General features: G+C 42.1%; 3 protein-coding genes across 3 annotated transcripts; 2 read left to right on the forward strand and 1 right to left on the reverse strand.

Moving 5' to 3' along the window:
• Positions 1 to 1087: 1087 nt before the first annotated feature.
• On the forward strand, positions 1088 to 1714 carry FGFBP2 (fibroblast growth factor binding protein 2; the record flags this gene model as incomplete). The annotated part of the gene is made up of 1 exon (XM_079534685.1): positions 1088 to 1714. One exon carries the CDS (start codon positions 1088 to 1090, stop codon positions 1712 to 1714), a length of 627 nt encoding a protein of 208 aa, XP_079390811.1.
• A 17196-nt stretch (positions 1715 to 18910) lies between these two features.
• On the forward strand, positions 18911 to 19621 carry FGFBP1 (fibroblast growth factor binding protein 1; the record flags this gene model as incomplete). Its single annotated transcript, XM_079534434.1, has 1 exon — positions 18911 to 19621. One exon carries the CDS (start codon positions 18911 to 18913, stop codon positions 19619 to 19621), a length of 711 nt encoding a protein of 236 aa, XP_079390560.1.
• An 18106-nt stretch (positions 19622 to 37727) lies between these two features.
• LOC306946115 (ADP-ribosyl cyclase/cyclic ADP-ribose hydrolase 1-like) lies at positions 37728 to 58173 on the reverse strand (the record flags this gene model as incomplete). Its single annotated transcript, XM_079535065.1, has 8 exons — positions 37728 to 37809; positions 39702 to 39797; positions 41785 to 41877; positions 42574 to 42650; positions 44331 to 44413; positions 45150 to 45285; positions 45838 to 45967; positions 57935 to 58173. The coding sequence occupies 8 exons, from the start codon at positions 58171 to 58173 to the stop codon at positions 37728 to 37730; spliced, it is 936 nt and encodes a 311-aa protein (XP_079391191.1).
• Between the last annotated feature and the right edge of the window lie 13916 nt (positions 58174 to 72089).

A 72089-nucleotide genomic window follows, 5' to 3' on the forward strand; every position in this document is an offset into this window, starting at 1 on the left:
CAAGACCCCGTCCAACCTGGTTTTGAACACCTCCAGGGATGGGGCATTCACAACTTTTGTGGGTAGCCTGCTCCATTGCCTTACTACCCTCTAAGCAAAAAAATTGTCACTGTCTGCACATTTAAAAAGTCAGTCTCCTTCCAATTTATAAGCTCTCTTCAAGTACTAGAAGGCCACAACGAGGTCTCCCTGGAGCTTTCTCTTCCCCAGGCTGCACACGCCCATGTATCTCAGCCTTTATTCAGAGGAGATGTTCTCCAACCCTCTGAGCATCCTCTGGACGTGCTCCAACAGCACTGTGTCCTTCTTGTGCCAGAGGCCCCAGGCCTAGACACAATACTGCACTCAGGGTCTCCTAAGGGCAGAACAGAGAGAGAGAATCCCCTCCCTCTTCCTGCTGGCTACACTTCTGTCGATGCAGCCCAAGATACTTTGCCCTTCTGGGCTGCAAGTGTGCTTTGCTGGCTCAGGTCCAACTTTTGGCCATCAAGACCCCCCCAAGTCCTTCTGAGCAGGGCTGCAGTCAGTGAGTTCTTCTGCCAGTCTGTAGCCATATCTGGGATGGCCCCAAGCCAAGTGCAACACCTTACACTTGGCCTTCTTGAGTCTCATTAGATTCACATGTACATACTCATCCAGAGGTAGCTGCATAGATTGTTTTGGCACTTTTATCTTTTTTACTTCAAAATTGCATTACAAGTTCTGTCTTGAAGATAGCTGTAAAGCAGCTGGAGAATGGAAAAGTCCTGTTCAAAATCAGATATGACATGTTCATTCTGGATAGGAATGCGCTTCTCAGTTATACAACTATCGTTCTGTATTTAACTGCATTTACAAGATTTGTCTTGTTACCTTCATGAGAGTTCACAGCTTATTCGACACTTCCTCAGGCTATAAATTATGGGTGCGTGCCTACTGAAGGGTGATTTATTATTTAAATAAATATTTAAAAAATTACATCCATCCCACATGTAGCTGGAAAGAGGCTTCTTTGTGCACCAAGCCTTTAAATTGAGAGCAGCCGGTACTTACTACTACCACTTTTTCAGATCATTTTGCTGAAGGATCGCAGTCAGTTCCACTTGCCATGAAGAGAGTTGCTCTTCTTTTCCTGGTAGTGATCTGTGGCATGGGAGGATTAGGACAAAAGCTGAAACCAAAGAAAAGAAGCAATGGTGAAGAAATCAATTTTCGGACTAAAAACAAAGACGTCTGCACAATGAGCATAAGTGGGGATGAAGAGATGAAAGCAAGAATTGAATGCAAAGGCCAAGGCAAGTCCTACTGGTGTGAATACACTGGTGTGCCATTGCTCTGTAATCCTTTCCGAAACAATCAAAAAATGTATTGGAATCAAATCGCCATGGAACTCAGAAAGCTCCCTCATGCCTGCGAATCTACACAAATATTGAAGGCCAGCATGTGCCAAAAGGCTCCTGTGGATGCTCTCATGAAGCAAGTAGCTGCTGGCATGGGGCCAGAAGATGTGGCAAATCGGGACAAATCATCCCAGAAAACTTCAGCTTCTGTGAGAGGAGCTGGGAAGAGCTCTGTTAAGAAAATGGGGAAACCTGCAATGTTACCTCGTGTAAAACCAACCCAGCCTGGTCAAGGTTCTGAAAATGAAACCGAAGCAATGAAACTGGCACGGGAACATTGCTGGGAATCCCTGCATGAGTTCTGCTCCTACATTATTGGCTTCTTTAGAGGTTAAGGATTTACTTCAGGTAAAGCTCCATCTCGCAGCACAGTAAAATGTATCTAAGAGTAACCCTGCCGTAATTCTCTTTATTTTAATGTTGGGGATCTTTCAGGGGGCATGAATAGGGGTGTTCCAAGATCACTAACAAATCTAAAGTTGGAAATTCATACTGTGGCTTCTGAGGATTCACAGAACCTGAACTCCCCTGAGTACCTGGTAGCTCAGGACTCCCTGACTGACTGTCTGAGTCTTTAGTACATACTGAGATAATTGTTCCATCTGTTGATAACGAATTAGTGTCATTTTGAGCAACTTATATGTTGCTGCATCTTAGAATTTATGTCTGAATCCTACAGTATTTCAATTCTAGCTGTTTGAATTGGGCTCATTTCTCCCTTCTGCCTTTTCTTCCCTCTTGCGCTGTTTTTGGATTTAAGCCAGGAATGTGATAAATAACAAATACAACAGATGGATGGGAAAAGTGCAATTCAGATAATTATATTCAGAATTTGGAAGAATAAAGTTTGTTTATCAGAACTGCTGCTTAGTAGTTAACCATTTAAATTTTAAAAGCAATTCATAATCAACTTGCAGAAATTAATAAAACCAAAAACTGCATCTGTTTCTGTAGCCTCACTGTTATCCCCATGCAGACTCCTCTGATAAATTCTCAAGTTTTCAGCCAAGCTACACAGTGGCAAAGCCCTCCAGAAGTAATTGGCTTTATACCTACTTACATTTCACCTCAGAGAGACTGCCAGGAGTAGGAAACTAAAGCTGAAAAAACTTTTGACAGAAATGGGAGTATACTTAGCATGAGCCAGGGCTTAGTCCGCTCATGTTCTTGGTTTGCTTCATACAACCAAGTGACTAATTTTTTCTCTTTGTTTTGCAGTTTTTTCCACAACTGAAGAAGGGTCCCTGCTGTAGTTTAATAACTCAGACTTAAGAATTTGGGTTTAAACTTGATCATCTCTACAAAAGTTGTAGCTATTTTCTCTTTGCACTCCTAAAATGAAACTTTTCAACAGCCCTGAAAGAAGCAAGAATCAGAGTAACTGTACTTGGATATGATGATAAACCGATTCCTGCATGTACTGCATTATGTAACTGAGGTTCCACTTCTGCTGGTCTTGAATAGGGCTTTGTGTGTGCTGAGCTGCTTTGCTGTGCTAGAGATGAGGGCTGTACATGATGCTACAGTTTAGGCAAACAATAAAATTAAGTATTTTGGAAACGTGCCTCATGTGCTTTCTTATAATCTTGAATAAATGATGGTACTTGTGTAAGGTTATGATACTTGGTACCTCTTTCTTAAAAGATTTTCACCAGAAAAAGTGGATTGCTTTTCCACTGTTAACATGTTTTCATTAATATTTTCAACATTGTTACATTCATAATGTAATAAGTTTCAGCCAACAGAAAAGACTTTGAAGAAATGGAGGAAGATTATAAGAGTGCATTTCTAAAGAGTAAATTAGAAGTGCACTGCTGATGCAGCTGTAAAGTTTTGTGTTGTCAGGATCTGTGAGTAGTGACGTAATGCTTAGGTTCAAATCAGTATTCTGAAAGGTAACTCGTGTCTTTGTGCTTATGTAAGTAAATATTCCCTGCACAGACTCCATCAAAACATAAAGCAAGAGCTAACAGTCTTTTATCAAAATTTACAAAGCACTTATGCTGTCTTTTATCTTCTATGTGAGCTTCTCAGTAAGGATGTAAATAAATGAAAAAAAAACTTGCTACCACAGACACTGGTAGCAGTCTATATTTGCAATTAAACAGTTTCTGCACTGCACAGTTAATTACTTAATCCATCTGTACTCACAGATTTGCAATTCTTGCCTCATAATCCTTGATTCCAGGGCTTGCCTGCCCAATCACTGAATGTTTTGCTTTGTTCTTACTATTTTACATAAAAGGCAAAAGTACAGCTTGAGTTCTGACAAACTTGACCTCAAGCAAGCGTATGTTTTTGTCACCCCTGAATCTAAACAGATTAGTCTTCATTTTGTAATTTGTTATGCTTGTTAGGCTCTCGCACTGAACACGAAAAGCAGCAAAGATTTACCTAACTCCTGATACAAAACACATGGCCATTACTGATTCTAGTTAGTAGAGGCCAAACATCATGTCTGTAGTGCATTTTTTTCCCTGGGAAATCATACCTCATTTCAGCAGAGCAGAGCTGTGTGTGCTTGCTGTTGTGTTGCCCACAGTGGCTGTGTGAAGTTTCATCACTGAAGTGGAAATGAGTTCTCGTACCAAAGGCTCCTCATTCATCAGATGTTTTCTGCAAGATCCAAAATGCACGATTAAGCACTATACTAAACAGAAAGGTAAAGGTTTTGGCACCAAGGTGAGGGAGCACTTGGATTGTGTTTGATTGGGCAACGCTATGCAGCCTCAGCAAGCCAGCTAGTTATAATGATGTTGCCACCAGATTGGATGTTAACTGAAATACCCCACCTTAGCCTAACAGTGCTGTGATTGTGTTGGCCACATGGCCACTTACCCATGTTCAGCACTAGAAATTTAATCACAGTGTTTCAGTATGAAAGTGCTATTCATTAATGAAAGGATGAATTGAGATGTGTTTGTGGTGAGCTCAGCACACTTTTCAAGTACTTTGTGAATGAATGAAACTCGCTGTTTTATTCATTTTAGGTTAACCTGTTACTCCCTGAAGTGAGTACCAAAGGAAGTTTGCAGTTTGTCTTTATTTTCTTGACAGAGGAGCTGCACACTGAAATATTTGTCTGGATTCCTGCAGCCAGGAAGTCCCCTAACATTAAGGGCAACTTCTGCTGTAATGTGGGGCAGTGTAGTGCACCTGCCTCAAGTCTTCACATTTAGGCTCAGACAGAAGCATAAACAAGTACTTGCTGCATCAACAAGGTAAGCTTCCAGAAGAGCAAAGCAAGACACCTTTGGAGAACTTTTGTGCAACAGGATGTGCATTTAGCACATGAAATTAAGATTCAAGAGTGATGATAATAAACTAGAGCAAGTGTAAGGAAGAGCCAACAAGATGCTTGGGGTTGAGGCATGCTCCTGTGAGGAAGGGCTGAGGGAATGGGGGATGGGTTAGCTTGGAGAAGGGAAGGCTTTCAGGAGACCTAAGAGCAGGCCCCCAGCAACTGTGAGGAGGCTGAAGAGAATATACAGCTATGCTCTTCCCTGACCTGTGTGATAGAAGAGGTGATGGTCATAAATGCTTAGAGGCAAGGTTCTGCCTTGGCATGGGGAAAGGTGTTCACTGTGAGGACAACCGTGGGAGCTGCAGCATAGTCTGAATTCACTATGCCCCTGCTTTGAGCACAGGTTTGGACTCTTCAGGGGCCTTCTGCTCTGAGTGATTCTGTAATTTACAGTGAAAATACGGGGGGGGGGGGGAACACATTAAAAATTCTGTATACCTGTTAGCATCCATGTCTCCTTAAGAAAAATAATAATAATAATAATAATAATAATAATAATAATAATACTCCTGGATCCACTGTACTGACTACACTGAGTCAAACAACAGAATTTTATGAATTACTGCTTTCTAAAATTGTATGATGCTGTTACTATCTTAAAAAACTTCATGTGTGGTGCTTCCACCTTTTGGTATGTATTTTTTATCTTGCCTGATTTTGACACTGGAAACAATTAACAAAGGATTCAGGTATTAAGGAACCTGTTTGCCAAAAATTCAATAATTTCCTTAGGCCTGAACTTAAGGAAATCACTGCTTGCAATCTATAGGTCTTTTGTGCTGAATAGACACACTCCTCAAAAAGGTTTCTGTCTGTCTTCAGATTGTCCCAACTAAGCAGTAGTGCACTCTGGTGTTTTCTGAGAGAACTGTTGAGTTCTGTTTGCCTTGGTCATTCTTGCATGATTTGCAATCTTACATTTTGCATTCTTGATTTTTTCAATAAGTGCCTTAGTTGATAGGGCGTGTATTTTAAGGAAAAAAGATCTTGCATGAAAAGACAACAGAGAGAATACTAAGATCTCCCAAAATTGCCTGTTGACATACCTGTTTTTTTACGAACTTAAGCATTGTTTTTGTTCCTCTTGCTGTTACTTCTTCCAATCTCTCCCTTTTTCTCCAAAGATGAGTCAGATGCACAGACAGATTTCTTTTGGCTTCCTCTGCCCTTAAAAACAAGAGGATTGCTGTGATCAGACTTCACAGATGACTTTAAAATGACAAGAAGCATGTAATGTGTATAAAAACATGAATGACGAGATAAAGCAGAACAAATGCGTTCAGATTGATCATAGAATCATTATAGTAGAAAAAGACCACTAACACCATCTAGTCCAGCTGCCAGCCCATCACCGCCATATCACTGATCACATCCCTCAGTGCCACATTTCCACGTTTCTTGAACACACATCATGGACAGTGACTGCACCACCCCCTGGGCAGCCTGTGCCAATGCATCACCACTCTTTCTGAGAACAAATTTCTCCTAATATCCTACCTGAAGCTCCCCTGGCACAACTTAAAGCCATTACCTCTCATCCTATCTGCACCAAGATGCTATCTCATGGACACATATCGGTCATTCTGAGAATTCATTTTTTCACATCTCATGTACAAAGTTGAAGTTATAAATACTCGGCATGAAGGCAGCTGCTGAATTCTTAGGATAGCTGTATCTCAGTAAATCCAGGAGCTAGGAAAAAAAAAAAAAAAAAAAAAAAAAAGCGAAGCTGGCATCTGAGTTAGAGCAGAAGTTCACTTTCCCTCCCTGCTTCCCTCTCCCCAACAGGTTAGGAAGGTGTTTGCACAGCCAGCTCCTCACCATAGGTGTCTGTGCTGCGGTGTGCCTCCAGCACCTCTGGGCTTACAATGATTGTAGTCAGGAGAGAAAACAGACAGCCTTTTAGGTCTGCTGGCTGCTGGGAGAAAGTAACTGCAGTACTCAGTCACTGCTGTTGCTATCTGTAAAAATCAAGGTGCAAACTGTGAAATTTGTTACCCCTTTTATTTATCTTACATGGTGCATGAGGAGGCCATTCCCACAAAGGAGGTGGTAATAAAGCTGAGAATTCACTAGGAACTGAAGTAGGCTAGGAACTTTGTGCTGAAGGAATTGGTTAGCAGAACTCAGGCTCAGCTCACAGCATCCTCTGCCAAAGCAGCCCAGTGCTGCTGGCCACTCAGTCCTCTCACCCTGCTTTCAGAGCAGATGCAGCCCACACAGTGCCATCATCCATGTACTGAGCTGATCCCAGCTTGCTACAGAGTTTACACAGAGACCAGCATAGAGGCCATGCAGCTTTTTGCCCAAGAGCAAGTGCTTAACACGTGAACTTCCCTGTGCCCTCTGAGGCACCTAAAAGCTGTTACCAGCTTCTCAGGTAAAGTTTTCTCCATACAGATGTGGAAACCCTGCTCTGTGCTTTCTTCCTGTTCTCTTCCAACACTGACTGGGTCTCCTGTGCAATTGTGTGGGCATCAGATAACCTTCCCAGGCTGCAAACACGAAGTGGATTCTCACATTAAACTTGTACCTGAGAATTTGCTCTATCAGATTGTGTTACTGCTGTGTTAGTTATAGCGTTAGAGCTCTTTGTATCTGGTTCCCATGGAAATAAATAGGAGACACTATTTTCAGAGGACCTATATCTAAGTGCATCACTTGGCAGCTTGTGGACTTGGAAAAGGAAACAACAACAGAATACTGAAATCAACTCAAACTCTAACTTCAAGTACTATAAATAGTTTAAAATTGCAATACCTTATTTTTGCCTTACCTTCTGCTTGTACAATTTGAGAATATTAAAAAAGAAAGGAAATAGGAGGGCAACTTTCTCACATCTCTCTGACATACCCACCTTTAGAAGGTAGGAAACAGACACGTAAGGGGCCTCTGACAGCAGATGTTCAGACAGGAGCTGGTATGGGTTGCTCAGTGCCAGTTTTGCCATCACTTTCAGTCTGGATCCAGTTTTTGCCAGTGGGACCTTAGGAGAAAAACAATCAAATTCTGAGCTGTAATTGAGCTGGGGTATGGATTTCCTCACTTCCACTTGGATCTTCTGAGGCATTCTCTGAGTGTCAGGTATTGGCGAGGCACTGACCTGGGCAGACAGTCCAGCTGAGATAGAGTAGCACTTCCATCAGATATCTTCCTTCAGTGCTGCCCTGGAAATATCATTTCTATTGTTTGTGTTACACTTCCACTGCTTTGCTGTTGTTCTGAGCACTCTGGAAAAAAATAAACATCCACAGTTATACCATGTTTGTGATCCATGGGCTATGTATTTTGGATAGAATCATAGAAATCACTGAGGTTGGAAAAGACCACTAAGATTTTCTAATCCAACAGACGTAATAACGAAATACTGCTCTGCAGGTTCCAGCTCTTTCTTGCTGTTCATAATGTTGTCTTCATGCTTATCTGTCCATCTGCATCTCATTAATTCCTCCAAATGAGAAACAGTCACTCTGCTAAGAGCAGATTAATATATACAGTGTGCCCAGTGAATTCAGGCTTGCGATGTCTGTCAGCTCAGTTTAATGTAAATTTCCTGTCTGAACGCAACAGTGTTTCTCTGGTGTAGTTATGCTTACATTTAATTTAAAACATTACTCTCTGGTTCTCTCAGTTCAATGCCCTAAATGTATTTATTCAGAGGAAGGGGTTAAGAATTGATAAAGAGAAACAAAAATATTTTAAACCTAGTTTATGTTTTCGTAGAAAAAAAAAAAATTGTAGAAATAGTAAATAATTGGTCTGGGCTAACTAGGATTTTCTGAGATTTTTTTTTTAAACTTTTCTTTTTCCATCTTTAAAACTTCATTTTATTTTTCCAGTATGGAAACTCTCTGAATCTTACTACTTTTATTTTTTATTTTAACCTAACATGGGAGTGAAAGAAGCCCACCAGATGCACTCTCACTTTTGTTCCAGTGCCACTGCTAATGCTGTGGTGTTACAATTCTAATTAAAATTACTATTATTAAAAAAAAGGTAGATGATAGGTAGGAAAAAGGTAATTTTAATTAGAATTGGAATTGTAACACCACCGCATCAGAAATGGCATTCTGATGTGGTGTGCTGCTTTTCACAACATGGCTTCACATCAGCCTGGCCTAATAGGGCTGAATTCCTCTGAAAGATAAAAAGGTTCTAACTATTTAGAACACAGCTAATCCTCTGAAAACCAATTAAAAAAAAAAAGTAATCCCTATTTGTTCAAGGTATTTACATCTCTTACCTACTAATGATCTCCACATGGCGGAGCTGTAGAGTTAGGAATAAGTTTTCAAAGAACAGAATCATCGGAAGTGACATGTTGCACTGGTTAACTGAGCAAGGCCCATAGCTTTCTAACTGATGAGAGCTGTGTGTCCTTACAGGTTTTCCTACCATAACAAGTTGCACTGGACCTTAGGAAAATGGGTAAGGAAGCCTTTTCCTTTGTTAATAGCCCCTATTCACCATACAGGCAAACATCCCAATCTCACTTTGAAGAAACATGAAAATCTCAAATACGATTTGATTTGCCCATACAATTTGATTTGCCCATTCCTACCAAGTAATACCAAGACATTCACTTGTACCTTTCCCAAGCAAACTGATGCTCAGCCGGTCTCCAAGCAATAGCTTCTCTGGAAAGGCTGCTGATAGTTTCATGGTGAACGTGCCGTTGTACGGAATGGAATACCAACTAGGCAGCAAGGGTCAGCTTGTCGCAGCCGTGCCCCATCCCAGCTTCTTCTATACCCCCAGCTCCTTGCAGTGAATGCAGAGTGAGAAACTCTTTTCTCTTCTAAGAGAAAGCTTACCACTGTGCAAACCCTGATCAGGAACAGCTGAAACACTACAGTGTTATCAGCATCATTCAGGTCACAAATGTAAAGCAGAGCACCATATCACAGAATCATTAAGTCTGGAAAAGAACCACTAAGATCACTTAATGCAACTCATCCCCACCATGCCCACTGACCACATCCCTCAGTCCCACATCTCCACCTTTCTCAACCAGCTCCAGGCACTCCATCACCTCCCTGGGCAGCATGCTCAACACCTCACCACTCCTTCTGAGAAGTAATTTTTCTGTATATCCAACCCAAGGCTCTCCTGGTGAAACTTACAGGTTACTTCAAAAAAATTAATCCCATCTCATCTAGACCAGCACAGTATCATACACTATCAAGACCCCGATGTTACACTCCTGCAGGAGCAGTTTACACAGTTCATTATTTACGCTTCCCAGGTGCTATAAAAGGTGCACTTGAAATAAATGCTTACTCCTTATCAGAGCTAGAAACCTATTGTTGTACTTGGAACCAGTGCTAAAGCCCACAGAATTATCAGTCACTGATAAACTCATAAGAGTTCACACAATATACTTTCTGAGTCAGCATAGGTTCTTCTGTTTCTCTCCATACATACATGCTCAACATTTATTTAAAAAAAAATAAACCCACTAAGGTTAATGAACTACAATAAAAGGGAGAAAACTAAATGCTACATATCATACAATTGAGTGCGTGCACATGCATATTTCCTGGTAAAGCTTAATATAACCAGAGAACAGTTTTAAGCCTGGTAGAAGAGACCCAGGGAGCAGACAAAGCCCAGAGCCATCACTGACAGCACTCTGCTGAAAGCCCAGCTGTCTGACCAGGACTGAAGTAGAGATAAACTGGAAAGGAAAGAAGCTCTCAATTAATTTGATTTCTCAGGAAAAGAAGAAGAAGAAGAAGAAGAAGAAGATCAGTTCAGATCAGCCCAGATAGGGCCTCGAAGAAGGGGTAAGCAGCTAAGACCTTCCTAATAACCACATCCCAGCCTACACATAACCTCCCTTTACCTCCCTTTCATTCTGTATCTTACCACAACCAACCAAGGTGTGAGAGAATTTCACTACTCCTCTGGTCGACATTTGAAGTATTCCAAACCAAACCACAGCCCTCCCCTGACCTTGATTCACTTCACCTGTGCAGGATCAGTTAGCAGGAGTGCTACCTGGAGAGAAACTAATTGATTGCTGATAGCTGTGTATGCCCCAGAAAAAAAAGCTCAAATTCTTACCGAGAAAAAGCTTTATCTTTGTGATAGGATGGATTAGTATTCTAAGAAATTGCATCTCATTTCTTTCCCCTGCTGCCTTTAGCTGTTCTACCTGTATCACTTCAGTGTAATAGAACTTTTTTGAGCGTTCAGCTGGACACGGATAATATTTTCCTGCAATGCTTTAAAGAGAGATCAGGGATCCGTGACAGCTGAAAGAATTTTTTTGGTTGGAATTTTGAATTCAGTGCTATGGGAAGCAGCACTAAAGCTGTCCCTTTGTCCCAGTGAGACTTGCGTAATAGTTTCATCCAATTCTTCCTTCTCATTGGTATGCATGGCTTGCCATTACTCTGAGCAGACTCCAGTCTGTTGGCAGGCAGTAATTTAAAATGGCATCTTTTTGTTATTTTACTCATTTTATGGCTCTTAGGAGAGCAATCTTTTGTCTGACTGTATCTCTGAAGCCGTTTGGTCAGACATACAGGCTCTTGCATTGCTCAAAGCAATAAAAATCTTGTGGGAGGAAAGTTCAGATGGCAAGTAGTCAATAGTGTTCCTTGGCTGCCAAGGCAACTTAAGCACACCCCAAGCATGGTGAAGCTGTGCTAGCAAACCCAGCAACCAGCTCTCTCACACAAAACCACAGGATAATGACTTGACTGTGCTCAGAGAATCCCTTGCCATGACTGAGACAATGGAAGTGTTCATTTTCATTGAAGCCAAAATTGTACAAAAATATGTACAAATCAGGTTTTGAGATTAAGTTCTTTTTGGCATTGGAAAAAATTCATACGAAACACATTTCTGTACATTATCCCTCCATTTTTACGATTTCTCTTCTTTTTTTTTTTAATCAAAATTTTTATTTAATGAAAATTTATTTTTAAAGAAGAAAAACTCTTCTACTTTTTGTAGGAAATAACATTTTAAATCTCTTTGAGTATCACATTTAGAAAGAGCAGTCCAGGAGCTCGAGGATTTGCATCTACCTATTCCAGCTCTTGCTTTGGTGACCCTTAAGCACCATAAGATGCAAATATATAGGGATCTGCTCAGTTCGCAATGTGTTTTTCATTAGCTCTTGTATAGCAGCAATTATCTTTATCTTGCATCAGTATTTAATATCCTGTACAGATTAGGGTAATCATCAAGTTTAGTTAGTAAAGGCAATTCTTTATATCTTTTTCGTCTTTTAATTACTTTAAAATGAAGACAAACTTCCTTTTAGTTCAGTTCAACAAGCTTTCACACTGAAATAATACAGAACAGGCTTTCTAACTTGTACTTTCCCTGTTTGAGTTCAGGCAGCCTCCTCCTGCCAAGGCCAAACTGTCAACCACATTTGGGGTTGGCCCAACTCTCCATCTCTCATGGTCCTCAGATTTTTCCTCTATATAATCTAATGAAACAACAGAGGTTTCCTCATTATTTTAGAAAGACACTCCTAATGGCCATGCTTCACCCCTGTCTTGGGTTTCCTTGGTTTAGTTAAAAGGATGGACTGTTTCTGAAAACACACCTATTGTAGCCTACCAAGATAAATCATTTCTCTGCAGATCTGAAAACAACCCACCCTTCTCTAGCTGTACGTGTTTGGTGAGCAGCTCAGTGATGGGGGAGGTGCTGCTGACGGCTGCATGTGAGCTGGGAACCAGCAGGACGGGGTCTAATAAAAATGTTGCCCATATCATGCATCAAAATGGAGAATAACCTTACAACTAAGGACTGCTGAATTCACACTGAAGTCCAAAGGGGCAGTGTACACTTTGCTTACTAGTGCATTGTGCATTTAGTCCTTAATGGAAATATCTGAGCATCTGCAAATGGGAACCTTGGCATGAGCCAGAGTTTGCTACAAAAGAACCTTGCCTTTGAGTGTTGCAGAGGTGCTCTGCTTTTTATTATCTTTCTATTAATACACAACTGTCACCCAGTTTCTATTGTTCTGTGATTAACCTAAAGCTTGCACTTGAGTTAGCTGTGCTTTTGCTTGTTCCTTACTTGTTCCACTGATATCTGCTGGTTTAGCAATAGAGATTAGTTTATCAGTTTAAAGACCAATATATTAGCTTAGCAAAAGGAATCAGTGAGTGCTAGTCCCAAAACTTTCAATTTTAACTTTGCTTGCTATGTGATCAGCCTTGTTTTTCTCAGTGATTCTGCTTCACAGGAGCACTGGTGTCAAAATAACTACTTTTATCTTTGCATCCATCAGGTGCAAGCACTTTCTCTTCAGATTTCACATACACTGTTTTGAATTAGAGTGCACTGAGATGGATCATTATGGCTCAACAAGCAATGGGAATTTGCCAAACTGGGAAAAAACAGCCAGAGGTCAGCTGAAATCTCTGTGCTGAAGCTAATGATGGAAAAATGGGGAGACAGTAAGTGGTCATACGACCAGCTTAGATGCAGCTGCACTTGCCCAGAGGGACATTAGCATATATTAATGAGTTCTTGAATATGTATGCAAATGTATTGCATATGTATGTCTTAACTGTTTAAATGTAGAACTTGAACTCTGAGAGTGTGTACTTGATGTGTCAAGTCACCTGGTATGTATCATAAGGAATAAAGGAATGCCACTTTCTTACATGCCATTGGTGCTAGAGTTTTCTTCCTGGATTTCAGATAACAGTATGATCTCAGTTTTCAACCGGATGGTGCTCTGTCAGTTCAGGTTTTAGTTTGGGACATTTTGTGAAATAATCATCACTACCAAAGCTGAGATGAAGTGTGAATCTGGACATTTTTTAACAGTTATGAATATGAATATAACTCTTGGTGAGAAGTAGCTGAAAACTATTGTTAACTGAGGAATTTTCTTCTGCCTCCTTTCAAAAGTTATGGCTCCAGGTGAAATAGTTATTGAGCAGACCTTGATGCCCTGAAGCCATCACCATGTTTGCAGTGAAGTAGTCTCTTCCAGAGGTGTGCCGAGAGGCTCTGGGTTATTTGGAGGTGTGGGCATGGATAGTGAAATACAGAAAGGCTGGTACCACATAGAGTGGGCTGGAGCACCTCTCCTATGAAGACAGGTTGACAGAGCTGGTCTCCAGGGAGACCTCATTGCAGCCTTTCTGCACTTCAAGGGAGATTACAAGCAGGAAGAAGACCCAGTTTTTACATGGTTTGTAATGACAGGACAAGGGGGAATGACTTTAAGCTAAAAAAGGGGAGATTTGGGTTAGATGTTTGGAAGAAATTATTTACTCAAAGGGTATTGAAACATTGGAGCAGGTTGCCCAGAGAAGCTGTGGATGCCCTGTCTCTGGAGGTGTTCAAGGCCAGGCTGGGTGGGCTCTGGGCAGTCCGAGCTGACAGGTGGCAGCCCTACACATATTAGGGTATTAGAACTGGATGGGCTTTAAGGTCTCTTCCAGCCCAAGCTATTCTATGATTCCATATAGAGTGCTTAATGTCATTCTTTCTTCAGCTTATGCAGCAAATATATATGCACTTCTATTATTTATTTAGAATTTTAATGTGAGGGTTATCAGATATATGCCTGATCCTGTTCTTTTACCAAAGTTTGCAACATTCTATAGGGAACTGCTGTGAAGCACATTGTGCCAGTGACAGTCTTCAAGGAAGCCCATGTACTGAATTGTGACAAAGATGTTCCTTGAATCCCATTAAAGTAAATTCTTTCTGTTATATCCTTGGAATATATCTGTGCAGTGAGTAACTTCTCTCTCCAGAATTGCCTGAATGCTGCAGAGCAGCACTCGGGGGCATTAATTTGAAGTGCAGCAGCTGTTCACTGCGCTTAATTTGCCCCACCAGTATTTGTACAGAGAACAGCATTCTGGTGCCACATCTGTGACTAGCAAATAGCTAATAATCTTAGAATCATAGAATCATAAAATGGTTTGAGTTGGAAGGGACCCTTAAGATCACCTATTTCCAACCCCCCTGCTATAGGCAGGGACACCTCTCTCTAGACCACTTGCTCAAAGCCCCATCCGGCCTGGCCTTTAATGCTTCCACGGAGGAGGCCTTATATGTACCTGTACATGGTCAAGGGAATTACCTCATCGTTTCTGTTTTCATGCAGCTTTTTATTCTGTGGGGAAAAAATGCATTGTATATCACAGTGTCACACAGATGACACCAAAAGCAGATTGCTGTTTGCAATTAAAACACCAGTGCAAATAATAAGTAGTTTAAAAAATAACAAACTCTTATGTAAAATAGCTAGATATGAGTGGATAACATATGAGCATATAGAAAATACTGCATGTTTACCAAGTCTATGAATTAAAGACAGGAATATGCATAAAACCTCTTCTTTCTTTGTATCAACAGCAGAAAAATACCAAAGAGATTTGATTCTGTCAGCTCTAATGAAAGTAAAGCACTGATTTCTCAAGTTTCAATCCAAAAGGCGGCAGGAATTCATCTGGTTTAAGTTTTTTCCTTCCACTGGGATTTGGGTACCCATATTTGTATTTTCCAATTATTACTTTTATGTGTTAGTATTGCCAAATCTTTCTGTGCTTGTCTCCTTCTGATTTTAATAACTAAGCAGATCCCCATAAATTTGATCTTGCCAATTAGCTGCTCAAATTTGCCATATGCTGCACAGATCAAATTGTTTCTCAGCTATTAGTCTGCACCGTTTGTTCCATGGCAATGCTGTGATTGCAGTTTACAAGCAAACAGCATTTCAACTCAGCAAAGAGCAAGATGAAGGTGTATTTTAAAATATGGGGAAGGGAAGAGGGGAAAAAAAGACTTTCTTTGAAAATCATAAACAAGTTTTTATATCATTTTAGTTGCTGTTGTTGACAGATGCTTATTAAGTATAATTGATTAGGAAATGAAAATGCTACGTTAATGCTGTGACAATTACTTTGGAGATGTCCTAATTACACTACTGCTCTTAAAGGTAAAGGTAGGCAGTATCTTCAGAAGAAATGGAAAGAACATCTCCAGTCTAGATTCTAGTTTGCATGGCTTCTGCTTCTCTTGAAGGCAGAAACAAAAGAAGGAAAGACTGGTAGTAGAGAAACGAAGAAACTAGAGAGAGGTTAAAAACAGAGACCATATTGGGACATTGAAAGAAATTGATTTGCTGATAAGGGCATGGAGATCGCAAGTTTCAAAGGTTAATGCTTTATTGGTTTGCTTGTGGTTTCATTTTTGGTGATGTGCCCAAATCAACTTCCTACTTTGTCACCTAAAAATCAATTTATAGTGTGCGCACATGAGGCAACGGAATGTGATAAAGTTGTACCTGAATTAGAGTCAGAACATGAGGTCATGTAACCACTTTGGCTTGACACTGTCGCCGAAGTAATTAGCCCTGATGAGATGCTCATTAGTTTGGATGCATGGCCATAGTAACACAGCTGCAGTGCTTAAGGATCCAAGCCACAGTCTGCAGACGCTGCTGTCTGTACTGTGCAGAGTCAGTTTGGGATTCCTGAGCAGGACAATCCCTCCTGGACTTCTCTCTTGCATTATCTTCATTCTCAGATTCCCCCCAACCTGACAAGCTGTTAATCATTTTCTGATCACCGAGTCACACCTGCCCCATTCATCAGTCCTTGGCAGTGCTGAGGACACATCTTCCACTTTTAGTGGACTGTTGCAAATAGTTCCATAGGAACTCATGCCAGCCAAAGGCACAGAAGGCAAATCTGGTGCCTCAGCTTGATCAGAAGCATCCCAGGGAGCTGAACATAGATGGATGGCTAAACAGATAGTTGTGGCTCATAGATTACATCCTCAGTACTAAGGATATTTGAGTCCTCTTCCCCACATTCTGTCACTCACACATTGCAGAATGACCCATTTTATTTGGGGTTTTTGGCTTCTGGTTTTTTTACAGAATGTGAACAATCTCCTTATCACCAGTCCAGACAATGCTTTTCCCCTCTGTCACATCCCATTAATATAGTACGGGAGAGATGAGGAGGAAGAGCTGCCTTTCTTACAAAGATATCTCCTTTCTCCTATCTTCTTGTATCCCAACCATTTGTCTTGGAACTACTTCTAAAGTACATATTACAATTGTCACACTTATACTACCCAGTAAATTCTCCTGAAGCATCCCCACTACAAAGGCAACCCCACCACAAAGGCACCAGCCTATTCTTTAAGCAAAGTCAATTATCATCTCCAAATGCATATTTATATGCATTTATATATGTATTTATATGAATTTGTTTCTGAACTTTATGCTTATGACCATCTCACTGTCATGAATCCTGTCCCTAATGCAGAATAATGACTTATTTTGGTTCTAAACTGTTCTCTAACACTTCTTTACTATTAATTTACTCATTTGTGACAGGAGGTGATGAAATCTTCTGAAGGTAGGCTTGAAGTGCTCTGTGGAACGATTTTCATTTTGCAGAGAGACACTGCATGCTGACCTAAAGTCAATTGCACGCAGTAGCAGAGCAACTTGCAGGATATGTCTCTCCATGGCTGGGAAAAGCTTTGTTAGGGAAGCTCATGATGTAAGGAAGTTCTTATCACTGTGTATAAAGAGGGAAGAACTTGGCCCAAGGAATGCCTGATCTATACACACACACCTTGTCACCCCACCGTGCTGATGCTTTGTGTGCTAAGACCTGGCAAGTCTCCAAGGAGGTGTGTCAAAGGTGAAGGAACATGGCACGGAGGCATCCTATTGTGTTGTAACCATCTTGCTGGAGCCCAGAAGGTGTGTCTCTGCCCTTATAAATACCACACTGCCTTTACAGGCAGCTCCAGTCCTTCTGAGAGAGACGAGCTGCATCCTGAGTGAAGTTTGGATACCTCTGGCTCCTGGGCAAGGTATTTATTTCAGCTATCTTACTTTCACACCGTTCTACTTGTAACTGAAAGTTACTGCCACATCATTAGTTGTTTTAATTTTCACTTGTTGCATATTTGTAATAATTGCATATTTGTAACTACCATGTGGTGTTTTCTAAAGAGGGCTTTATGCTGTGAAAATCTCTTTGAATAGAATAAGGCAGCGAGTCAGGTAAGAGCTACACAGAAGTGGGACCTGCTCACGTCTGCTGCTATCTATGTGTTCTATGCACAGAAAGTTGAATGCTGAAATGGGCTCCTTATTAGCATGCCTCCACATGAATTTTTGCTTTCTAACGTGGCAACTTGGCTGCCGAAATGTGTGTGATGGAAACATCTGAACAGCACACTTAGTACACTAAAAGCCACATTTAACCCTCAGCTATTATGGTGTGCTCCACCAGAGCTTTGATCCTGAAAGCTGCTTCACAGAGGGAAACACCTACAGAAATAAATGCATTCTGTACACGGCAGCTTTAGGCACATCCAATTGTACTACAGGTGCCTTCAAAAGCAAAAAGCAGTTCTGTTTGTGCAGTAGGCAAGACAAGAAAAAAATGCATCTGTAGTTACTTTTCAGTTTATGAAAAAAATATTTTATTTGTAATAGAAAGCTCTTACATACCAGCGTACCAAGTGAATTAAGAAAATTTACAGGATGCCTAGTAAATAATTATGCTCTATTTCTATTTAGCACAGAGGCTGGAGTCAAAATGACTCATGTGACATTCACAAAATGGGAGATCGTGGACATAGCAGCAGCTTTGTATGGCATAGCTTCAGATATCCATCTCACACTGACAAGTCCTGTGGCCAAATCCTGTCTGGGATTGCAGAAGGGATTGCAATTAGGGTTCCTCAGTTACTAGGCAGGAGTGTATCCTGGGAAAGAGTCTCTTCTGTTTCACACCGTTTGGATATAATAATAGGTAATGGTTCTAGAAACCAGGTATTGTGCACATGGAGGACAGAGGATCTTCCCAGTAACATCAAAGAATCATAGAATCATTGAGACTGGAAAAGACCTGTAAGATCATCTAGTCTAATCATCCATCTATCACCAATACTGCCCACTAAACCATGTCCCTCAGTGCCACATCTCCATGTTTCCTTAACACCTCCAGGGATGGTGACTCCATCACCTCCCTGGACAGCCTGTGTCAATGCCTCATTGCTCTTTAGGAGACAAAATTCTTCCTAATATACCACCTGAACCTCCCCCCTGGCAGAGAAGTTCTAATAGGTATCGTTCTAACAGATATCAAGGAGCCAGTCTGAAATCCTGCAGCTATCAAATAGAGTCCAGTAGGAAGTGAAGATGTTTTAATGACTGTATGTTTTTGTTTTGAAGGCAAAAAACGAGCAAAACATGTGGATTAAAAATGTTGGACTCCTGTGTATGTTGATTCTGGTGTCCCAGATGCTACTCACCAGCTGTGAAAGGCAGGAGAGAAGAAAGGGGAAACAAGGCATAGAGCACGGTGGGAAAAAACAGACCGAATCAAACCCAGAGAGAGAAAAAGGGCGGAAACCAAAAGGAGGAAAGGCATCTCCTAAAGGCAAATTTAAATCCAAAGAAAATGCTGACTGCACCTGGGCGGTGACCGACATGAGTGCTGCAACTGTGCACATCGAGTGCAGGAATGGGGACAGTGCATTCTGGTGTGAGTTCTCAGGGGACCCCTCCACCTGCCCACACTATGCGGCAAATCAGAAGGCCTACTGGAAGCAGGTCTCCCGCTCCCTGAAGAAACAGAAGCAGATCTGCCAAGACCCCAGGAGCATGCTAAAATCTAAAATATGCAGGAAAGGCCCACGAGGCGCTCACCTCAAGCTGACACGCTCAAGCCTCCTGGCAGCAGAGGGCCCTGCCAAAGAGCACCCAGCTCACCATGCTGCAGAGGATGCCCAGGTCCCAGAAGCTTCTGAGACTGGAAAACAGCCAGAACACAGCCCTCCAGACTGCGTGGAAGACGTAGATTACATTGATCAGAAGAAGGTGGCTGAGGAATACTGCCCAGAGAGTTTGCTGTCTTTATGCAACTTCTTCATCACCATGGTGCAAGACAAAAAGTGCTGAGGATGTGTTTGTAAAGTTCCGCATCACAACAGTCTGATCTCACCGAAATTACTGCAAACTCCCAGGTTTTATTCTCCTGTTATATAGTGTACATAGGAAAAAAAAAAAAAGACATAAAGCTGTATATTTATATATTTTTCAGATTTTGTTTTTACACGACAGACGACACTTGGTACAGTTGAAGATGTTACAGATTTCATTTGCACACATGTTTCTACACAAGCATTACCTGTTGATGTTACATACTCTGCACAGAGGTATCTAAGCAGTCTCTTTGCCCCCCTTTGAGCTGTGCTAGCCAAAGGGATGAGTTTGGTGCTATGCACTCCTCAGTTATGTACTCTGCATTTGACCTAAAAATTACTAAGAAAAATAAACTTCAAGATATATTTAAAATATTCTCTGTGTGTTGAATTAAACTTCTCTGGAATTGCTGAGTTTTTCTGAAAGGCTGATCATTCACAAGACCTAGGCAAAGTATTGCCTATACAGCTGTTTTAACAAACCTTCTGCAGCTTTGCAGAATTCAGCCAGAGCATTCAATGGTTTTGTTTGAGGGAAATAAACTATTATTTGTTTGTAATCATCATGATAATGAAGGGTGGCAGGATTTTCATATTTTCATAATTTTACCAAAAAATTTTGGTTTTCCCAACTCATCAAAAGATGACAGAAAACTTTGCAAACTTCAGTTCTTTCATTTCTCCTATATTATGAAGCACGTTTTCCTTTTCTGTGGTAGGGAAACTGAGACACAGAGATTAAATGGCCTGCCCAAGTTCACTTCTGTTGCAGGGCTGAACTCTTCGTCCAGCAGCTGAAGAACTTACGCTCACCGCTGCCTCTGTATTTCTTCGCAGTTCCATTGCCTGCTCTCTACATATATGGAAAACACTAAAAAATCCTTTTCCATTTGTTAGACTTCACCTGTATTTAAAAAATATTAATAATAATCCAACTCTACAAGAATAGAAATTTTAGAAAACTTCAAGCCAAATGCTGACAGTTGATCTTTGGAAACATTTAAAACTTCAGCTGAAAGAAAAATGTGCAAATTACACTTTTCTAGTGGCAGTAGGCTGGAAAGGAAGATCTGCTGCCACAGTGAAAAAACTTCCTTGAAATACAATTTCCCTGATCATTCCTAGCAGATTAACATAGCATTTCTGTCTCTTGACAAAATAAAACCCATTCCTTTTTGTAATTATCTCTCTGCTAAGACCTGGGCTGACCCCAAAATTTTAAAGAATATTTATAAGATGAGTTGTTATGAGTAACCTTTTATTTAAATCAACATGTCTGGGGAGGATGTTTTAATGCTGCTCTGGCGTGTTGCTACATTCAAGACAAGTGTCTTAAATGTAGGATGCTGCTATTAGTCAAACTGTGTTATTTCAGAAGGATTCAGCTGTATTTTAGTTAAGTCCAAATGACAAGAAGGAGGTAGATACTTCTTACTGAAGTTTGAGCCTTACATGCCTTGTGGATACAGGGGGTATTCCCAGGCTGTCTGGTGCAAATATTGTTAGACCAATGCCCACAGTAAAGCAAAATTTCCATGAAGAGGCATTAGTGCTATATTCCAAGCAGACTGAAAGACACAGCCATTCTGGTGCCACATTGGGTGGAAAGCTAGCTACCCACTTCTTATTATTAATGTAGATATGCAGGTATGGAGTTTCAGCTTCTAGAAACGTTGTGTTTCAGCCTGCACCACTTCACAGTGGAAAAATGCTGAAATAAGGCCAGAAGATGCAGAGGAAGGATGAGTAGCACGCATATGGCTCAGCCAACCATACATTGTAGCAATTAGTGACAAATATCTAATCTAGTATACAGCTACCAGTATAATAACCTCAGATTACAACCAGAGCACTAGACAAGGCTGAATTAAGAGGCTCAGTTGTTCCAGATACTCTGGAAAAAGTCCAGTCCTAACTACCCTTAGCTGCTGTTACCCTCCCAAGTACTAACATCAGCAATTGGTTGCCTGAAGTGTGATCCACCCCTTGGGATCTCCAGGAGGCACTGCTCAGCTCTGTGGCTGTTGGCCAGCCAGGTACATGGAGCCAGTGACATATTCCCAAAGCAAATTCCAGCCCAAGATTCCGGAGCTGTGACTGTGTCTCTGCCTGCTGGATTGTCAGCACGTGTGGGAGCTGCACTCTCCTCTCCAGGGATGAATGACATTGTGTTTCCGTGTCTTCATTGTCTTGTTTTCTTCCAGGACTGACTGTTACCCTCTTGCATGGATCTTTCCAGAAGGAAAACACTTGAATCTTAGCAATTCCAGGGTGCATTTCCGCTGAGATGTATGGGATTGTTCCAGTACCCCAGAAGTACTACAATGTCATGGGCAGCCATAGACTTCAGTGACTACGTAGACCACAGGTCTGCAGTTAAGTGCATCTAAGCTTTCAGCATGCTTAGCAAACCTTGTGTTTCAGTCATGCATCTACAATCACTTGACTACAATTGCTGGGAGTTGCTCTCTTCTGAGCATTTACAGGGCCACTTGGGTTGGTATAACATCGGTCCTTCTGGAGTCAAGCAGGTTAAATAAAATATTTTCTGGAATTCACCTTAAAGTCTATGATCATTCTGAAAAACTTCACTGTTGACTCTACTCTGCATATCTTAGTGGTGGTACTGAATTTTCTAACACCATCTTTAGCAAAGCAAGAGGGAACAAACGGATTTAAATTATGCCTGTGCAGCCTAGGACTTCTGCACCTTTCAACCTTCAACAAAGTTCAGAGAAACTAAGAGTTAAAAGGAGATTAAAAACATCAAAGTTAAGCATTTTTTGGAAGTTATTTGCTAGTACTTGATAGTCTTATCTAGAAAATCTAAGATGTAATTCTATATTCACTAGGAAATGGGGGGATGTTATTAGTGAACAACAAATAGCTCTGGCAGTGCAGCACAACTTAAGACTTTGTAAAATTTCAGCTCCTTTAATTTAAAGTTTCTATTCTTTCATTATTTTCTATAGTATATATTTTACACACACAATCTCATTTTAATGAGTTTCCGCTTCTTTTGCAACCTCTTTTATTCGTTTACCACTTTGGCAGCAGTACAGGTTACACATCTAATCTCTCCTGTTTCACGGCTGCTTGTAGGAGAACAGAGCTGGGTGAGTCAACTTGCCTGCTCCCAAGAGGGCCCTACCCTCCTCTTTCCCTGAGGGGGCCAATGAGTACCTACCGCCTGATATCACCTCACCTGAATTTGGCCAACCACTGCAGAGACTCAGTGTTCAGACATGACATATTTTACACTGCTGTGCTCAAGTCATGTAGGCATAGTTCAACCTAGATAACAAATTCCACTCCCTTTTCCACTTTTACCTGGTTGGTTTTTTTTGTTTTGTTTTTTTTTTCTGATTCTGCCCTGAGCAAGGCAGCTCCGTACTTGTTGGTAGCTGCTGCACCTCACCCATGTCTTTCCCTGGATCTCATTCCATTTCAATATATTTTATTGTGTGTTCCTCTAGGCTATTTCCAAGAATGGTAACGATTTGTTTAGCACACTGGGACTTGATCAAATAGGAAAACCCATCTTTGACGCTATTCCAGCAAAAAAGAGATTTGCAGTCTTATCACCAGGGTAGTGGTAGCATCTCCTCCCTCACTGGAGCACATACAGCAGCACAGTTGGTAGTCTAACAAATCCTATTGATCTCAAGACCATTGTAGGTATTCCTGTGTTCTAATATCTTTCAGTGTCTTTCTGCTCTTTCCCTTGAAAGGACAGGGTATCCCTGAACCCCACTTGCAATCGTCAAAACCCTCAAAGAACCAGAGAGGAGAAGTCAGTGTTACAAGAACCTTGACTCTGAGTGATAAGACGTGGAAAGATCAAAGTTTCTAAAAATCACTCTGGTGCCTCACTTGCTCCTTCCATTGTCATCACAGCTGTGAGACAATACAGGGATTTGTGTAAGCAGAAGGGACTGGCCATGTCACAGATCATTTTACTTGTTTGTAGAACTACTGCTAGCAGTAACGTATGCATTGAAGTTGAAATTCTCTCTTTAAAGAGGACTGATGTAACAGGTTTCTCTGGAAATGTTCTCCTGTCCATGTGAAGTATGTGTTTCATACCATTACTGGGACTTCTTCCAGGCTGCTTGTAGATTCCACTTGAAAGAGCTGTTTTAAGGCAAAAAAGTGGTAAGCAAGAAGTGACAGAACTGTGAAGACTTCCCTTCAGCTTGTTGCCACCTGACTGCCTCAGTCACTGATCAGATCCAGCACCACGTAGAAATGATAAGTTTAATTATTCTGAAGCTGCCAGGGGACCGTGGAAGCATTACGCTGATTTGCAGGCAACAAACAGACACATCAAAGGGACCTCGTTATATAATGAGAGACTGCAACATGTCCAAAGCTGCCTGTGAGTATGCACATGTAAGCACTGTGGTGCTTTGTGTATGCAAAGGGAGAGGAGCTAATGTTAAGATGGATCCTAAAGTCCAGAAATTACAGTGTTATCTGTAACAGCAATGTATCCTATACATCAATTATGTGTGTATTAATTACATATAATAAGTCTGCTTAGATAACAGGATATTTTAAAAATAATGAGTTATGTTTACATCTGTTGCCTGAAAGTGACGTGGTTTCTGGAGTCACTGAGAGAGAGGTGGTGTGATTCTCTGGAAAATCTGGGAGTGCTTTTGGGCTGTTCCACAGTTGCTGCTCCTATTCCTTGTTTCAAAGGGCTCTCTCATGGATAACTGCATGTCTGCAGTGCAGGCTTCCAGGACATTTTGTCTTATATGGCTCTAGGCATGAATGTGGTTGTTGCCCAGCATGTATGGCAGCCTGCAGACCTTAGGTCCTACAGAGAGTATTCCAGTCAAGTGTTGATATCAGAGATTCTTTGTTCCTCATTTGCATATTCAAACAACACCAAAGTGAGCTAAAGCAGCCAGTTTGTGGACAGAAAAGTTGAGACACTAGGGGATGTTGGTTTGTGTACGACATTGTATAAATTCATTGGGCATTCAATGAGCAAAGCATTAGGGATTGCATGGACTGCTGCAGAAGGGCTGTTGGAGCTGGCAGCAATCCATTCCTGTTAACAATCAGGTTGCTGGTTGGAAAGGGTTGTTGGGGCTCCCAGGTCGCCATCACTGTAAGAGAGATGACGTTAATTTTGGCCAGTGTCCAGCTGGATAACTACACTCTATCCAAATGATTTCCAGAATTTCAATCTGCTGCACCTTTGGCAAAATGTAGTGAGAAGCTCCAGGGCATGGAATTGGAGCAATATTAACAGAAATGGCATGCATAAATTTGGTTTGTTTTTTTCAAACTAAAAAGAAAGAAAACATATGTACAAAATAAATGTGAAGAAATAATCACGTGAGATTCTGTAGGAGTGATGACAAAAAAATCTATCTCCATAAATAAAAGTCTGAAGTACATTGCTACATTATTTAGGGAAAGAATAAAAAAGAGGGAAGATCTATTTTAACATATATATATATATATAACAATATAACATATATATTAACACAGTAATATTATTATCAGAAGTAAAACAAATGCCGTCATGGTTTCATGATTTTAGAAATAATTCTTAGACTTTGAATATGTAATTTTTCCTCATCCAGCTGGAGTATATTTCCAAGTAAAGTTGTGGTGGAGTTTCCCTTTTCAAAAGCTGGCAATGTTTAGCTGGATACCACCACTATCATATGTAATATTTCTTTCTTGACTTTATAAGCCAATCCCATATCTTTATCTGCATATTCAAGCAGCAACTTGTTGTACAGGCCTGGGTGGGAATGGAAGAATCAACCAAGGCCTGTCGAAGACAAGGATCCCTCCAGAAGCATATAACGTAAATATGTGTTATAAATATAACATAAATTCATGTTTCCTTCTTCTCTGACACAAAGTCAAGCATATGGAAAACAAAAGAATAAACAACTGTATTAAAGCAGGCTTAGTGAGGTTTGGTGAGCCCATACAAGCTCCTGAGTCAACATGTGCTTAGTAGATATTTGAATTTCTCTAAAAACTGAAGATATCCCTTTTTCCTAACTTTTTTTTTTTTTTTTTTTTTTTTTTTGTGCCTATTATTGCAGTTCTGAGGCTACTTTAATGCTTAATTTAAGCTTTTATTAGGAGATGATCATACAGGACCATGCCTGTAAGGCTGTTCTGAATTTGCTGTACGCTTGCTCCTGTAGTTAGCTTTGGCAAGGATACAGCTGGCATTTCTAGTACTTACTGTATTGGCTTCAGTCTTTGGAAGTAGCATAAGATTTACTTAGTGATAAAAACTTACCCTCCTATGTAGCACCAATCTTCATATCACCCTTCCTATCTCTAGCCAAATGAATGTTGAATTTGGCTTCTGCTTTGCATTTGAAAACTTTCTGGTTTTATTCCTTGAGAGGCCCTGTGTTTCACTTTTGAGGTTCCATTTTTGAGGTTTTGAGGTTTTGGGGGGTTGGAACTACATGATCCTTGAGGTCCCTTCCAACCCGGGTGATTCTGTGATTCTGTGATTTCATCATTGACATAAAAACACTGCTTTTGGGGAAATACATCAGTATGAATGGAGCTCCTCTGGACTCATGTAAGTACTACTCAGAAGTAAATTTTGCTAATAGTGTGTCATTATGATGAATTTTATTCTTTGAAATAGCTGCTGTAATTTGCTATGGACCAGTAAGTCAGAGGTCCCCAAATAATTAACTGCTTCAAATAAAACTAATTGAACAACTGTTAACAGGACCAAAGTAACAAAGGTTTGAGTAAAGACTGTGCTTTTGGTTAATGTAAAGTCATATTTCTGGGGCTTCTTTGTGAATAAAAGACACAGCTGCCACATGAACTCACCAACCATTTTGGACAGAGAGACGTGATGGGTAAGAAATTCTTCCATTTCCAAGAATATAAATCTGTCATCTCTTCATGGTTGCAGGCAGCATACTGAGCAGTATGCGTAGGCAATAAAACTTCCACTTTGATAATGATTCTGATCATATCAAATGATGATTCTGTTGGAACATGCCTTTCTCCCTCATGTTTGACTGAAATATCTGGTCTGGAAGGAGTGGTAGTTTTTGCAGTACATAATATTTACTTCCTAATGTTGGCTTGTTAGATGGTTGCATGACAAAAGGAGTTACTCTCATCCAAGGGAGCTTGTGCAATTACTCTAGAATAGCATTTGTATACTTTTTGGTTTTGCTCTGCTCAGATATACACTACACTTGCTTTTTCTGGCAGTAGATATGTCAGAAAATTTTAATGAATATCATGGGTTACAGAATTCAAAGAGCAAAGAGCAATGAGCAATGAGAGGAGAAAGACAAAATGTGCATTGCTGCAGTAACAACAGAAGCTTCTATGATGCTCAGATTTGGACAGTGGAAACAACCTGGGGCCCTTTTAGGAAAAACAAATGCAGAATCAGTAGAATTGATCATTATCCCTTTTTTAATGTCTTTTGATTATGGAACTATAACTTCTGAGAAAGCTAAAAGCTCTTCTGCTTGTGATGTGAGCACTGGAGTACATAAAAATGCTGTAAAGCAGATGAAACTGCTATGTATTTGCAGGAGTTCTTGACAGTTCCGAAGACCATTGCTTTTCATAATTCCTGAGGAGCTGAAATGACAGGAGAATTTGCCTCTCTTCGAGCATGCTAGACAAAAATTAGCTGCATTTCATATATTTGAAAGTGCTTGTCAGATGCTAAATGTCCAGCTCAAAGAGCCCATCTTAAAACCTTTAGGATGATTCAAAACTTCTTTTGCCTGACATTCTGTACCTTTCTGTTCTGGAGCACACTGAAACATATGGATAGCAATATCCAGTAACCAATGTAGAAAAAAAATGGTGGTGTGGTGTACAGAAAGGCAGAGGAAATGACATATGTATTTCTGTGTTGCTGGCAATCTTTGACTCTCACAAGGGCAACAATCCAGATGCATATATATGTGTATGCAGGAATGCATGTACCTGTAGATAGATTCAGAGGGAAAAATTGCACAATTTAAATATTTACAGTGTCACACTCTTGTCAAAATGAAATGTCAAGAGCCTTTTACTCAGAAGATTGATTTTTCTTGTTTCTCAATAATATGAAGGGTTTTCTTCATATTACTGAGATTATTTCTGCTTTACAAATAGGAAAACAGAGTCAGAAGACTGAAATAACTTGCCTAAGTAGAATCTATAGGTTAGATCTGTTCCTAGTTTGAGTACATTCAAATTTCTGGATTTATATTCAGTACTAATTTGGCCTGAGCGTTCTGAGTGTTCATTTCTTTGAGTCGCAATGGAATTGCACTAGGGAACATCAAGAAGCCAATTGACCAGACCAGGAGCTATCAGTTCTACTACAGCTTCTAGTTAGTCTGTATGGTGGTAACAGTGCTCTCCTTGTAAACTCTTGAAGACTTCCATCAGCACCTATGCTTTCCAAGAGCTCAAAATATCAGCACTTGCAGTGGCCTCTCAGTTCCTTCAGAAGTGTTAGAAATGTTTATATGGGTGTGTGGCTGCATATAAACAATATGAACAATCTCAGAGTAGAAATCCAACCAGGTCTATATTCTAGAATAAGTCAGATCTAATGCAGAGTCAGTCTATAAGCACAATACGATCCAATAGCCCTATTAAAATGATGGTCTAGCAGACCATCCCCTGTACTCACTAGATCAACCAAATAGCTTTAATTTATAAGCAAAAGAATCAATTTAAAATTCTTGGCAACTTAAAATCATAATGCAGGTATATAACTGGAATGAACAGAAATATATAGCAAAAGGCAATTTAAGCTTACATAGTCACTTAAACCATATAAATCATGTAAAATATCTGTCTGCCTAAAATTCCCAAGACATTTATTCTGGCCTGTATTGCAATTGGGAGATGCATTTATCACAGAATGTTATTCAGACTCCTGAACTCTTTGCTCCTGCTTTGTTCATGATGGGAAGCTCTGAAGAATGCCATTCCCTTGCAGCCCAGAGCTCACGCTGATTATTGGCAGTGAGTAATGGCGCAGTAGCTCCTATTACGTCACAATATCCTTCCTAATTTATGTACAGAAAGAAACATACTTCACTGTTTCCAGCAACACTTGAATTGTTTTCTTTACGCATGTTCCCACTAGTTTAAATGTTCTCTTTCTGTAACGAGTGAGTAGTTGTGTCCAATTGCAGCCTGCTCATCAGTCACCTCAGATTCCATCTACCAATTGCAGGTGTGCTGGAGGCCACAACATACCTGCTCATTGCTGGAAACGCCTTCAAGACCAGACAATTCTGTAGCCCTAACTTTCCTTCTGTATTTGGGATATCCATGGGAACAGTGGAAAGATACCATTTATTTATTTATTTGCTGCATCTGTTCTGAAACTAAGAGAGAAAAATACGTATTTGGCTTAGGCCAGTAGTTTTTGTATAGATACATCTATTTCCAAATATGCCTCAGACTTCCCTCAGAAGTCAGCTAGTAGAGTCTAAAATTTGAACTCTGAACTCTGAATATTATTAGAAAGTATATATTTATAGAAGATGGGAGCCTTCGTATTTGGTCCATGAGTTGAAGGTAGGTGAATTATGCCTCAGAAATCTGATGTGGGATGTCTAAGCACTCCTTGTAGCACATGCCATTTCATTATATGGCACTAAATCACCGAAGACACACTGCTGGTGCACAGGAAACCGCAAATGATGGGCACAATGTGAGCACTGCATTGCAGTGCATATCATGCAGGAGCCTCAGGGGCTCCAGGCTGAAGGTTTAAAAGAAATCTCCTTTGAAAATCACTGTGGAAAAACAATTACCAGTGCTTCACTTGTTCCAAGTTGATTTATTGCACTTTGGATACGCATCTGGCTGGCAACAAGCAGCACACGTGAACAGTGATTTTCTTTACTCTTTCCAGAAAACAGGTTGCTTCACCAAATTTTAAGCAGACCTCCCACCAAGATGCTGGTCACTGTATGAGTGAAGCCTGCAATGAAGACTTTACTGACAGTGAGCTGCCAGGTAGGGAAAAGGGGTAGAAAAACATCCTTTTTCACTCACGTGGAAATAGAATTATAGAATGGCCTCAGTTGAAAAGGACCTCAAAGATCATCTAGTTTCAATCCTCCACCATGAGCAGGTTTGCCAACCACCAGACCAGGCTGCCCAGAGCCCCATCCAGCCTGGCCTTGAATGCCTCCAGGAATGCAGCATCCACAACCTCCTTGGGCAACCTGTTCCAGTGCATCACCATCCTCAGTGTGAAAAACTTCCAAGTATGGGCCTCCTTAGTGGCTGGCACTTTTAAATCTATGAGCAATGAGTGAATTAGATGAAGCAAACTGGCAATTCAGGACACCACTATGTGCACTTTTGAAATGCACATGCATTGATTTCATTTTTCTGCACAATTCAAAAGCTTTACATCTTCTGCAGCCACATATAAATCACTCGAGTCCGTATGTTGCACAAAATAAACCTCTTCCTTAGCACCCCTGTTGATTTAAACTGCTAAATTACACTGACAGCTGAGCAGGTCTGTACTATCCAGCATAGAATCACAGAATCACAGAATGGTCCAGGTTGGAAGGGACCTCAAGGATCATGAATCTCCAACCCCCAAACTCCATCCTGCCATAGAGACAGAACACTACTCCACAGAAGCTCTTACATGTGAAGGTGTGGTTCACACTCCCTGCAGTTGGCCCTTACTGGTGGCTCCTACTGGAAGGAAGACATGAGTTCAGGATAAATTCTGCCTGAATAGGCCCACAGTTAGCACAGTGGCATGCAAACAATTAATTCAATCAACATTTTTGGAAAAAGCAAACAGCAAAAATTAAATAAAATAAATTCAACTAGTGGTACCCGCTGTTAGACATTCTGTTTAGTGGCCATCCATATAGAGATGGATCAAATGTAGAATGGAATGTTCAAACAGCTGTGCCTGAGACTCCAGTTTGCAATCATAGAATCTGAATAGACAGATTCATTAAGGTTGGAAAAGATCTGTAAGATCATCTAGTACAACCATCCACTTACTACTAATAGTGCCCACTAACCTGTGTCCCTCACTGCCACATTTACACATTCCTTGAGCACCTCCAGCATCAGTGACTCCATTGCCCCTCTGGGCAACCTGTGCCAATTCCTCACTGCTCTTTCCAAGAAGAAATTTTTCCTAACTTCCAACCTGAAGCTCCCCTGGTACAACTTCAGGGCATTCCCTCTCATCCTATCAAGTCAAAAGAATAAAATTATTCCTTATTCATTCATTATATATCATCTGGTAATGAAGAAAGATGAAGGGCCTTCGGACATATGAGGGGTATGTTTGACTGCATGTAACACACTAACTGAATTCCAGTGTTTAGTTGCAAGCAGTGTAAAGTCCTGTGATAAGTAAAGCTACTGGCATTTTAAGTCAAGAGCAGTATGATGTGGGACAGGAAAAACATCCCACAAAGTAAAGCAGCAGCAGAGCTACAGCAGTGGTAATGCAGAATGCATGGGTTTAACCCACCAGCACCTGCACGGTCATTCTCAGCCACAAAGGTCACAGGATGACAGTGAATAACTTGTTTGAGAATAACAGAGCAGAAACCATTTATCATAAATAATGCAGAGATGTAAATGAGCGAGGAAATGTGCCACAGAATGATTTTCATCTGGGGAAATAAACATGACCTTGCCTAAACTTCATCTCATCTTGCATTGTGAAGTGTTGACCTGGAATTCACTGAGAACTCCTGCATTTACTGAGAACTCTGGACATCTAGCAGTTTGAGCAGAGCAGAGAGAGAACAGCACGTGCACAGTGTGTTAATAAATTCTGGACATGCTGACCTCATTTCACATGCTGCCTGCATCTAGAAACAAGTGCAGTAGCCCTGTTACAGGAAACACAGAGACCGTGTGCAAGCCAACCACAGCTTTAGGGCTGTGTGACACATGTGCTGATCTTACCCATGCTGCCTGTGACGCATGCATTTGATATGTGCTATTGCCTAAGGCGCTAGAGGTTGAGTTTCTGTTATTCCTGTGCTATTTCTACAAAAGACTGAATCAAAACACATAAAACCGTCCCATAGCTTATAGGCAGCTCATTGTCCACAGGACCTGCTAATGGTGATCTTGTCTATAGAAAACTAAAAAACTGGAATAAAAAATCCATTGTTACTCACAGTATGACTGCCAGAAAACTGCAAATAGAATTGACCAGAAAGAAGAGCTTTCACCTGTAGTTTTCTTGTGAAGTTTGCAGGCAGGAACATCCCAGGAAGCAGTGTTTTCAACAAGGGACAGCTGGTTCTGTTTCAGTTGGTAACAAGAGCTTGTAGAGCTCTTCTTGAGACCTGTTTTCAGTCATTTTATTCATAGCACGGAAACTATAATTATAAAAATGTAAGATCTTTAGACCTGCTAGTCTGTCATCAGAATTAGCAATGTGGACGTGCATATTGCCAATAAGTCTGTAATATTTCACTCCAGCACTGAATTTGGATTTAATTTTCCTGCACCTGCCAATATGCTGATCATCACAAAAACGCATCTGTTTGAAGGGCACTGCTGGGTGCCAAATGGGAAAGCAGACAGAGATGCTGGCTAATTTCATACTCCTCTCTAGAAGTTTCCTAACCGCAGGTATGGCCTCAGTGTCCACAACAAAACCTTCCAGGTAGTATGTTGTTGACATGTGCATTTTTTTCAAGCGCAGACCTCCTCTAAGGCTTACACTTCTCAGGAGCAATCAGAAGTCCTGACAGTCACACCAGGAAGAAAAGCTCACCAGTGCCAATGATTCGTCATATTGCCCAGATAGGCTCTGGAGTCTCCTCCTTGGAGACCTTCAAAGCCACCCGGATCCTTTCACCTCAGCCAGCCTATGATTCTGCAAAAAGGCTGGGTTCAGTCTTAGTACAAAGAACAAACAATATTAACTGATAACACTAACAACATTCTTATCTCTGGCTAGGGACATTTTGCAACAGAGACTGTTGTGGGTTTATTCACCAGTGAGTGCCTCTCAAATCATGGGACAGCCCATTTCTACTTTCACTGCATTTTCTACTTTCACTGCTATTAATATTTAGTATAACCCACATACTGCTGAAAATAGTACCAAAGGAGATACATAAATAACTTCCAATCAATTTTTAATTTACTATGTCAAGTTTTATCAAGCCAAGTCTCGGCCAAAGTAACCTTGCTTGAGTTAATTGAATGTAATGTCAATAAACAGAATGGCAATTTTAGCAATGCAGAATACAGTATTTCTGCTGTGGAGCTGTATAATTTTTGACATTGTAATTAAAAAGCAATTACCTTTGCTCTGACGTAATTTGTCATGCTGTACATCTACAGATCAAAATCAGTCATCTCCCAATAAATGATCTTTGTTTCACATACTTTCTGGTAAAATTTTGAGGCTGTGAACACAAGTAACCCAAACCAAAAAGGCATCAGATATTAAGTCGTTTCGTTCATCTTCTTTGATCATGTGTTTTTGGCTTCAATGTTCAGTTGTATGCCACAGTGCATATACTCGCTCTTTCCTCCTGGTTTACTTATGCAGATCTCTACTTCCTGGAGGATTGAGCAGAATCTTGGCATAAACAAGAAAAAGGAATAGAATTATAGCCAGATGGAACATGTATGGCATTGGAGCAGGGTTGGGGGGTTAAAGAGAAGCCTAGAGCATCAACAGCTCTACAGCTATGTTTGCTTGACTTTGGGCACTTCAGTTTAGCATTCACATTAGGAAACATCTCAGATGACAGTAAGAATGTCATTAACTTGTCAGGATTGTTGTTATATTCTCTTGGTAAATTGAGATAGTGATATGCTGATGCTGGTGAGGTCTTTTTGCTTTTCAGAAAGGCTAATAAATAATAAAAGCTAATTTATATACATAATTTGTATTGTAAGAATGTTGTTATGTAGAAATGCTCTTTCTTCAGCTGAATTTTTTGACCACAAAGTCCACCCACTTCTGATAGGGCTTGTTAGATTAACAATTCATCTGGTGTTTGGTAGTAAAAAAAATCAGTCTCTAGTCTAATAAACCTGTAACTTCTAAACTTCTGTAACTTCTGTAAATCATTTTATTATGTCTCATCAGCATTATGCACAGTAAAAGTAAGGACTAAATTTCAGTCTAGCTATGTCAATCTAATCAATAGTCAACATGCCAGAGGGGATATAAGATGTCTCTCCACTCTGTAGGAAGAATAATAAAGAATGGGAGAGTGAATTAAAAAGTCACTACTTCTAGCAAACCTTTAAATGTTTTAAAGGTTTGATCTCTTTAATTCAACAACATAAAAAAAAAGGCAGAATTCTTTTCACGAGCAGAAGCTAACCTTCCCAAGAACACAAAAGATCTTTAGTACAGAACAGGAAGTTGCTTGAACCTGGATATTGGCAAAGTCTACTTTTGCTTTCAATAATAAGGGTAATTACTGAAACAAGCTGTCATGGAAAGAGCAGATACTTCATTGCCTGACATTATCAGACAGCATGAGGCTACTGGCCTTTCTGGAAGGGATGCATTATCCTAATGCACAATCTGAGAACAGAGCTGAGGCATGACAGGAAAAAAGAAAAAACCTGTAGTATTCATAAAATCCGCAGAGGTGCTATGATCATCCTCATGACCTCAACTTTTAAAAATATGATTTCATCTTTCCTCCTATTCAGGCAGGAAATCTCAACTCTGTGTATTAAATCATTTGCCAAGTGCCTCAGAGCAATTCCCTAATAGAAGTAGCAATAAATCCTTACCTACACCCTGCATTCAATACAGTTCGAAGGAAAATGTAGTTGATTAATGCAAAAAGGATTCAGCCAGTCCCAGGACTTGATTAAATGTACTGAGCTATTTGTTACATGTGAAGTGTCTGGTATTACACACAAAAGTTGTGAGACGGATAGAAAATTGTGGATACAGTCACTGTTTTCCTGCTTCCTGTTTTTAGCAGTATTTTTAGAGCAAGAACACTCATATTACTGCTCCATTTCTGTAATCCATATTTGCCTAGACCACATCCTTCTGATCATCTAACTTTCTCTGTAGCATCTCATAGCATAAAAATATGGCTCTATGTAAGGCCTCGAGATAAATATATTTATTATATTAGCTACTCTTTCTTAGGGGCTATTTTATGTAAGAAAATGTCTGAGGGTCACTGTCTTTAGTATCAGGCAGTCTCTCCACGTCTGTGCAGGAAGCATGGCCCACAGCAGCCCAGGTGAAGGTTCTGCCTCTGGCTGGTAGTCCCAGCACACTGCAGCTATGTCAAGTCCCATACAAAAGCAGACCCCTGTTGCCAGTGTCTGGGGGGATCTGGGTCCACTGCATTACATACTGCGAATGCATACAGAAACAAAATCAAGAGCCCTTCACAGCTTGATATCACCTCTGTCCCCACACGTAGGTCATGGAGGGAGCCAGCAGTTCTGCACGGTGACTGTAGGGAAACTGATGAGATGTGTGGGCATCAGCCACAAGCAAATATAAGGTATAAGGACCTAAATGGAATTCAGGCTTTTTGTATTCTCCTGTTGAGCCTCCTGATCCTACAAGAGGCCAAAATGCTTTAAATCAAACATTGTGATTCATGGCAAACACCCATGGTCAAGCAACAACTGGCAAAGAGAACAGACTTTTCTGTATTTCATTAGTTTTCTAATCTCTACAGTAAGTGCAATGATAACAGGCTCTAGTTAGGTGAAGTACATCCGGGGCTGAAGGAGCACAAATAGTGTGGCAGAAGGGCCACAGAAGTAGCTTGCACAGCACAGTGCAGGACTGGGGGCTGAGAGCACCTTATCACACAGTAATGAGCATTCCGAGCAGGCTCTTGGCTCTGTTTGCTATGGGCCTGGGGCACAACCCGACCCATTTATCTTGAACAAGTTGTGACAGAGGCTCTCTTCATCAGATTGAAAGCATATTTTCAAAACTAGACACATTTCAAAATGGATGAAGAAACTTTTCTTCTAGGCAGTGGAACAAAATGCATCGCTAATTTCTCATTTTATTTAGGTTTCTGTGAAAGCATGTTATTTGGCACACCTGTAAGGATTTTTGCTGGAACAGTGCTAATGCCAATCACCTGTGTCACACAGCTGTCACTCACTCAAGCACAGTTGCCTGCACTGAGTATGCACTGCATTTTTCAAAAGCACAGGTTTGCTGTTTGAAGATTTATTACACAACCCTGATAAGAACAGTAATCTTTGTTAGCTAATATGGCTGAGAACAGCATACGTATCTGGATATCTGTGTCTGAGATAAAGATGGGATGTTTCACTTTCTGCCACCTACGGAGACAATAACTTCTCTGTGCATGATGGAGGAGGGAGAAAGGGTGCAGCCTGGGGAGGATATGCCCTGTGGCCTGTCTGCTTTCCTGGGTGATTATATGTGGAGTTTCATATTTTAAGTGAATTTCCAAGTTAGTTTTCCAGTGTGTTTCTGGCTGCTGTTACACAGCTGATCGTCACAAGAATATATTTTTGCTATTTGAGAACACATCTAGCAGATCTGTGCTGTGAGCACTTTAATGCAACTTGATCAAACCAAAACATTCCCAAGTTATCTGTTGTACACCCCTCCTTGCAGTACATCATACTTTTCCACCAGCTTGACCTCTTCTGTTCCTTGGTCATGCCCAGAAGGGGACAAACTGCTTTCAGATGGCCACAGGTGTGGGGGTCCACTTTCACTAGAACGTGAAACTGAATGAGCAACATCATCAATTTTATTAGAAACCCTGATTGGACAGCCAACATTTTATTATTACACCAGAAAAGGTACAAAAGTGAGCATGAAGACAGATTCTTGACTTACAGTTAGAAATAGCCTATTTTAAAACACTAATATGCATCTGAGTTAGAGCTAATATGCAGCTAATTATTACGTTACAGACTGCACATATTACAAAAATACATGTAATTCATGTAAACATTATGGGTGAAGTCTTGGGTGTGATTGAGCTGCACCCAGTACAAGACCCCGTATTACAGAGCAAAAGTCTATCTGGAGATGCTCGAAGTTATATCAGTTTGCATGGTCACTAAAATGCATGGCACTACAATCTCCTGCCTGCTGCTTGTGAGTCACGCACAGCAAATCATCACCTCACCTCCACAGCTGGGGTCAGGAAAGGCTCCCACTGCAGCAGCCTCTGGATGTTTGTCTCGATTCCAATGGATGGCCAAGCTGAGGGCCCTTTGTGGAAGCTGGAAAGCTTACACTTATTGCTATACTAAGAATAAAATGCTATCTGAGCCACAACTATGTTTCCGGTAGGATTTTAAGTCAGTCTTGTTATTTTCTCTTCCCAGCTACCCTCTAAATGCATTCTTACAGATGCTGGCAATGCTCTGAGCAGTTTCCAATCTCTTCTTGGCTTAGATCTGCCATTTCCTAACCAGCTTACTCACTAGAAGGTAAGAACTGCTCTACTTCTTCCATTACTTGCTTTGCCTGCTCAGAGGTGCCACACTCCCTGGGAGAAAGGCCCAGGGCCTTGCCTGGCTCTGCCTGATTCAAGGGGACTGCCCAGTAAACAAAACATCCAACCTTCAGATACAGCTACAGGGGGAGAAACTCCAGGTCTTCCTCACTGACTCCTCTACTCTGTACAAATCATGGCATCTATAACATGTGCCAATGGACAATATTCCCTGCTCAGGGAATTTCCCTTCCAGCCCTTCTGAAGCAGCATACAGATCATAGCAAACTGCGTCTCCACTGGCAACTTTCTTTGTGCACGCCCAAGGCAGCCTCTGCTCTGATGCTCTGTGCACAAGTAGCTACGTATGAGGGAACAAAGCAGAACAAATCTTCTGTCCTCAATCATTGAACATGCCTTTGGCCCTTCCGAAACAGCATGCCTGTTTGCCTGTGTGCGTACAGGAATCGCAGCTAAAATACCACCTCCTGCGACTTGGCTGTTAGTATCACAGCAAGGATTCCTGGTTATTGGCTTTGTACAACCATGGTGCTATATATCACTGTAAGCTACATAGTCACGTCCTTTTCAGTTTTGCGCACAAATCAAGTCTTATATAGTATGGAGCACTCTGTTTCAAGGAGCTTCTGTGCTGTTGATGCAAAGACTGCAGTCTGGGTGGCCAGGATTATGTACGCACTGAAGGAGCTGGACTGGCCTGGGAGAAGACAGAAAAGCAAATATTTAGTAGCCACATGAAAGTACAGCAGAGCAACCACACAGGTATTAAATGCAGTGTGAAAGTCAAAGTGTATGTCACACCTGTGCTTATCAAGTGGATGTCTTTTCTAAAGATAACTTTTCTTGCATAATGCTGCAGACATATCTTTGGTGTTTATAGGGGTTGGAGACAAGAATGGATGCCTATGAAGTAAAGCAGGGTGTGAACACTCTGCATGTCAGCTATGCCGCGATAGCAAAAGTAATTACAAAAAGAAGACACCTTTCACTGATCACAGAGTGGCTGCCACGCTGGAAGTTCACCATCTCGCTTATCTAGTGATACCCCTGACTGCTACCCTACATAGCTGTTGCTAAAAACATACTTGTAGGTATGTTTCAGATGTTTTGGCACAAGTACATCCCCTTTTTTTGAACTACTTGTGTGAAAACAACAAAAGCAAGAGATAATGACCAGTGTCAATTACTATATGTCACAGAATACCAGATGCTGAGCTGGTAAGGACCCACACAGTTCTGCCATGACTTCAGTCCAGTCCATCCTAAAGAGTTTTACTGGACATGTAAGTTAATTATTTTATTATTGCTCTGTATACAAAATAATTTTAAAGTGTTTGTACTGTTCTATATAGTTGCTTATGGATGTTAATTGAGTGCTGACAAAAAGCCCTACTTTTTATTCTATCTTAAGATGTGAATTGTGAGTCACAGTAATGAGTGTGCCAACACATTCTTTGTGAAGTTATGAAGATTTCTTCTTGTGCTGAGCCAAAGGGAACCTAAATTACTACATATTTCCCCTTCCTTCCTTCTTATTTCAGCATAGGCTAGAATAGTTCACACCTGCTTACAAGTCCTGAAGTATTGATTAAAGACTACAGTAGTCCAAAGAGAAAATGAGTATGCGAGCATCCTAATTCAGTACATTTACGAACCACACCAGTGTTGTTTTTTGCACAATGTGCAGAGCACTCATTATCAGGTTCAGCAATATCTAAACAGGGATATATTGCTCTGTTTTCGCGAGTAAAATCCTAGTGCTCCATAAGATACTTGCAAGGCAAATGTCTCCCTCTGCAGACAACCTTTCCCTTACTTAAAACCAATATCATGAACCCAGTACTTTACAGAAATGTTTATTTAGGAAATGTTCCTATCAAAGTATGAGTTATTTGCTTTGAAAAGCTGTTTTTGGCAGATAAGATATGGTTATTAAGCTTTATGAGTAAAACTGAACTCTAGCCACTTTTTTTAAGGTCACTAGAGGACATTATTCATCTTCATAAAGGTCTCTGAACTGACACAGAGGGACAATGGCTCTCAAGCTTTTGTAACTCCTCAGCAGGCAGGCAGAGATTTCAGTCAAGTCAGAACTTGGGCTGTTCTGTTTCCTGAACTCCTGTTTCCCGGACTCACCTGACAATGGGGAATTGTAATAATTACTAATGCCTATCATGTGTTATGTCACACTCCCTGATAAAGCAGCTGGATGGAAAGGAAATTCAAATTATAGTGAAGGAAATAAGGACTATGCTTAACACAGTGTATTATTTGCATGAAGCTGGAAGGAAAATTCTTTACTTGGCTTTTATTAGTGTACATAAAAACCTGATAATATGAAAATCTGCTGCAGGAGGCTGCATTGCTCCTTTGCTGAAGGCAACCGAGCAAAGCCAGCAGCAGTAACGTCCTGGAGCACAAGGCAAAGAGCACAAGTGGGAGGCTCAGAGAAGCACATAGCCACTTAAAGAGATGTGATGGAAATAAGAGGGCAATCTGCTCAATTTGCTGTAAACCAGGAGACAATGTCAAGCAGAGAGGGAGATGGGATATCAGTTTTGTTAGCAAGTAGATACTAATGAGAATTACCTGTAATTGTCTTCACAGGTGATCTTAGTCATCTTAAAGTTTCGTTCTTCTAAGATGTTTCTTAACTTCTTTATGGAATAGCCTGAGCAGGAATCCCTGGAGAGAAAAGTCCTTTGTTACTTGCGATCTTTGTATGTATGAGAAGTTCAGCTGAACCCCACGCTGCATCATTTCATTTTATTTCAGATAAGATCTCCTAAAATGTGCTGTAAAATCTATTCTGGTTTGCAGAGCTTTGGTTACCACTGGGCCTTCGCCAGTAGAAAATACATGATGTTCAATTGTTTAACTTGTTTGAAAACCTTTGTGCAGGAAAGTCTGTGGAAAATAACTCACTTCCACCCACAAACTGAGATCTTCATGCATTATTTGTTTGAATTAGTTCAAGGGGTCTCCAGTTGTAGTGACAGGATTGACACACAGAGCCACTGCAAAAGACTTGTCACCTTGGGGGGAAAAAAAAAAAGTCACCTTTTGGTACAGAGTATGGGACACAAATGAAGACAGTACTGGGGCAAATCCAGGACTGTTCCTAACACACAGCATTAGTGGAAAACAGCCAGCTGTTCTTCGTTCTCAGGATTTAACAGATACTATTAGTGATCCAGTATGAAATACAATTAGAAGATAGAAGCGATACATGTTCTTACAGTTACCTCTCCTTTGCTGTTGAAACAGAAAATAAAGTGGAAACACTTGTGAACTTGGCACAGGAGGAAGATGTCAAGAAGGCTGGCAGGGCACCAGGTTGCAGCAATTGTTGAGAAAGAGGAATGTAATGGCTTTTCTGATGCTGGGAAATCATGTAACAAAGGACTGAATGTCACATGCAGGGAAATTAATGCAGGTTAGCCTGTCCCCTTTTCTCCAGCAAACTACTATGCAGAGGGTCACCACAATGTCTGGTAAGCTACCGAAATGATAGGCACACAACTGGGAGCCTGTGATAGACACATCAGCTCGTATGGCAAAGAAACATTCCTGAGTGTCAGTGCTTATGCTAGGGGAAGGATTGCAACACTGCAGCTGACACTGTGACTGAAAATGTTGCTGCTTGAGTAAGAGTCTCTCCTGGGTCCCTACTCATTCTTGAGATACACCACGGAAAGCAGCTGCCTCTGGCATATGGGATCCTTAGGAACAGGAGAAACCACTACAATACATTATAACCATGTGAACACCATCTCTAAAGATAAGGGTCAAAGGCATTGAACCTCACACTCAATGTCTGAAACATAGAGGATCTGCAAAGGAATCTGAACAGAATGAAGAATGTCACTCAGGCTCAGATGTGATTTGAGGTCACTGTTTTCATATCAGTAATTGCACTATAAGCATTTAAATTGCAGATTTATTATTAAAAATATCAGAATCACAAAATCATTTAAGTTGGAAGGGACAACTTGAGATCACCTAGTCCACCCAATGTCAATTAGAGCAAGTTGCCCAGGGCTCAGCTTGGTTTTTAAGATGCCCACAGCTGGAGAGTCCACACACCTCTCTAGGCAATCTTTTTCAGTGTTTTAAATCACTATCACACTGTGTCTGGTCACAGGACTTTGTAAAAGCAAGGAAAACATCATCACTGTGTTTTACCTATGAGCAACAAGCTGTAACTATTAACAGATAGAAGAGCAGTGTGGTTAGGATAACACCTTACAGATTTATAGTTAGAAAGAGTATCATGGCAGAGACGATTGAAAATGAAATGAAATGCTCACCCATCTCCTAGACTTGCAGTAGAAAACTCCAAAAGGAGAGATCTCCAGAAAGAGATCCTTCCCCACTGGCAGTAAGCCCTTAAGTGGGGTCTAGGAGAGGTGCAGCCAGGCTCCACCCCTTCCAGTCACACAGGTGAATTGCCCTCAGCTGTGCTCCCAGGCTGACTCAGTCCTTGCCTCAGGTGATCAATCAATGGTTCAGGCTGTGACTCAACAGTTCCCATACTAATAAAAACAACTATAAAAATGTTATTCTTTCCAATAAAGTAAGTAGCTAGTAGAGAGAATGCAGAGCAGGTTTTCAGAGCAGGTTTAAGACGGTGGTTAGTGTCAGGCAGTCATTTTGTATCAGAATGGCTTACCTTTGGGGTCCGCCGATGTCATGCATAAGCCAAATACGTATTTCAGAAATTTTATCTGGATTTAAGTTAAAGATCTCAACACTTCCAAAAACGCTGTAAGAATGGGACATGAAACATCCTTAGCAATGTAAGAATTCTAATAATGTAAATTCTTAGTAGAGAATGCTCCCCAACTACTACTGCTTATGAGTGCTGCTGTTATCCTCAGTGAACAAATGTTTTCTTTTTGCTGGATTTTCGTAGATAATCCAATTACCTCTGCTAAAAGATTTTCTCTCCATTCTCATTTTACTTTCATGACAGCTTCTGAAACTGTGTGCAGATAGAAACAAACTCAAGTTCTTCCATCTACAGTACTTATTCTCCTTTTAGTTTTGTTGACAATGGGTTTTGTTTGGTGCAAGGGAAATGAACATGGCTGCTCTCTTGACCAGAATAGGCTTCATCGTTTTGTATGAGACTACTGCCAGGTAGCATGAGCAAGCACAGTCTGAAGAGCTCCACAAGCAGTTAGAAGCATGTAATTCCTATAGCATGGTGTGCAAACCTAGATTAAATATAATAAAGCTACTTTGTGCAGTAATATCATACTAGAGATCTACCTATATACACTGAGAGGGACTTCAGTTAGAGTCACTGTATAGAAGGAGTTAACTGCATCAACTCTACAGCAGCCAATGGTTTAGATTCCCACATGAATTCACCAAAATCCATTCTGCACCAGAACTGGCTGACAAGAACCTGCTGACAAACACACATGCCCAAAAGAAACAGGGATGCTGGGGATACCTGCTGCTTCTGAAAGCTCCTGCTTCTATTGATCCATTGAGCATCACGTGAACCACACCGCATGCTGCTTCTGCAAACTGACCAAAATAAATGGACGTTATAATCTGACACTGCATGCCATGTCTCCAGAGAATTCTCTGACTTCTTAGATGTCATCAGAACTGACTTAAACAAGTAGAGAATCTGGACCCTGTTTCTACGTATGTCCTTGCAAATAAAAGCTTCTAAACTCTTACAGCAATACTGACATAAAGCTGCATCACCTTGCTGTCACTGTTTTCAGTTTATAAAATGGGATGCAACTTTCCAGAGCCCCAGCAGCTATAGCTGTCTGATGGGGCTGCCTACTTTCTCAGTAACTCAGTAACTCAATAACTGAGTAATCCTCAGGCTGCCTGGACTCGAGTAGTGAGGATGTGCCACAACCAAAGTACTGCAAGTTTAAGGATGTGCAAACCATGAAATACTTGCCACCTCGTGAGTCACACTCTGTGTACTTTTGTGGTTGGGATTTTTCTCTCCAGTGATTATAGAAAAACTCATGATAAGTTTTGATTGCTAAATTACTGGATCATGTAATTGTTCTTTTGTTCTTTAAACTTGCGTCCAAATATTTCAAGGCCATTACATCACAACATGATGTAGTCACAGTACTCCAGATACATAACCCAAAGGTAGAATAAACAACTTTGAAAAGCTTAATATAGATGACTGTACTTATCACACTCACCAAGTCCTTTTACTTATAAACAATGTATCTCAAAACCAGCTTGAGAGCTTTCAAGTTACAGGAGAGTTTAATTTTGTATAACTTTCCAACACAGTAAGCATGTGTTTTAGCAGATCTTAAATCTTCTTGGAGTAAAAAGCTTGTAGTTCAGCAAGCCTCACTCTGTATGGTGGTCTGTCCCTCCTAGACCCTAGAACTGTACGTCAAAGCTGTTTTGAGCTAGCAAAACTTGATGGATGCTAGTTTGTACACAAAACATTTTTTAATGGTGAGAAGATTTTTTCTTACACGCATGAGATATTAAGCACACATTAATGCTTGTTCTACAGTTAGAAAGTCATCTATTAATAGTCATATCAAGACTAAAGTCTTCTGAGACACATAAGATTAAACTGATCAAGGAGAGTATTTTTTTTTTTTCTGGCAGATGTGTGAAATGAGCATTCTGTAAAGTGCTGATTCCACAAAACCAGGCCAACTGCTTAACTCAGTCTAGCAATGTCTCCTTCATGTGGTCAGAGCTGGGACACGCATACAGGTGGGTACATCATAGGAACCTTGGAAGGTAACACTGTGGGAGGACATCCTCTTCAGGAGTATGCTGGGAAGGAGCAACAGGACTCTCAGCCACTTGCTGTGCTAGTCTGGGAGCTGCTCTCAGCATCAACAAGTTCTAAGTTTCTATACTTCTGTAATTTCAGTCCTGTGATTTAATTAAGGCTTTTATTATAATTATTACTGTAAGCCTTATTTGTAAAGCTGTCTGCCAAGTGTTGTTCTAGACTCTGGCATGTAATCTCTGCCCACAGTAAAAATGCCCAACTCTGCTGACAGCTCTGGTCCAATTATGTAAAGTCTGATAGAAGATTTCCATACTCATACTTGTTGGCACCTAAAGCTAAAACTCATGTGAACTTTTACTTTTCTATTTTTTAAGTCCAATCTGGAAACTCAGATTTTTGACAGTGTCAGGAACTTCATGCCTTTTAACATTCTCAGATGAGAGGAAATTTATTCTACACCTTACCATCTTGGATGCCATTTTCCAGAATACAGAGCCAGAACTGCCTTCACATTCATTCCATTTTGGACAAGATTCATAGTTGATTCCTGAGAAGAAACATATTTATAGAAAAAGACTAGAGTGAATATTATTAAAATGTTAATACAGAGTTGTTCCCTATCAAAACAAGTTGGCTACATGAGGAAGTTCTAGGAGAAAAGAGAATTTACATGTGTTCAGAGGTCTTCCTCTTTACTCACACATCTCAGTGAGACAGCTGGCTGCCCCATATGCAAATAATTCTCAGAAAAGCCAGTACAGAAAACACATATTTCTAAATATGCAGAACAGGTTGGTTTGTGACAAATGAATTTCTGACTGTACCAAATTTTGCCCAACATTTCCAGTAATTCCAGCCCAAGTTTACAAGTTTAGAACTTGTTAACATTAGGCATTAACAGTCAGGAATTGTGTGTGCAGCATAACCTCAGGTCCCTCCATACTGCCCCCTCACTTTGCCTGGCCTATAACCAGGACTCTTTTGAATGGAATTCTTACTTTGCAGTTTGTCCCACTGCAGTTAAAAGAAGGTACCAAATGACGTAGATAAAGATAAAGTGATCATTAGACCCAGAAGCATTTAATGTCTTCCTTGTAGCCAAAAAGATGTGTTTTTTAAACTGAATTATTTTCAGAGTTCCGTAACATGGGAGCAGAAAAATGATTGTGGTTTTAAAAGAAAAACATGTGAAAATGGACAGTATTTATGTCTATATGTGAGAGAAAATAATAATCTGGAATTCTAGTATGCATATTTGGTTTACAAAAGTTAGGACTTGTTACCCGGAGCTGAGGGGTCTCCACACCATGAAAGCCCATCAAGCATATAACCCAGGAATGTGTCCTCCAAGGTAAGGAAATGGTGATTGGATTTTGAATAAAGATGAACGAGATCATACGTCCTGCTCCAAAACAGTGACTGCAAAATAAGATACAATGTGCAATAAATAATACTTATACTTGAGCTGGTCAGGAAATTTTCCTGGAGAAGAACAGAAAGTTTTCTTAATTGTGACAGTTCTAGTTTCCTATTCAAATGCTGCACGTTCCCATAAGCAGATTAGTTCTTAATCCCGCAGCCCTTCCTCCCATTTCCAAATTTTTGGGGTGATTATTTTTCATGGAAATGGATGCATTCAGCCTGCAAAGCATTTTGAAAGAAAATTTTTTACTAGTTCACATAGCATACAGTTTGTAGAGCACTTTTTGACTACAGATGGGAGAGCAGCTTTTTAGAAGCAGCATTCCTCTGACAGAAGGACTGCATATTCCTTACCAAGATCTGCAAGCTCAGGAAACAGGGACATCTCTGCAGTGTAACCAGGATGACCCTGGCAAAAATATCAGCCATCCTGGCAAAACAATCAGTCATGTCCATCTACTGACAGTTACTACGGAAAAGATCCACTTCTCAGACACATTGCTCCTCAGCAATGCCCCTTGTACAGCCCACCGTGCATCCCGCTGTTACCTTGTTGCAGGGTACTGGATGACTTGCCAACTCCATTAAAGGCTGATAATCTTTTGTTGTAGCATTACAGGGATTCTTGTGAATGAATGCAGCTTTTAATGATTCCCATATTTTAAGGCAATCCTTATCTCTGCCGAAAGATTGAATCATCATTAGTTTACATTTATTATTAAATATCTTTAATAATTATTAATATTTATGATTGTGAAATAATTTCCTTCTGTTAAATTCGAATACTGCAGATAAATTTTTAAAGAGTTCCGACTTGTGCTCAAGTATCAACATATATTATGCATTAAAAAAGCAGAGTATCTTCAGCAAATCAAGTATAAAGTGAGGAACGAGCAGTTCTAAAACATCTGAGCCAAAACTATGCCCAGAGTCTACCTGCCCTCCCAGGTTGCCCAAGGAGGCTGTGGATGCCCCATCCCTGGAGGCATTCAAGGCCAGGCTGGATGTGGCTCTGGGCAGCCTGGTCTGGTGGCTGGTGACCCTGCACATAGCAGGGGGGTTGAAACTCAATGATCACTGTGGTCCTTTTCAACTCAGGCCACTCTATGATTCTATGAGTCTACTGAATTATTATTATGGTTTTTTTTAAACAAAAGCAGAGGTCTAGGTATTTTGGATCTGATATTATTTGCAATTAAGGGCTAGCTTTTGGCTAAGCACTTTGTTGAAGCTATAGCAGATTTGTACAAGTATAGGTGAGATCTGAATCGTGCACTCCAACTCCAGGGGATTTTTTTTTCAGTCTCTGTATAATAGCAGTTCTGGCCCTTTTGCTCTCGCTGGTGTGAGTCAGAGGAATCTCACTGCATTTATATGAGGGGAACCAGTGGATGTCAAAACACACCTCAGTCTACATTCATTCTTAGCTCGCTGCTTCATCAGCCTGGTAAATAATGCATGTCTCTGCTCACGGAAACAGGGCTCCTCTTGCACCACACTAACAGGAAACTGGTGCATGGTGCTGACAAGAAATGATATCTGTGCACCAATTTAGTGCCATGTTTCATGACACTGCAGCACATAAGGTGTGAGTCTGCTCAGGGCATCTGATTTCTTATACCTGAAGTAACAACAAAAACCTTACATTATGATGATTCCCAATTACTGCCTGCCTACTCATTTCAGGCCCACTTTGAAAGCCTGCCCCTTCACTGACAGCCATCCAGTGATTCTACAGCTTTCTCTTCCCTTTATGTAAATTCAAAAAGCTGCATTACCCCACTGTCTGCATGCAGAAAGGAGCTGCTCTGGCTAACTCTGACTCATCCACTCTTTCTCCACTATTTGTAATCTCCTCCTGGGTATTCCCATTGCCTGAAGAACCAGTATGAAGAATGGCCTTTGTCTTTGGTAAAGACAGGGATGCTTTCAGAGCACTGTAAAAATTGCAGGGATCAGTTAGAGTGTGACACACACAGAGCTGCAGGCTTCTCCGTGTGCGCACACAGGTACTTTTGAGTACCTGCGGTACTCAGGTAACAGGCAGGAGGTGGAATGTGATTAACCCTAAAAAAGAATTCTAAAGGGATTAAGTGAAATTGGTAGTAGTTTACTGAGGATTCCAGAACATTTCACAGCTCTGTGATATTCCCAGTGGGTGGCAACACTGTCCATGGCAGGGGGTTGGAGCTGGATGATCTTTAATGTGCCTTCCAACCTAAGCCATTCTTTGATTTGGTGATTCTATGATTCCTGCTGCTTAATTTGATCCAGATTGCCATTTGAGCATCAGAAAGGTAATGTGAAACACATACGATGAGCTGTTTGTATTACAGAAGGCCATGTCATGACAGTGGGACCCAGAACCACTTCTCAGCTCCCAGCCATTTCTTCACTGTGCTTGGATATGCCTGGATGTGAACACCCTTCCCTCATTCCTAAGCCTGATGGAGAAGAAACATCACAGGCAGAGAAGGTCTGCTGTTGTTGAGATGTGTCCAGAAGTGCTCCAGCACCTGGCAGCCCCACGAAACATCAGGAGTGCCCCTATCAGATGTGTTGCAGGGCCCCATGCTTGTGTCATGCCAGAAAGGATTGGGCAATCCACAGCAAGTTGTCCTGGCTTTTCTTCCCTTCTGCCTTTTCTTATGCAGTGGCAAACCTAAATTATCATCTTATTTGATAGTGGTTATTTGGTTCAAACTAATTAATGTGGATACTCACTCATATTTGGCAGCTTGATTACAACTTCTGTATTGTAACACGCTTCTTGTCCTTGCCACAAGACTACAGCCATTCTCATTCCACAATTGGCTGCCCCAAAGATTTAAGAACACCTCTTGTGTTACAGACAGCTGCTTCTCTGCTCCCAAGATTTATCATCACAGTGTGCAGATTACTTTGCTGTGGTAGGGTCATGAGAGGGAGCATTTACATGTTTTACAAAGCACAGAAACTAGCATCTCTTGGGCCTCTACAGACCCAGGGAGCTGGTTGCTCCAGAGAGCAAGTCAAAGCAGAACTTAACTTGGCGTATTATATTTTGTTCTCAAGGAATTTGTCTCTGGCTGCAAACTCTGTAAGCATCACAGAGAAATCTTCATCACTTTAACTTCTGGTACCTCACAGGGAAATATCTGGGAGAGCAGTGTTCAGCCACAATCCTGACAGCACTGAGCAAAGCTATGTTTAATGTCACAGAGGAGGTAGGGCTTAGCCTTCATAGAAGGGAAGCTCTTCTACACCTGGTAATGAGTGTGGAACTTTTATTTGTACCACACAGAAGAATGATAAGGCATAAAGATGGGCTTTCATGAAAACTTAGCAATTCCAGCATTATTTAGAAGTCTAAACACAGATCTTCACAGTAAAAACAAATAAATCTACAAAAGCTAAAGAATATTTCACTACCCTCTCCTACCAACATGTCAATTTTTACATAAGAATAAAAATAACTCATTGGTGTCCTCTGGAAGGCTATTTTTCTGGTAGGAAACACAGGTTTCACCTCACATCTTAAGAGCCAGAGAGAATTATTTTTTGGCTGACACACAGCTGCAGTGAGAAAGCTTTAGGATTTGTGAATCCCAGATCTGGGAGAGATGGAATTCTTTACAGCTTCACTATTGATATATGCACTAGAGATAAAAGAAAGAAAACATTTGCCTGCTGTGTAGTACTTAACACATTCAGCAAAGGTAAGGGCAGAGACATGCTGAAGCTCAGGTTCTCCTGAAGATATTATGGGAAGTCTGCTGGCACTTGGTATTGCTAACAATTCTAGAAAGAACACCTTCCTATTGAAAGACGTACACCTCTCTTGCAAAAAAAAATCTGTGAAATGAACAATTCTCTCAAGGCTGCTCTGAGCACAGAGGAGAGCAGTTCTCCTGGAGCCAGTTGGAAAAGCAATGTTGGCTTTTTCACTGTGCTACAGAGTTTTTCCCACTGCATGGCCTGGGCTGCTTCAGGTGAGCAATCACAGCCTCTGCTTTCCCTCTCAGAGCACCACAGGAACACAGCAATGCCTGTGGGGAGACCTAATCCACCAAACCTAAAAAAATCTGCCATGTCAGAGATCCTCCAACTGGGAAGTTTTCCATCACAGAAAGGATTCATTTAATTTGTCCACAGAAGGAGAGCTGCGAGAGAGATTGCCAGGAGACCATGGTGAATGTGCTTGCTTGCCACACGGCTGCAGGACTCGTGTTCTTTTTCCCTGGTTTTGGTTGGTTTTGTGTGTTTTGGATTGCATACTAATTCTGCATCAAACAAACATCATGTGTATTTATTTTTGCAATAATGAGTTTCTTCCCTCAAGGCTAACTTTGTTTACACTGAAATATTTAAGACCTTTTATTCTACTAAAGAATCTGAAATATTTAAGCCAAGTTTCTCTGACAGATAAAATAAATGCACACATATTTTATGTGTTTGGGTGGTTTTTCAAATGCATATTTTTAACGAGCATAGTTTGGGAAATGTTGGTAAATTTGAAATAACACTTAACAAGCTTAAAGGGAACACTGGAACCTGATGTAAAATCAGGAACTGAAGCTGCAGCCTGTTCTCTGGAATACAGGGATTGCAGAACTGGGCCTTACAGCCTTTTGCAAACTGAGGCTCTATATCCTGCACTGAGTACAGCAAGAAACAAGAACTGAGATACAAATACACATCAGCAGCACCCCACTTCCTTCTGAAATAAGAATGTTATGTACACAACAAAGCATGTCCTGCATTTTTTCCCTACATCTGAGTGTAGGCTGTGTTTTCCAATGAATATGAGTGTTTCTATCCATTTACCTTTTTTATGAACATCAGATAAATTTATGAAAAGGAATCTGGGGCCAAGAACATTTCCATTAACAGCTATCCTAGAAGCCAAACTTTAATGTGCATATTATAAAAATGGACAGCTTCTGCATCATTGTTTCTTGCATATCAGTGCACTGACCTGGCTAACCTTGAAAGAGCATCCTCGCACTTAAAGGAATACAATGGCATTGAGCTACCTGGGAAATCACTGTTAACTTTGTGTAGTGTTATTTTATTCTTAAAAAAAAAAACAAACCTGGACATGACAGAGCACATTCATTCCCAATTGAAATTGATGTAATTGGTATAATATCAGGGATGAGTTTCATCCTTGGTGACTTCAGCTGCACCAAGAAGAACCTCTTGTTTTAAGTTCATCACTGGGCTGACAGTGGAAGCTAAAAACACCTTACAAAGAGTAAGAGAGTACAAAGAGTATTTCCTTCAGCTGTGTCACCTTGAGGTTTTTACACAGAAATTTGAGGGATGTTTAAAGTATGGAACCCATTTTAAATTCACAAGTGAAAATGATTCTCAGGCTTTGGTCTGGAGAGCTCAGTCAGTCCTGCCCACATTCTTCAAACCCCTCTGCAGGAATGAGAAGCCCCCTGGTGAAACATGGCCTTCTGTGATGGCTTCCCAGGATCCCAAGTTTCCTTTCTAAAACAAAACAATATAGAGAGATTTTAATTGTGGTCTCTCACAGTCTTTGATGGTAAGGTCCTTTATAAAAGTGGGCTTTGCAGGGATTAAACAGGGCAGGCAGATTGTGAGGTTGGTGTTGGAGGCTCTGGCCTCAGCTGGCAAGTCATGCTGGCTTTCATTAGGGTTGGTGCAGCTTTGTGCAGGCACTCACCCCAGCACCTTTCTCATTTGCTACCATCAGCCTGAATAATAATGCAAGTACACACCTGTGCACTTAGAAACTAAAAAGTGAGTGAGAAGTTCTGTGGTTATAACAAAGATCCTGAACCACATGAGAAGCATTCATACTGTGCTTTACTTCTAAGGCACCTGAGAATGAAATACCTGGAGACTGCACGCCGACAGAAGTAAATGATGCAGCAATAGTTCTGCACCTAACAGACCCACCTTTGGGTCTGTTAACCTATCAGTTTTCACAGAATCACGGAATTGTAGGGGTTGCAGTGGACCTCCAGAGATCACTGAGTCCAAACCCCTGCTACAGAAGGTTCCTTACAGCGTGCCACACAATTATCTGCCTCTTGCAGTGGACAGAGACAGTGGTGTTGTTTATATGTTCATCTTCAATTTATTTTTCATATGAACTTACGAGTAACTCTGCCTACATGCTCAAATATTACACAAACTATGCTGTGTTGAGGGGAATCCCTCTGTAACCAAGAATCTTTTTGCTCCATACTTTCTGCCCTAAATCCTTTTGCTCCCGCTCTTGCTGCCCCTTCCCTTCTCCCAGCCTCGCCGTGTCACTTATTTGGTGTTGCAGCAAAGCACAGCCCTGGCAGCTGCAGTTGGACTCGTGCAACTGAGGACGAGGAGTTAGAGCCGGTCGAACGCTGCCATCAAGTGGCAGAAGGCGCTGTCTGCAGGCTCTGAGATACCTCCAAACGTGAGAAAAAAATGAGAAATCAAAGCTGATTTAAACAGTGCTTTTAGCACTGAGAAGATAGCAAGGGGAAAAGTTACCAGGGGAGAGAATGAAAGAAAAAAGTCACAGATGCTGTCAGTCTCAAACTCTTCAATGAGGACTAGCATCTCACTACCACTTAGCTTAATTATAATGGTCTGTTATCTCAAAGTTTTGATAAATGGTTCTTTTTTTTCTTTTTTTTTTTTACATCTTGATTTTGCAAGCATTGCTCTCTGTAAAAGAAACAGTTCAAAAGCCAGAAAAGAAAGAATTGCAGAACTGCTGGACAGAGAGACATTCAAAACCGCACCTTAGAAAGGCTGCTGCAGGCAGAGCAACTGAAGTCCATACAGCAGAGATGTAAAGTTTGGAGGCCAGGAAAAAACTTTTTTTTCCAGACAAGGTGAGCTCTGCTGTGATGTGGTCCAGGGCTGTGTTCACCTACAAGGAATGATGGAGAACAAGTGATGGCTCCTCACCACCACTGTTATTTCCCCTCAGGGCTCTGAGGTGTTAAAAAGCTCTCCAGTTTTCACCAGACCTGAGCAATGACAGCTGAAGGCCACCATCAGCCGGACCCCCTGAGAAGGGCTCTTTCCACTGACTTCTCTACACATGCAGAGAACAGGATGAGAGCAGAGAGAGGTGAGAGGGAACAGGACTGCCCCTTTATCACCAACAAGGCCTTGGAGTGCCTCATCAAGAATATATATCAAATAGACAGTCTAGCCCAGCTCAGAGCAGGTTGCTCAGGACCGTGTCCCTCAGCATATCTAAGGACAGAATCTCCACAACCTCTCTGGGCAACATACTTCATTCTTGAATTGCTCTCAAATTTAAAGTAGTTTTTCTTATGCTTAAATGGATTTTCCTGTACTTTGTTTAGTGAGCATTACTTCTTGTCCTGCAGCTAGAGCTGTGAGCCCCCTCTTCTTTTCTCTGATAAGATCCCTGCTAAACAGCCCCAGCTCTCCCAGCCTCTCCTCTGTTCAGATATTTCAATCCTTTAATCACCCCTGTAGCCACTCATTGGACATGATGCCTTTGTACTGGAAGCCCAGCACTGGATGCAGTCCTCCAAGTGTGGCCTCAGATTTGCCCAACAGAGGGGCAGAAGAGGTCACTGTAACACTTCCTTTTAAAAAAAAAGAAAAAAAGAAAAAAGTGTTATGGTTTTTTTTTGTTGTTGTTGTTCTTTAAATAAACAAGGAAAGATTAATCCTTTGCAGTCTGACGCAAACTAAATTCAGAAGCTTTGGAAGCCTGCAGTGCACTCCAAAAGAGGTGTTATTGCATTACTAGTAGGTAGTAACACAGCACTCTCCAAATGACTGATTCAGTAAAAGTGTCTCAAAGCAAGGTGTATTTTCTTCATGTAAAAATCAAACCTCAGTTAAGCTGAAATATAATGTCATGGCTACACAAGATAAAGCTATGGTTTTTTCTTACATGACACTGAATCAAATCATAGCTGCTATGAAGTGCCATGCTCCATGTGAAAGTGTTAGCAATCAGTGAGCATGGGAATCAAATTAAAAACGCCCAGCAGAGCATGAAGGCATAATGCAAAAACAAGCATACAAAAACCCCAACAGATTGCTCTCTGGAGGGAAAGATGCCACAAGTGCAATAATATCTCACACCAAATCATGGCACCACGTGTTCCTTTTAACAAAATAACCACCATCTCTACAGCACGCAAAGGAATGGAAAGGCAAAAAATGCACCATGGTCATGCAGACAGAAGAGAAAGCTCTCCTGAGTAAGCTTTTGCTAAATTTAATGGCACTAGAAAGTGTCAAAATTTCATGGAATCATAGAATTATTAAAGTTGGAAAAGACCTCTAAGATCATCTAGTCCAACTATCTGCCTAAGAATGATATTGCCCACTAAATCATGTCCCTGAAAGGGCATTCTACCACTAGCTTTGAGTACACTATTTGGTCCAACTGCTTTTAAGGGGGACATTCACAGTATATGTCCATGCAGAACTGAATGAGAAGGACTTTGCTCCTCCACCATTTTGCACTGCTGTGCTGACACACAGTGATGGCTGGGCCTGCACAGCCACATGTGCTACCAAGGTGGCTCCTTGCCTACATCCCTGTTGCTCTCTTACTGGCAGAAGTTGGATAAAAAATATCTGTCTTGTCTCTAGCCATGCTGAAGCAGTAGGTCCTTGGAGAGTTGACTTGGCTTGAGTGAATCAGAAGGGAACTGCACATCTGCGGGGGAGTAGTGACTATCTGCGAATAACAAGTCTGTTGAGCTGCAAATGTCAGATGAGTTCATTTCTAAGCTGAAAAAGAAACATTACTTTTGTTTCTGAAACTGTGAAACTTTTTTTCTGAAACTTTTCTTCCCTCTCCTTCACAACGTCACTAAATGTTAACAGCACCCAAACCCACATCAGAGACAAATCAAAGCCGTAAACTTCACTGCAACAGGTTTTATGCTGTGTCTGTTACGGTCTGTTCTCCCCAAAAAGGAAAAACATACAGAGCTCTTGAAAAATATCCTCTAAGCAATGGATTACATAACATGCACCTGAGGTCAGCCCTGGCTCTGCATGGCCATAAGAGTTCGGCTGTGTGAAGCATATATGTGGAAACTGCCACAAGGTAGGATCCTGTCCTGGGTGCTAGAAAACTCTTCTGATTACACCGAGTTACATTCCTGACAACTTAAGTTTTATACCTCATGAAAACTGGAGCTTGAGGACAGCAAGTGTTCGGTTAGCCAGAAGAGGGAGCCTGTGTAACTGGGAACGGGACAAGGAGCAATTCGAGGTCAAATTGCTTCCTGTGGTCAAAACCGCCTCTGGCTGTTCCTCAGACAAAGCTACAGAGCATACCAATGGCCGAGGTGGATGAGTAAGGGAACTCAGCAAGACCAGAGAAAGTAAAATGTGCATCTTTTGTTAATGCCAAAGAAAGTAAGACTACCCAGAAGTGGTAAACTGTTCCTTTAGCTCTGTCTTTTGGCATCAGCCAGTGTTTTGGAAAGCCAAGAAGAAGTAATACCTGTTAATATGAACACCTAAGTGTGCAAGTAATGACCGTGTGCGTCACGTACAGGGCAGGACCCCCGAAGCCTGCTCCTGTGTGGTCAGTGATGTTTCGTAGGATTGAGCCAAACACATGACAAGAACTATTAAATATTCCCTGCCTGCTTCTCACAGCAGCGGTCCCAAGACTTCACAGCACACAGACAGTAAAACAACGTGCACTACTTGGGAACTGCTTTTAGTGGGAACTGCTATACAGCACCTGAACTTTTGGTTGGTTTTGAAGATGCAAATTGATGTGATAAAATCTGATTGCATATGGGGTGCTTATGAGACTCTGCAACAGACAGCAGCAGTTCTTCCAGGAGCCTCATTGATGCTGGGTTTGGGGCAGTGTTTTGAACAGAAAATGAGATTTCAATGGTATAAAAAAAGGTAAAACCATCAGAAAAAACACAAGTTTTAAAGCAGAGCTTTTAAAAAATTACATGTTAGTGACAGATTAAAAAAGGCTCCATCGGACTCTGGACAAATTGGTGAGGAAAACATAAGATTTCTAAGCACAGCAGTGAGGTTCCCACAATAGTAGCAGCAACAAAAGACCTCGCTGAGTGCAGGACGCAGCTTGATCAGCTCTCAGGAATGCCTGAGTTTCAGTTCCACGCTCCCACTCCCTTTCTTTGATGAAGTACAGCAAAGATCCCACGCAATGGAAGCTCCAAAGCCTACATTAATGATGAAAGAGAGCAGGATGAAAGATGGAGGGCTCTCTGATGTGTCCTAAAGGCACTGGCTTTATTATCAGAAAGCACCAGCGCTAAGAGTAGTTAGTTACATGACAACCTACATCTATCTCAGTAGGACCAGAAATGGGGAATCTAAGGTCAGATTCCCAAAGAAGACTCCTGGGTTTTACTTCTCTGCCCAGTAAACTCCTGAGCATTGCAGGTGCTTGTTAATATTTTTCCTTTTTTTGGTGCTCTCTTAAGTAGATTTCACAGTTTCTTTATTAAAACTAAACAATATTTTTAAAAAACCTACAACAGACAAGTTGTTCGAGCTGTTAAGCATGGCTGGATTAAGCACAGCACAAAAGATTATGCCTTGGAAAAACACTCCTGTTAGAAAACTTTTGATCACGAGTTTGCAATTTTAAAAGTGTAATTAGGAAAAAAAAAAACAAACAAATGATTCCTAGTAATCATGTTGTGAACAAAAACACTTTAACAAGGATTCCTGAATTAAAGCTGAGTCCGTATTTCTTTAATAAATTAATGTGCACTTTTAGAAACCTGTATGTGATGTTGCAAAAGCTTCAGAAGCCTGTTAAATAGAGAAGCTTCCTCATCTACGTTGCAAGCCCTCGGGTGTTTAATGTATAGCACACATTAAATCTGTGCAGTCTGGCCATAATTTTCCACCTGCTCATTTCCCTTAAAATGCTGCAAATCAGCTTATTTGAGCAGTCCAAGAGAAGACAAAATCGAAACAGAATATATACAGCTTTGATTTCATTGGCACAGTGGTATGAAAATCATAGAATCATGGAATCATAGAATCATAGAATCATTGAGTCATAGAATCATAGAGTCATAGAATCATAGAGTCATAGAATCATAGAGTCATAGAATCTTAGAGTCATAGAATCATAGAATGGCCTGGGTTGAAAAGGACCACAACAATCATTGAGTTTCAACCTCTGCTACATGCAGGGTTGCCAACTACCAGACCAGTTTAAGACCATTCCCCCTTGTCCTATCACTATCCCCATAAACAGCCATTCCCCCTCCTGTTTGCATGCTCCCTTCAAGTACTGGAAGGCCACAATGAGCTCTCCCCAGAGCCTTCTCTTCTCCAAGCTAAACAAGCTCAGTTCCCTCAACCTTTCTTCATAGGAGAGGTGATCCAGGCCCCTGATCACCTTAGTGCCCTCCTCTGGACCTGCTCCTGGGTCTCCACACCTTCCTGTACTGGGGGCCCAGGCCTGGACACAGTACTCCAGATGGGGCCTCACAAGAGCCGAGTAGAGGGCGACAATCACTTCCCTCTCCCTGCTGGCACCCATTTTTTAATACAGCCCAGAACACAGTTGGCCTTCCAGGCTGCAAACACACACTGAGGTTGAGAGGTTGCAATTGTCTTTTTGCAGATGAAGAGCAGGATGGTTATGTCAGGAGGCTCACAGTGGTGGAAATGCCCACTATAGCTAACTGAGGACACACGACAGGGTGGCTGGTGCCATGGGGATGAGGTTTAGTGGGTTCATGGTGATGTGTTGATGGTTGGAGTGCATCCTCTGCCAACCATCCAAAATGCTCAGTGTTCCCATTACCTGCAGGGAACACGTGGCTCTCCTTACTTTGTACTCTGCCTTTCCTTGTGAGGCTAGAAAGCAGAAAATTAGCTCTCAGCCCTAATTTCTGATGGGGATCCAGGGAACCTTTTCTGTGAATTGCACAGTCTGACAGCACCCAGTGCTCCGATGGTCTGAGCAGGGCTCTGGCTGTGGGCTGTGCCCAGGGCTGCCATGCCAGCACTGCTCACCATCCCATCACAAAGGACGAAGTCATTCCCACAAGCTGAAGACAGCTGTTTCAAATAACTCCACTGCATTTCCCAACATCCCTGTCCATTCTATAAACCTGTACCAAACCACCTCCTTTTCCTGTTTAGTCTTGGTTACGAGAATGCAGAGTTAAACACTTCAGGATTTTTGGCAAGACAGGATTTTGTGAATTACTGTCACCTCTCCTTACACCAAGCTGCGAGGATCGAGTTCTGGCTTAGCTGCCCGCCCAGAAGTTGCAGTAGGTACTCACAGGTGGCTCTCGACCAAAAGTTACCAATGTTCACATTCCTTCCGCACACAGATTCCTTAAAAAAACCAACTTGGGCACAGACAGTTGGAACCACAGAACCACGGCATCAGAAGGGACCCACAGGGATTACCAAGTCCAACTCCAGGCATCACAGGACCACCCAAAACCCAAACCGTATGTCTGAGAGCACTGCCCAAACGCTCCTCGAACCCCAGGAGCCCTAGGAGCGTGTTCCACGGTGCAGAACCTCTCCCCGTGCCCAACCTGACATCCCTGTGATGCAGCGCGTTTTCCAGACCGCGCTGCCTCGCACCCCCCAGCCAGGGGCACGCAGCACAGGTGAGGCCGAGCTGCCCTCAACTCAGGCACAACGCGAGGCCAATACTCACCCCAGCTCCACGCGCCCCTCGGCGAGGTAACTGTAGCATCTCCCCAGGACGATCTCCCGCAGGTTCCCGGTCGTCCCCCTGCCCTGCCACCTCAGCGGCTCCGGGCTCGCCTCCTCTTTGCGCCCCGTGAGGGCGGAGGCCAGCACGGCGGCCAGGACGAGAGCGATCAGCAGGATGGCGATGCCGGCCAGCAGCACGCAGCGCTGCCGCCTCCGCGCCGAGCCGCGCTGTGAGGGCATGGCGAGAGGGGCGGCGGGGGGACGGCGGGCACCGAGCTGCGGCCCGGCGCCTCCCCTTCTGGCGGCCGGGCTCCAGCACCCAGGCGGCCCACCGCCCGCGGGCGGCCCCGCCGCGTTTCTTAGAGAGAAGCCGCTGTTCTGGCTGCTGCGACTTCTGCTCGCGGTTTTGACTCTCCGGGTCGCAGTTCTGAACTTTTGCCTCTCGGAAGTGAATGTCCGAAAGTCAGTCACAAAAGCGAAACTTCTCGAAGATTTGTGTAAATAAGGATTCCCCTTGCGGCCACCCGTGAGTGAGTGAAACCCGAGTTAGGACGACCACAATCCAGTTTCTCGACGTTAGTTTGCTCCCAAATGGCAAGCATTGAATCCCATTTTACCAGATAATCGTTAACTTTACAGCAGTCATAAAAATATAACTTGGGTCATCAACAACGGCAGGCTTGGTTTATCATCCCATGAGAAATTAAGAAAGAAGGAAATGATCTCGGTCCTGCAGATGGCTTTGGTCTGGTTGTCACGGGGATTTCCCAGAAAACAACTGTGCACATTGAGGTTTCTGAGATGTTGAGAAATAACACAACGTACGGCTCTACAGGGAGGAAGTTCCTTCTCTACACAGGGCAATTCTGCTGCCTTAAGTCAGAAACCAGCATAACAAGCATAAACTGAAATAAACTAAAAATAGACAACTGAAAATAGACAAAACTTCTGTATGTCCCCATAATGTTAACTATAAATCATTAGTAATCACAAAGTGTCTGTCTTTAATGGGTTCTGTGTGAGAAAGGGCATTTGTGACACAGCTCCTGTAGGTTCTAAAGACCTGAGAAATGCTCTGACAAAGCCTTCAGTGATAAGCATATATTAATCATATAAACTTATCTTTGTTTTGAGATCTTATTTTCAGAGATACTGACCTTGGGAGAGTTCTTCTCGGAACTGAAGTTTCAGTTCTGAAGCAGCGTATCTCTTCCTAACCTCGGCAGATAGGTCAGGTGAGAGAGCCAAGAAAATGCTGCCATGCACCTTCCTTCAGCTGAAAAACTGAAGCTGTCTGGCTTACCATCACAGAAAGAAGTTAAATAGCTATTGCTAATGCTTGTTTTCACAGAATCACTGAACCAAAGGGGTTGGAAGGGACCTTTGGAGATCGGTTCCTCTGCTGAAACAGATTCTCTACAGTATGTTGCAAAAAATGTTGGTAACTTGATAAAAATACGTGAAAGATTTCCTATTTATAAATAGGAAAATTGAATTAAACTCTCTACAGTATGATAGCTAAGGTTGCCTGGATGTGATCTATGGATGGACCCTCAGTGGAAGTTCTGGGATGAAGGCAGGGGTTTCTTCCCATATACCAGTGAGCTCACAAAGGAAATTTTTTCTCCAAATCTTTTCAATAAGCTTTTGGTTTTTGCTTTGGCAGCCCCAGGTTACTGCTCTTTCCTTGTTCCTTGTTTACATTATGGATAATACAGGTATTTGCATCTGAACGTTATGATTGTTTAATAAATTATACACACAAGGTTATCCACTGATGATAATTTTCTGATTCAGGTATTGAACAGACAGACCAGAAGTGAAGTGTTGCTGGACCTCTGCTTGCCACTGTGGAGGAGATCATTAATTGCACTAAGGTTGAAGGCTGTCTGGGCTGCACTGACCATGCCCTAGTTGAGTTTGTGATCTCAAGGACTCTGAGCCTGGCGAAGAGTGGGGTCAGGACCCTGAACTTCAGGAGAAAGAACTTTAGGCTGTGCAAGGAATTGTTGGCCAAGATCTCCTGGGATGCTGTCTTTAGAAGTGTTGAGGAAAGCTGACTACTCTTCAAGGATGCCTTTCTGAGAGCACAAATGCTCTCTGTCCCTCTGAAAAAGAAAGCAGGCAGAGGGGGCAGGAAACCAGCATGCCTCAGCAAGGACCTGCTGGACAGGCAAACTGAGAGGCAAAGAAAGCTATATACAAGCTGCGGAAACAAGGGCATGTCACATGGGAAGAATACAAGGATGCAGTCTGGACTTGGCAGACATGGGATCAGGAAAGCCAAGGCGCAGGCAGAACTGAACTTGTCAAGGAATGTGAAAAACAGTATGAAGACATTCTACAGATACATTGGCCAGAAGAGATAGGCCAAAGCGAGTGTACCTCCTTTGGTAAATGTAAAAGGAGAATTGACTGAGTGGTGTGGTTGACACAGTGGAAGGAAGGGATGCCATTCAGAGGGACCTCAACAAACTGGAGAGGTGGGCTTGGGTGAAACTGTTGAGGTTCAACACAGCAAAGTGCAAGGTTTTGTGCTTGGGCCAGAGGAATCCCAGGCATCCATACAGATTGGAAGGAACGGTCCTTGAGAGCAGCCCTGTGAAGGACCTGGGGGTCCTGGTGGATGAAAACCTTAACATGAGCCAGCACTGTGCCCTTGCAGCTTGGAAAGCAAATGGTATCCTGGGCTCCATCAAAAGAGGGGTGGCCAGCAGGGACAGGGAGATGATTGTCCCCCTCTACTCGGCTCTTGTGAGGCCCCATCTGGAGTACTGTGTCCAGGTCTGGAGCCCCAAGACAAGAAAGACAGAGAGCTGTTGGAAAGGGTCCAGAGGAGAGCCACAAAGATGATCAGGGGACTGAAGCAACCCCCTGTGAAGACAGGCTGAGGGAGCTGGGCTTGTTTAGCCTGCAGAAAAGAAGGCTGGGGGGTGACCTCATTGCAGCCTTTCAATACCTAAAGGGAGCCTATAAACAGGAAGGGAGTAAACTCTTTGACGGGGTAGATAACAGCAAGACAAGGGGAAATGGTTTTAAGTTGAGGGAGGGAAGATTTAGTTTGGATGTCAGGAGGAAGTTCTTTACTGTGAGAGTGGTGAGGTGCTGGAACAGGCTGCCCAGAGAGGTTGTGGATGCCCCGTCCCTGGAGGTGTTCAGGACCAGATTGGATGGAGCCCTGGGCAGCCTGGTCTAGTATGAAATGTGGAGGTTAGCAGGCCTGCCGGGGGCAGGGGGGTGGGAGCTTCATGATCCTTGAGGTCCCTTCCAACCCAGGCCATTCTGTGATTTAATGAGTTTTCCCCGAAATGTTTCTTGCATGTGTTTTCAACTTGCTGCAGTTCAGTTTTATTAACTAAGGAAATGTCACATTGGAAAAACAGAAGTTGTTATCCAAAACAATTTACACAATGAAACTGCATTCTCCGCTTGTTCTAGGTATTGAAGATGCCTACCTTCAGGAAGTCTGAAATCAGTTTCTTTTTGAGTGGCAGAACTGGAATAATTAAAGTTTAAAACTTTTTAAGAGAGTTGTTTATCAATAACCTGTTATGAGAAAACTTTTCCTTCTTTTCTGATTTGGTTTCAAATTGTTAAGAATAAATAAATGAGGTGAGTACAGGCTGAGTTGCTCTGAAAGCTGATTTTGCTGCTGGTTTGTAACTCCTCAAGCTGTGTAAGGAATGGAGCACATAAGTAAATGCCAAGCCTCCTTTCAGCAAGCCTCTGCTGCCTGATCAGCCTGAGTAATAGCACCAAGCAGAGATGAGGGGGTGGCAGGAAGGCCAGCGCTTCCGAAAATGGTTCTTTCTTTCTCAATGTGAATGTGAGAATGAACTCACTTCTTGCAAATGTTCTGGCACAAGAGGGTAGGCATAAGTAATGCAATAACTGTCACTGCGGTGAAGTGCTCGTGGATCTGCGTGCTTCTCAGGCTGGTGTGCCAGTGGCTACGTGTGCCTTCTATCGAGAAGTTGACAATTTTAAGTAGTGCCATGTCTGATAAAACTTCAGGATTTAGACCCCTTGGAGCTATGTGAATTTCGAAGACAAGGCTAAATTAATACTGTTCTAGGCAAGGTGTGTCTGTTTTTCTGCCAGTTTACACTGAATCCCTGGGAGGATCAGAAAGCGGGCATAAAAGATTAGAAGACAGACGTGCTTTAAGCGCGTAAGTGCCAGTCTCTGCTTTGATACCATGTAGCAGCAGGAGGCTTCTGTAAGAATGCAACTATATGATGCATAATTTACTAGCCTGCATTAGTACTGCTAAGCATATCATAAGAAAAAAGCAGCTGGTTTCCACTGCTCCCTGATGGATCACATTTTTGACCCAGCAGAGCACAAACAACCCCCAGCTGTCCTCAGCAACCCATTCAAGAGTTACACTTACTATTTAGCATCTTACTTCAAGCACAGACTGTCCTGACACTAAAATATGGCTGAGGACACAAATCCTTCATGAAAGAAATATCTGGCAGCAGGGTAGGACCAAATAACACTAACCTGCAAGTATGAATAAGAAAAAAATATGTTGTGCATCTTTTCAGTGCCCTGGGTTAAAACTCACTTCTAGAAAATGTTTTTTTTTTTTTCTTCAGTTTCTTCAGTGAGTAAAAAGTTTGATAGAATTTGATTGTATCCTGGCTGTTCCTCGTGATATTCTGTTTCTCACGTGAGTGTGCTCTGTTAGAAATAACATCACTGCCTTTAATGGGATTAAACTTAGTTATATTAGCACTGAAGTTCTCCGGATGGTAGGAAATAGGCTGCTCCAAAGGCTACAAAATCAGGTTAGAAATCATGAAGAATCATTATAGCATAATGCTCTGGATTATGAGGATAGTACACTAGGCACAGTGCCACTAATAACTGTGGACACCTGTAATTGCTAGCTGTCAGTGCCCAGCAGAAATTCAGAATAAGGGAATTTGAACTGAAAAGAGCAAAGCTTTTAAAATAATTGAAGAAATTATTCCTTTCACAAGAATCACAAGAATCACAAGGTTGGAAACGACCTATAAGATCATCTAGTCCAACCGTCTCCTCATCACCATTGCCACCACTAGTACTAAACCATATCACGCAGCACGTCATCCAGACGCCTCCTGAACACCGCCAGGGACGGTGACTCCACCACCTCCCTGGGCAGGCCATTCCAGTGCCTGACTACTCTCTGAGAGAAGAAGTTCTTCCTTATGTCCAACCTGAACCTCCTCTGATATAACTTGCGGCCATTGCCCCGTGTCCTGCTCGTTGCTTGGGAGAAGAGGCCAAATCCCTCTTCACCACAGCCTCCCTTCAGGAGGTTGTAGAGTGCAATGAGGTCTCCCCTGAGCCTCCTCTTCTCCAGACTAAACAATCCCAGCTCCCTCAGCCGCTCCTCATAAGGTTTGTGCTCCAGACCCCTCACCAGTTTTGTTGCCCTTCTCTGAACACGCTCCAGGATCTCAACATCTTTCCTGTAGTGAGGGGCCCAAAACTGAACACAATACTCGAGATGCGGCCTCACCAGTGCTGAGTACAGGGGGATGATCACCTCCCTGCTCCTGCTGGCCACACTATTTCTGATGCAGGCCAGGATGCCGTTGGCCCTGTTGGCCACCTGGGCACACTGTCGGCTCATGTTCAGCCGAGCATCAACCAACACCCCCAGGTCCTTCTCTTCTTCACACTCATCCAGCCACTCATCCCCAAGCCTGTAACGCTGCATGGGGTTGTTATGGCCAAAATGGAGGACCCGACACTTGGCCTTGTTGAACCTCATCCCATTCACCTCAGCCCAGCGGTACAGCCTGTCTAAATCCCTCTGAAGGGCCTCCCTACCCTCAGGCAGATCAACACCACCTCCCAGCTTGGTATCATCTGCAAACTTACTGAGGGTACACTCAATCCCCTCATCCAGGTCATCAATGAAGATATTAAACAAGGTTGGCCCCAGCACCGACCCCTGGGGGACACCACTTGAAACGGGTCGCCAGCTGGACTTCACTCCATTCACCACGACCCGCTGGGCACGGCCCTCTAACCAGTTCCTTAGCCAAAGAAGTGTATATCTGTTCAGACCACGGGCAGCCAGTTTCCCCAGAAGAAGCCTGTGAGGGACCGTGTCAAAGGCTTTGCTGAAGTCTAGGAAGACTACATCAACAGCCCTTCCCTCATCTAGCAGACTAGTCACCCAGTCGTAGAAAGAGATGAGGTTGGTCAAGCACGACCTGCCTTTCACAAACCCGTGCTGGCTGGGTCTGATCCCCTGGACACTGCGTACATGCTGTGCAATCTCATCCAAGATGATTTGCTCCATAACCTTCCCTGGTACTGAGGTAAGGCTGACAGGCCTATAGTTCCCCGGATCCTCCCTGCGGCCCTTCTTGAAGATGGGAGTCACATCAGCAAGCCTCCAATCCTCTGGGACCTCACCAGTTAACCAGGAGAGTTGATAGATGGCCGAGAGGGGCTTGGCAATCACCCCCGCCAGCTTCCTCAGCACCCGAGGGTGCAGCCCATCCGGTCCCATGGACCTGTGACAGTCCAGACGGAGGAGGAGCTCTCTGACTGTCTCCACTGGAATTGCTGGGGGCATATTCTGTGCTGTGTCCCAGACTTCCAGATCGGAGCATAAAAAGCCCAGAGGATAACTGATCTGGCTATTAAAGGCAGATGTAAAGAAGGCATTGAGGATCTCAGCCTTCTCCTTGTCCTCAGTGACCACGTTCCCTGCTGCATCAAGTATAGGATGAGAATTATCTTTGATTCTTCTTTTCCCATTGATATTTTTATAAAAGGATTTTTTGTTGTCTTTTACTTCAGAGGCCAACCTGAGCTCATGTTCGGCTTTCGCCCTCCTAACTTCTTCCCTGCATACCTTAGCTACTTCTTTGTAATCTCTCCGAGCAGCCTGTCCCTTCTTCCAGAGGATGTAGACTCTCCTTTTCTCCTTGAGTCTCAACAGTAATTCCCGGCTCATCCACACCGGACGCCTTCCCCTGCGGCTCGCCTTATGGCACTCAGGGACAGCCTGTTCTTGTGCCTTCAAGATTTTGGTCTTGAGGAGCGTCCAGGCTTCCTGTGCCCCTTTACCCTTGAGAAGCAACTCCCAAGGGACCCGCGCTACAAGCTCCCTGAACAGATCAAAGTCTGCCCTCTGGAAGTTCAAGAAGGTAGTTCTGCTGACCACTCTTTTGACATCCCTGAGAATGGAGAATTCTACAATTCTGTGGTCACTCTGCCCAAGACAGTCCCCAACCTTCACTTCTCCCACCAGTCCTTCTCTGTTAGCGAAGACCAGATCCAGCAGGGCACTGCCCCTGGTAGGCTCTCCTACCAGTTGCATAAGGAAGCAATCTTCCACGCAGTCTAGAAACCTTCTGGACTGCTTCCTCTGCGCTATATTATATTTCCAACATATGTCAGGGAAGTTGAAGTCTCCCATCAGAACAACTGCTGGCGATCGCGTGACTTCTGCGAGCTGCTCATAGAATGCCTCATCCAACTCTTCGTCCTGACTAGGCGGTCTATAACAGACCCCAACTACGATGTCTCCCCTACAGGCCTTCCCCCTGATCCTCACCCACAGACACTCCACTCCATCATTCCCAACCCCAAGCTCTTCTGCGTCAAAACAGTCTTTAATATAAAGGGCCACACCACCACCCTTCTTTCCTCGTCTATCCCTTCTGAAGAGCTTGTAACCATCTATCTCAGCACTCCAGTCGTGGGAGTGGTCCCACCATGTTTCGGAAATAGCAACAAGGTCATAATTAGCCTGACTCACAATCATTTCCAAATCTTCCTGCTTGTTGCTCATGCTGCGTGCATTGGTATAGATACATTTCAGACTAGTCGTCTGCCTCATCCCCTGCTCGAGCATCTTTCCCCTACGGTCATCTCTTGAGAGGTCTGTTTTGTCCCCTTCCCCCTTCATAGCTAGTTTAAAGCTCTTTCAATAAGCCCCGCTAGTTCCTGTGCCAGTATTTGCCGCCCCCTTCGAGATAGGTGGGTTCCACAGGCAATTATTTGTTGAAATAGCAACGACTGTTCTTTTCATACCTTCCTGGTTTCACAGGGTAACTGCTGTCATAACATTTAGAGAAGGCTGAGATGAGCAGTGAAAATGAGAAATGGGCTGAGGTAAGTAGAACAGCGAGTGCAAAGTGACAGCTGTGAAGAGCAGCACCATACAGCCCTGCACCCACTACTGTGAACAAAGCTTCTGCAACAAAGTGTCTCAGCACCCAGACATCTCTGCCATGCCTTCTGACAGAGCCATGCCTCTACCAGGAGCGTGGGCTGACTTACCTTCTCACTTACTGGGTGAGACAGTTTGAACACCAGCACTCCCTTGTCCCAGATCTCTTTTTCTCAACTGGTTGCCGTTACCCAGCTAACTTGTTCAGCTCGTTGCTATCATCCTGCTTGGGTTGTTGTTACTTGATAAAAATTTCTACTCTAACTGTATTTGCTTCCATTGGAAATTCTTTAGGGTTACTTCTGAAGAGAAAATGTATTTCTACATATTGAAGTCCAAGTACCAGACTGTAGTGAGGGTTTATCTCCTCTGAACAAGACAGCATAGCTCATCGTTCACCCTATCTGCGCAGGAAGAAAAAAAGAAAAAAAAAAACCAAAATGAAATGAATGTGCACGAATTTAGTAACAAGAACAGAACTTCTGCAACTCACTCCATTAGACTTCGGATAATATTGGTCAATAAATTGGCAAGTCTTTGGAAAGGAAGGGACTGACAGGTGGAGGAATGGAGAAGCAAATCAAGCAATGCATGCCTCCTTTCATTTGTAAGCCAGGCTGAAGACAAAATATCTTCCCACTTACAAGGTTGCAAAGCCGTTCTACAGTAGCATCTTTACAAGTGATACAAAGTGCTGTGTGGGGATACAGAATAGGTGCTGACATTGCTGACTGCAGGTCAGTTCCTTACAGCTCCTCCTGAGGGCTCTTCCTGAGGTGCAGCAAACCCAACTGACGAACTAAGTAACTAGGTTTCAAACCTTGGTCAGCTAATCTGACACTGCAATGGTTCATCATCTTGGTGGGCTTTAAAATACACATATATGTATACAATTATTATTGTTTTTAATATCGTCAACATTTTGTCAATCCTGTGAGAACAAATTTCATACACTCCTCTTTCTGCTTTGTTGCTATTTATAGTATATCTACTTAAAGTATATTGAAGCTTTGAAGCTATTCAAAAGTTTACAAGTCTTTTCTGGCTTTCCTGTGTAGTTTGCATACAGAACGCAGGTCTCTGTGACCATGTGTTAAATTGTATAGCAAGGGTGGAGGAGTTTGATGCATTTGTCCTCTAACTCTGTTCTGTTGCATTCACTGTCTGTCTTTGAATGGCGATTATTTGCACCTGAGCTATGTCTAAGTAGATCACCAAACAGTTGTTAACACAGATGCAAAATTGACTGCTGCATTTATTTAAACAGACATGCATTTATTTTCATTTTCAACTTATAATTGTAGACACTTGCAGCTTTACAAATCTATAAGTTTTCCAGCCTGAACTCATCTTCTGAAAAACCATGGAGAAATTCATTGTGCAGGAGACCTCCGAAGTAAGAATGTTGTGTGTGTGGTAGGGGCTATCCATTGTTACTGAATTTTGTGTGAGGAGATGCCCCTGAAAATAGCTGCAAAAGTCAGTAATGCCTTAATCGTCACTGAGTTGCTAATGGACATTTCTGAACTTGTTAATTCACCCATATTTGAGCACCCAGGGGACATTTCAGTTCAAATGGAAACACTGTTAGAATTTGCAGCAGAGCAGAAAGCCCAGAAACTTTGCACTCTGTAGATGTTGTGGATAGGCCACTTTGTTCTTACATTTGCTGTAAGCAAATGTATGATTTCTTTATATCCCCAAGAATACATTTCCTAGGAAGGATAGGAGGTCTGCAGAGGGACCATCAGCATTACGTGCTGCTGTACATATTAACAGTTGCTGGAGAAATACCGTGTCCCATCCCTCTTATCTAACTGGGGATTCATGCACATTCTTCCATACTCATGACATGTTTTGGGACTAATGCAGCATGTAGGTTTGAAACTGCAAAGTTACCTCCACTTCTCCAAACACAGATCATACATACCATGGGTTCTGCAAGCATGAGCAAGCCCACCTGACTGGAGGCTCAAGCTGCCGCACCTGGAGTGTGATAAAATGCCCTGTAAAAAGGCACCATCCAGCAATTGCTTGCAGTTTGCCCTTTACAACCTGCTGGGGCCTTTTTGTTTCTTTCATCCGTGTCACTGCTAAGCAGCTTGTTTTTCCATATGGAATTTATTCATTTTGTTTTATATACTGCTGAGGGCTTTAAAAGGGAGAAATGAAAATACTAGATCAGCGCATGTTGATATGCATGATGCCTGTTTTTCTCTGCAAAGCATTCTGTTATCTTGACCGGAACACACTGGTTTTTTTTCCTATGCATTTTTATGCATTGTGACAGTGTGGGAAGACCACATGTCACCACTTTGTCTTATTTTGCCAGTGACCTTTCCATCACCCTACATGCACTCTTGACTATAAGTAGTGTGTCTCATCGCGTGACGTCTGCAGGAAGTTGATGGAAAGAAAGAAGGAAGGAAAAAAAAAAAAAAAACAAAGAAAAAAAAAGAGAATGTAAAAGAGAAAAAATATAGATATCAATAATAAGCAGTATCAATAAAGTCTAGCAAATCTATTTCTGCTTTTAGTGTAAATAAATGTGAGGAAGCACATGGATGAATGCTGTACTGTATGCTGAGGTAGGTGCCCTATTTTTGAACTGCAGAGTGTGAAAGAGCCAACCCAGCAGCCCATGACAGAGCAACATCTAAAATAACATTTTTGTATTTACACAGACTCGAGCCACTTGTTTCTCCTTCCTCCCCACTGCGTTTCTCAAATAAACTGCTAACTACAGAAGGGCAGGGTGGAATAATTCTTAAGGCAAACAGCACAAAGCTGTTTCATTCCTGCATGACTCACTGCATGGCCTGGTTCATCTGTCCATCATCTGTCACATCTGTAACTGAGAATAAACTTAGATAGGCACAGGCAAAGTCTTCCTCCCAGGGTTGAATGTTCTAGTGCTATGTACCAGCACTGGCATTCAGTGACCTGGTGCAGTTGAGGAGTGATTCTCCACTGTGTTTTAGTAGGGATGAATTGAGTCAGGGACCAGTTTCTAGCTGTTAGTGTGAGGAGCTTTTTGATCAGAATTGGCAGTTGGTCAGAAATGAGTACTTAGAAAAAAACATTGAAAAATCGACTCACGAAAGAAAAAAAAACACCAAAAGATACAGAACTGGAGATGCACCCTGTTTAGTTTGATAGAATACTTCTGACCTAATGACTGTGGCTTTTCCAAAGATCTGGTGAGGATGCACCCAGGGGACACTGAAGATAAAAAAGAAAAAAAGCAAGAGCTAGTTGATTCAAGGGCAATCTCCTCAAATCCCAAACATGGTATGTCCTGATGTGCAGGAAGCTGAAATGTGGCAGGATTTCAGCTCAGCTGAACTGGGAATCCCGGACAGAGCTTAACTTCAATGTTGGAAGAAAGTGCAAGAGGAATGTCTGGGAGCAGTGTAGAAGCATGTCTCAAGATTTTAGGTTATGTGGTAAAGTTAATTTGCATTCCCACAAACAGGCACAGAGAGACAATGGTAGGTGAGGAAGTGGAAATAAAACCCAGCTGAGTTCCACCCAGGCCTATCACAGAGGCTGTGAACTCATCAGAGGCTCATCTGCACAAGCACAACAGAGCACAGGGACACAAAGACAAGCAGGGACATAGAGCAAGGGCTCTGGAGGGTCAACCACCTTGCCTGGGCCTTTCCCAGGGCTGTACCAGTGTGGTATCCATCATAGTGGCCATCAGGAGAAGCTCTCTGGATCACCTTGAGCTGTGGGTGCTGCTGCTCAGGGGATGCAGGGACAGAGCATTTTGTGACTTTCTTCAGGGTTTTTAGGGGGAAGAACTGAAGGTAGGATGAGGGAGGATCAGCTGGACTCAGCCCACAGGCTTGAGGGCCTGTTGTATGCATGTGGTGACAGTGACTGGAGTGACTGCAGCTGTGTAATGAGTATCAGGATCAGCAAAGCTTGATCCGGTGAGCAGGTGATGTTAGCCATCAGGTTTTAAAATAAACACATCCAGTTTGACTGATTGCTAAAAATGCACGGACAGCTAAAGATGTTATAAAAATAAAGACGGCTTGCCAGTTAGACATTAGCATTGTGAAACAGAAAAGGAGACAAAGTATGTCTTTTCCAGAAAGAAAATATTCAGTAAATGCCGTTTTTCGAAAACCCATGGTATCATTCACCAACATACATCAGAAGGGACTTCTGATCCCACCATTTGTTCGCTCAAGGTTTCTGATATACATCCATCAGCCATTTCAAAAAGAGCATTTTTGCATTTTTTGGTTCACAGTTTCTTACACAGGCCAAGTGGCATGTTTGTAACAAAACAAAGCCAAAGCGAGGGTTTGTGCAATGTGCTAACAGCTCCCCTGCAAGCACTCTGCTGGAGCAGTGAGCCCACAAGCTGTGGAGAAACTCCAGAACAGTGTGAGTAAACAAGCTGCTTCACTCTTCTGCACCTTCACCTTTTATTGGTATGCCTTTCTACTTAACTGTGTCAGAAAGCAATGGCTTAGACAAAGTTTAAATAAACATTCGTGAATTTAGCACTTAATTCACTGATCTGCAGACTAGGAGGCACAAATTGAATGAATTCAGCATAAACCATGTTGTGAAGAAAATAATTTTTTTTTAATCAATAAATGTTTATTTATACAGAATGGAACAGCTGCAAAAGAAGAGACTGCCAGAAAGTTAGAGATACAACAAAGCTGTGACTTAGTAGGTAGGGATCTTCTGATTGCATGAGCAGGCATCCAACTTGGGGCTGTTTAACAGTCTGACGAGGTCGCCGTACTTCTTACTGCAAACCACTTTTCAAAGTTCACTTTTAGTGCAGAGTAAAAACAAATGCATTCATCTCACCAGCTTTCCAGGGCTTGTTTTCTGGCCATTACTAATTTTGTTTCCTGGCCAGTGCTAATTATTATGCTGCTTACACATTTTGGAGCAAAGAACCCAGCAGGCTGCCCTCCCACTGTGGCAGTCAAGGAAACAAAGTTGATATAAAAGTTTGCTGTGCAGGCGCAAGGTTGTGTAAATTGCAAAGTTTATCCTGAACGAACTACAGGAAGTAGATGTGCCCCTTGGAATGGATCAATGTGAACATTAAACAGGAAACCTGACAAACAAGCCATATGCTTTTGTATATATGTGTTTAAATATTTGTCCAGGATTAGATGCTGTATCTTCCAAGTTTATCAGTTATTCTTACTGTCTTTAGATTCTTTTTGTATGATACATGCCATAAGATTTACTAGTAATCACTCTCCTTTTTCATATTATTCCAGCAGCTCTTATTTTATGTAACCCCATTCTTTTGGGTAGTGGTGACAAAAGTCAAGATGACAGCCAAGAGATTTCACTCAGCTTTGTGGAAATATCAGCTCTGAGCTTTCTGGCACCTTTCATTAAAACAGAGATCTTCCACGTCAAATGGTCACAAGTAAAGGACTAATTACCCTAGTACCTATTACTTGAAGAAGTGTGTATTATTAAATATAATTTCCCACTTCTTTTCCCTTTTATAAAACTTTTAACATTGTCTTTTTTCACCCATATTCTGCTAAAAGTATGAGGTAACTCATCTGAACTGAGGATCAGATTCACTTTTGCTGCAGGTGGCAGGAAATAGCAGAAGGCAGATGATGAGGGGCTGCCCAGATGAGGTGGATACTCTGGCACAGTGTGAGGGCCAGGTATGTGCTGTGCTTCACGGCTCTAGTTTCCGTAGCCCCTCTGGCTGCCAGCCTGCACTTGAGATGCACTGCTGCAGGGGAGACAGAATCTCCTCTGAGCTTGCCTTTGTAATTCCCAGAGACATACAGGAATTCAGCTACCTGCAAGAATCAGCAGATAATAATCTTCACCTTGTAAATAAAATGGCAAGTAAATTTAGAGTGGGCAGAAAGTGGAATTAGGAAAAACCTGAAAATCAGAACAACACTTGTCAGCTGCTTGAGCCACCCTAACATTTGTCTAAACTAAGATGCCA

Source organism: Tetrao urogallus (genome assembly GCF_951394365.1).
Source record: "Tetrao urogallus genome assembly, chromosome: 4".
NCBI lineage: Eukaryota > Metazoa > Chordata > Aves > Galliformes > Phasianidae > Tetrao > Tetrao urogallus.